This window comes from Gossypium hirsutum, chromosome D06, assembly GCF_007990345.1.
Source record: "Gossypium hirsutum isolate 1008001.06 chromosome D06, Gossypium_hirsutum_v2.1, whole genome shotgun sequence".
Classification (NCBI taxonomy): domain Eukaryota; kingdom Viridiplantae; phylum Streptophyta; class Magnoliopsida; order Malvales; family Malvaceae; genus Gossypium; species Gossypium hirsutum.
In genome coordinates this window covers 16086909-16158997 of record NC_053442.1, presented here as the reverse complement: position 1 = coordinate 16158997, position 72089 = coordinate 16086909, and the positions used below count along the sequence as shown (strand labels likewise).

Genomic DNA, 72089 nt, shown 5'->3' with positions numbered 1-72089 from the left:
CTTAAAATAATAATTTTTTCATAAAATAATTTTACTAAAATCAATCAACAAAGGAGAAAAACGTACCATGTAAGGATTATATAAAATCCTTTGCATAAAAAGGCATAAAAAATTTAGAGATTTGTGTGTACCTGAGTGGTTAAAGACTCTAATGATTACCAATAGTGCACAAGCCTCAATTGAAATAGCAGCAGCTCTAGGAGGCAATCAACAACAGTAAATTTTGAGATATTTTTGTGACTTAAGGAGAAAAAAATTAAAAGAGAATCATGTTGATAACATGTTATAAAATAAATAGAGAAAGTAAAAAACAAAGAGAATGGGAGAACAAAGAGAGAGTGTATTTTATTGATTAGTGGGATATTTACAAAGCTTCTCCAAAGTCTCTATTTATAGGCATAAAAAGTATAAATGAAGTAGAGATTTACTTCTAATGACTATTAAAATTTAAAATACATCAAAACTTATCTCAATCTTGATGGACATCCACTTAATAAGATATTCATAACATTTTTTTTGTCAATTTAATTTTTTTTAAAGTTAAATTTGATCCTCAATTTTTAAAATGAGTCGAATTTGACCATATCTTTCCAAAAGGTATCAAATTATTTTTTAATAGAAATCTGGCTAAAACATTCAATTTTTAAACATGGCAACCCATATCCACATGTACTTGATGCTTTTTTTTAAATTTATTTTTATTTGGATTCTATTTTTATTTTTTGAATATATTTTATAAATTTTAAATTATTTGATGATGTGGCATATAAGACATAGTGTCATTCTAGCACGAGTACACATAGATTGTCATGCAAGTTAACATGGCAACATCGTTAAAAAATTAATGTTTCAATTAGTATTTCCATTAAAAAAAGGTTATTTGACTCTTTTTGATAAGTTAATGACTAAACATATTAAAAAATTGACAAAATATGTAAATATTGAGGGTTAAATTTATCATTATGCCTTTAATAAATTAAAAAATTGAGTGCTAAAAATCTAAGTTATAAAATATGTGGTATATTACTTCAAATTAATTATAGAATATAAGTAAACTATTTGATAAATGTGACTTTTAAAATTTTAAAGGAAAAGTATTTAAAAGATAACTACGATGTTGGTGAAAAAGATTATATAACAAATATATTTATTAAAATTTCATATAAAAATCAATTGATGTTTTAGTTACAATGGAAAAGTAAAATGTTTATTAAGCATTATATTTCGAGCTAAAATCTTATTATAATCAAATATTTATTAATTTATTATATATGAAAAGATAAAAACATCCTTATAAAACTATAATTTAATTAGTGTGTATATCCATGTGATGCATGGACAGTAAACTTGTTCTTGGATTGGACTACTTGTTCAAACCCGAAGGCTTGCCCACAATTTGGAATTCTAGTTTATTCATCCACCCGTTTCTTTCCTTTATTATAAATCAAGCTAGGTGATAATTAGTAAAAGAAAAAAAAAACTAAAACTATTTGGTTTAAGGGTGTTAAAAGTCCTCAAACTTTTTCAGAATAAGTAATTAAGCCCTTGTTTTTTTTGCATTCATTTGGGTACTTGAACATTTAAAATGTATCAAAAAGACCCTCAAACCTTTTAAAAAGTAAGTAATTAATCCCCTACTTTTTTTTTGCACTCAATTAAGTACTCGAACTTTCAAAATGCATAAAAAAGACCCTCAAATTTTAAAAAAAAACAAATTAATTCCTTACTTTTATTAAAAATTATAAAAAATTAAAATCAATAAAAGCTATAAATATTATTAAATTTTAATAAAAATTAAAATATTAAAAATTAGGAAAAAATATAAAAATCGTAAATTTTTTTTATATATATGATCTTATATGTCCAATATTATAGTTAGAAAGTATATAACATTATAAATTAACTTTTAAAAAATATTATTAAAAAAAATTATTAAATATTTAATATAAATATTTGTTAAAGATGAAGTTTATTATAAAAATTAAATATATGAATATTATGTTTTATTTAATAAAGATAAATTCATAAATTATCATTATACTTTTAGGAAATTCATTACTGAACGAAACGTGATAATGTAATTTTCTTGAGATTTTAATCAATATCTTTCAATGTATATAAAAGATTATAAAGTAACTTTCTCGACAATCACATTTCATTAAAACCATAACCTAAATACTATCTAAAAGGTTTGTTATTAAAATTCAGTTTTATTTGTCTGAAAAACAGAACTCCATCTCACCGTCATACCATAGGTGTGTTTCTTTTCCTTGCTCAAATTTCGGAAGTAAATGATAAGCATATCCTTTTTTTAATATAATTCCAAATTAGAAATGCAATCACACATTTGGGGGGTTTGGCCCAATTGTCCTAAAGCCACTTTATTACGATTTTAATTTCGCTCATTTATTATTTTCTAGTTTTTTCTTAAAATATTTTGGCTTTAAGGGTATAAAAAGTCCTCAAATTTTTTCAAAAAAAGCAATTAAGCTCCTCTTTTTTTTTTACACTCAATTGTGCACTTGAACTTTCAAAATGCATCAAAAAAGCCCTCAAACTTCTTTTAAAAAAAAGCAATTAAGCCCTGCTTTTTTCCCATTCAATTGGATACTTGAACTTTCAAAATATATTAAAAAGACCCTCAAATTTTTTCAAAAAAGCAATTAAGCCCCTACTCTTATTAAAACTTAGAAAAAATTATAAATAATGAAAATATTAAATTTTAATAAAATATAAAAAAATTAAATTTATTAAAAATTAGATTTCTTTATAAAAATCATAAAAATTGTAAAATTTTATAAATTTTGGTTATTCAATTGTGCGATAATTATAATCTTTTTTTCCTATGAATTATATAAAAACAAAAACAAGCCATAAGCAGATGTTAGAGTAATAATTGAAATATATATAATATATTGTTAGAGATCGACCTGTATAAACAACAAGAAAGAATGAATTAAGAAATTAGGCACAAAAATTTATGTGGAAAAACTCCTCCAATTAAGGGGATAAAAAACCACGGGCAAATGAGACTTCACAAATGAGCAAACAAATGAAGAGTACAAGATAAAGAAATTCAAAACAAACCCTAACCCCAAATACAAAGTTCTCTCTAGCTAAAACACAAAACTCATTTAAAGTTCTCTAAAACTCTCTCTTGATTTTCTCTCTAATGTTGTGTTATTGTCCTCTCTTTTTCCAGGTTTACTAAGACCCTTTAAATAGGCTAAGATTAGAGTTCAAACATGACTATAATATCTCTGGTGTAATCAGAGTTTAACTGGGAAAAGTAACCCTGTTGAGAGTCTAATACGTAACTGCTTTAAGTTTGGAATTCATCACGTCGTTGCGACGTCCCAGGCTTATCGTCACGATGTCGCCTCTACTTTGACTCTGATTTGACCGAGAAATGCTAGACACGCTCCACAAATCTCCACCTTGACTCAGATTTTAACATGCCTCCTTTTTTGGCCCCGCCATGGGCCTAACTCAATCTTTGCAAAATACTAACCAACTCCAAACGGTGCTTAAACTTGGAAACTGAAAGACTCTTATTCAAAATAGTCATACCTTTATCGCTCATATGACCAAGTCGCATATGTCACAACCGAGTTGACTCCAACTCCGTAATAGGCGAGGAAATTTCTGCTACACCAGTCACTATTGAACCCTGCAGAATATATAGTCTGTCGATTTTCTGACCTCTCATCAAAACGAGAGCTCCATGAAATATCTTAATGCCACTTGACTCGATGAATACAACTATTCAAGTCTAACATATCCAGGGAGATGAGGTTTTTCTTTAAATCAGGCATATGCCTGACACCTAATAGTGTCCAGATAATCCTATCATCCATCCTAATCTAAGCAGTACCAATACTAATTATCTTACAAGGTGAATTATTCCACATGAGCACAACTCCACCTTCAACTGAACTATATGTGGAAAACTAGTCCTTGTTAGGACACATATGGTTAGCACACCCTGAATCTAGGATCCAGTCGGACATAAGCTTAAACCTTTCAGTCATAGATACCAGTAACCAATCATCACCCTTGCCCTCGATAACACTAGCATCGGCTGCCTCGACCTTTTTCTTTCTTTTTTCATTACTCTCAAAAACCCTCATGTTCTTATTTTTTAGCTTATAACACTCTATCTTAATATGTCCTAACTTCTTATAGTAGCCACATATCTTATCTTGATTTCTCGACATCGATTTAATCATATTTCTCGCAACCAAAACTGATGATTGCCCATCTAACTTGCTATTTGAACCTAATTCATTGTCGAGTTTGTCTTTTCTTAACAAGTTTCCCTTCATGTCCTCGAACTAGAGTTTATCTCTACCATAAATCAGGGTCTCTCTAAAAGTCTTACATAAAAGGGGTAAATAGAACAATAATAACATAGTTTGATCTTCTCTATCTATATTAGCCTTGACATTCTTAATCTCATTCAAGAGAGTAACAAATTCACTGATGTGAGCCCTAATGGACGCACCTTCAACCATACGGAACGTGTACAAGCGTGTTTCAGCACCAATCGATTGGCTAGAGACTTGGTCATGTAAAGGTATTCTAACTTTCTCCATAAGACAGATGTCGTTTTCTCCATAAGCACCTCCTACAACACATTGTTCATAAGGCATAACTGAATTACAGACAAAGCCTTCTCATCAAGCTCATCCCATTCCGACTGATCTGAAATCGTGGGCTTTTGCCCTGTAACAACTTTCTTTAGGCCATTCTGAATCAATATTGTAGTCATCCAAACTTGCCATAAATTGAAAATTGTGATCCCATCGAACTTCTCGATATCGAATCTTATTCTCGTCATCTCTGAACGAGTTGATTGCGGAGTCTTAACCAAGCTTTGATACCAATTTGTCGGGGATTGACCCGTATAAACAACAAGAATAAAGGAATAGAGAAAAATTGTGCACACAAATTTACGTAGAAAATCTCTTCAAATCAAGAGGATAAAAAACCACAGGTAAAGAATGCTTCACTAATAAGCAAACAAGCGAAGAGTACAATATGGAGAAATTCAAAACAAACCTTAACCCTAAATACAAAGCTCTCTCTAGCTAAAATACAAAATTCCCTTAAAGCTCTCTAAAGCTCTCTCTTGATTTTCTCTCTAATGTTGTGTTATTGTCCTATCTTTTTCTAGGGTTACTAAGGCCCTTTAAATATGCTAAGATTAGAGTTTTAATATGACTATAATATCTCTAGTGTAATCAGAGTTTAATTGGGAAAAATAACCCTGCTAAGAGTCTAACACGTATTTGCTTTAAGTTTGGAATTTGTCGTATCATCACGACGTCCCAGACTCCTTGTTACGTTGTTGCCTCTGCTTTGCCTCTATTTCAAACGTTGTTGCGTAATTGCGACATCGCGTGATTCCTTATCGCAACGTCACATCTGCTTTGACTCTGGTTTGACTGAAAAATACGAGACACTCCACATATATATATTCATGTAACAATTAAAAGATTGAAATTTCTGACTTAATTATTCATTTTCATAATATAAATAATTTGTTATAGATCGGAAGTGAAAGAAAAATGGGGCTAAGAGTTGCAAAATTTGGGATGATGATTTCAATGTATGATTATTAGCTTGCAATTAGTACTCAATTTGTTTTCTAAATGTTCTGAAAGTTTTCTAATGTTTTCTACTTAGCTTTTTCGATGAAGAAAACTGGCAATTTTGGGGTTGCAAGCAACTACAATGTTAATTTATTTATTATTTTTTGGCGGCGTTGGGGACAAAATGCCATTATAATCTACAAAAGTTACTAAAATAATATTTTGGTTTTAGCGGTGTTGCCAGCACCGATAGCTACTATTTTTCGTATATTGTGGCGATACGAAATGCCATGTAAAGTGTTACTTCTGCCCTATGATAACGACATTTTTTTGGTCAAAGCATCATAAAATTTTGCAATGATCATTTCAGAGGCGTTCTTCGTGGCAACTTCTCTCATGCCTCTAACGTTTTTAGAGGCACATGGAAACATCACTATATCTTTTAAAAGATGTCTCAATTGTTTATATAAATTTTGTATAATCAAAGTTACAGAATGTTTACACTGTGAACTCAAATATTATACGGTAGATACTAGTTATTTAAATACTAAAGTTGGAGATGGTTGGGATATTGTATTGGTGGAGGGTGTAACAACTCGTTTTTCAGTGGTGTTGGAATAGTAGTTTTGGGACCACAACTCCAACGTGTCAGTTTGTAAATATTAATTATTTAATATTTATGAGGTCATTAGTGGCGTATTAAATTTTGATCCAGTAATTTTAACGTTTAGATACTTAATTAAAGAAAAAATATTAAATTATAAATACTATAAAAGTCAATTAATATTTAGTTATTATTTAAAAAGGGTTAAAGTTAAATGTGGGGGAAGCATACTGGAAAATATACCATTAATATTGGTAGTGAACGACATTAGATAGTTTGGTAAGAAATTTTAATTAAAATAAGGTTAAAATAATAATAATAAAACAAAAGCAAAAATTAAAGTGGGGGGTTGTCATCTTCTTTATTATTATTATTTTGTTTGGTTTGGCCGCAACACCATTTTCTCTGAGGCTTAGGAGCTTGGTTTTTGTTATTTTCGAATACATGTAAGCTCAATTCTTACTCATTTTTTTTTGTAATTTTTATGTTTTTGTGATCGTTGTATTGATATCTAACTAGTTTAGGGACTAATTTATGAAGTTGTTAAAGTTTAGAAAAATTATCATTGATGTTCTTGAAGTATTCTTATTGTTTGTTCTTGACGATGAAGCTTGATGATAATTTTGATCTAATTTGTAAAGTGATTTTTAGTAGTTTTCATGATTAGAGATTAAATTAAAAATATTTTTTTTAAAAGACATGGTTTTTCTTGATAAATTCAGAATTATAGGGTTGTTTTAGAATGGTTAAAAATTAGGTTCAATGAGTTTAAAGTTTAATTATGTGAAATAAGCTTGTTTTGGTTTTAAGGATCAAATTGAATAAAATGTAAATGTTTGGGGTCTAATGTGCAAATTGTAAATAGGAAGTTATATGTATTAAATTGAATAGTATACGGAATTGAGGCTAATAATTTAAATAAATTATATCATAGATCAAGAACAAGTAGTTAAACGAGGAAAAGGGAAAGCAGCTGAATAGTCCCTGAATCTTTATCGTTGCTGCAGTTTAGCCCTAGCAAGTTCGTTCAGTTTATTTTGATATATTGTACAATATGAATTGAGTGATATTTTAGTTGTTGATTGTTAAACTAAAAATTTTGATGTTAAATTAGTATGAATAGAAATAATAAACTATTGGATCTTGGTTTACTGGTAATATCTCCTAAGCCGATGAATATAGGATAAAGTACTATTGGCATGCCAATAGGTTATAGTGCGTGTGATATGGGATTGATTTGAGATGAGACGATAATTCCTGAACTGTGATTTTACACATAATATATCGAAGTCCAACATTTGTTGCGAACTATCGCGATATATTACAGTAATTCTGGCATGTTACCGGGGTGGATGTAAAGCCTTCAGGCTTGGCACTTAGTGCCTAGACGTGTTTTTGGAGGGATGTTAGCTAACGGGCTAGGCATTTGGTACCGAGGCGTGTTATAGGTGGGATTGGCTCATTTAAGCATTTGGCATGTTTCGAATGGATAACTGTGTACTCATATCCATATATCGTTCATCGGGCAATGTTTCTTGTGTTAAATGTCTTGTTATTGAATTTTTGAAAGATTATTCATGAATCTCCTGATAACATTGTAGCTTGATAGTCAATGATCTCGTACTTGTTTATGTATAAACTCACCTGTTGTGGATTGTGGTTGCCAGGAGACTCTGACTTTTAATCTTGTTATTAAAATTGTTATATTTAATTCAGTAAGCTTTATCGTTTTAACCTTTGAATTACTAAACTCTAGTGAAACTTACTCATGTTCTTTTCTATTCCTTGTAGATAACATTTTGTGGAGTTGGGCGATCGGATCAACTTGAAGATCACACTATCCAGATACATTTTGGTAGATTTTGATATGTTTATTTTGGATTATATAGCATGTAATAGGTGTTTTTGTATATGTTTAGATACTAATTACAAATTTTATGTTTTAAGCTTGGTATACACTTAAATAAGGTTCATACCATGATTCAAACACTTAAATAAGGTTTATATCGCATGATTCAGACACATTGGTTAGACACTTAGGTTGATTGTTTTGGCATGCTTTAGGTTTGTTTAAATGTGTTTTTAAAGAATTGAAATGGTTGGTTTTGATTTGGATTGAAACCTAAGTGTTGGATGAAAGTTTGCCTTATTTTAGAAGCTTTTTAAGGTACACACGGCTTGGGCTATTCCACACAGCCGTATGACACACACGACCATGTGTCTTATTAATTTTAGGTGCAGGATTTTTCACACGGTCACAATTAGTTACGCGGTCTGGCTATACGGGCATGTGTGAAGCCATACGGTCTAGGCTATTCCACATGGCCGTGTGACCTCTATTTCCAAAATTTTCAAATTTTTGCATATTTTTCTGTTTTGATTCAAATTAGTCACAGATTGTTCCCAAACTATTTTTAGGGCCCCGTAAGCTCGATTTAAGGCACGTAAGTGTATTTTTACTATAAATTGATGTTTTTATATGTTTATAATTTATTTGTTTAATTGTTCAGAAATAAAGTGAAATGTCTTTTTTTACCTTATAATACTCTGTAAACCTAATTTGGCAACGGAGACGGGTTAGGAGTGTTACAGTGGGCATTTTGACACCTTATAATGTCAATCGAATTTATAGAATCCCAATAGGATTGAAAAATTTTCCTGATCAATTAATTTGGCATTGGTCCAATAATGGTTGCTACACATTAAAATCGGGAAACAAGTTAGTTGCTTAGTTGTATTCCAATTCTGGTTCGTTGGGAGTCAATGGACCTTGGTTGAAAGTTTGGAAAGGTCAATTTCCCCTGAAGTTTAAAGATTTTACTTGGAGGTGTCTTGATAATTTTATTCTTATTAGGGCAAGACTAGTAGATAAAGGTTTAAATGTGCTTACATCTTATGTTCATTGTGGAGATTTGGAAATGTTTGACCATTTTTTATCTTTTGTACTTCTACTTGTGAAGTCTAGTGGCATGTTGGGATTTAGTTAATGCAACTTGACTTGTGTCAATTTATTCTTTTGTTACTTGAGTCAGATGATATTATTAGAGTTCGCTAGATTCTTACCATTTTATGAAGTATTTGGTTCCATCTTAATTTTCCTGTTTGGAAAGGTGAAGCTCACTCTTCGCAACATGTTGTTAATTTTGTTGACCTTTACTATGCAATGGATGGAGGCTCAATATATTTTTGTCTCTACACCTGTTACTCATCATTTAGAAGAGACAACTCCAGGGTGGAAAAGACCAACTATCGGCATTCTCAAATGTAAATTGGATGGTGCTTTATTTTGTGACGAGTAGTGTTAAAGTTTTGCAGTGATCATTCCAAACCATAATGGTACTTTTGTGAAAGGGTTGGTTGGTCATGCTAATATTTTTTTGGGACCCTCGTATTATTGATATTTTTCTATTTGCAAAATGTTATCGTGGCTTCGCTCTCAAACGCTGGATAATATTGTGATTGAATCTAATTGCTAAAGTGTGATCAATCCTTTGAATTATCCAAGTATTGATGTGTCTGAATTCAATACTCTCGTTAAAGACTTTGTTCATCTTTGTTCATTTTTCTCTGACGTGTCTTTTAATGGGCGATAAGGGAAGATAATAAGACAGCTCATAAATTGGCTAGGATGGCTTTATCTTGGGTTTGTTTTCATAATTTTGAGATACCTATGAATGTTCTTTCGTGTTTTCTTAATAGAGATGTAGTGTCCAACTTCTATGAGTGTAACACCCCAAACCTAGCCTAAAAGTTAAGACCAAATCTAGAAGAGTTACATCAACACAACAAAAACTGATTTCATTAATTATCCAAAAACGTTCAAAGATTACTCGACTATTAGCGAAAAATCTTTTCAGAGTCTTATTTTGAAAATCGAAATCCATTTTGTCGACTTTAGTGATTTTGTAGTTTCACATTAAAAATAATCAACTACTGACTAATTTAGCAAATACCAAAACGAGCTTAGAAACAAATTACAACCCACAAGATCAAACATTTCTACATTATTGTAAAACAATTCGAGCTCCCACACGACGTTTGGTCTTAAGTTAGGGACTTACCTGAAAACACAAAGATAAAACCAAAAGGTGAGCTATAAAGTCCAGTGTATAACCAATATCAATTATAGTTAACAAAACACAATATATAAATCAGAGTAAACATGAACTTAATAGCAAGTGTAATATAACAAAGCAACACAACCCAACCAGAACAGGACAGAGTAGAACAGAACAGAACAGAACAGAATAGAACAGAACAGCACAGAGCAAAACTGAACAAAGCTATGCAAAGGATGTATGTTTATACAGATGCGGTATTTTTCAAAACCAATCAGAATGCAAATTTATCAGAAAACATCCTACCCAACTCCGCTACACACCAAAATAGAGTTCCCTCAGAACTTGTCCAGCCAAATCACACTAACAAATAACTATGGATAGTGCTACCAGAATTTTGCAGTTAAAACTACCAGATCGGATACATGTGGTCAAGCCACTAAATTACAGCCAAGCTGCCATAACAGAAACGTGGATAGACCACCAGATAATGCAGATAATCAAACTTCCAAAAACTTCCTCCTTTCACATCATCCCAAGTCCCATGCAATGTGCCATGGCATGCACATACAGAAGTAAAGTGATAAGCATGTAAGTCATGCTATCGTATAGTAATAGAGTTAGTAGGCATGGGAGTCCATGTGTTATAAAGTAGATTTATTTAAACTTAACAAATAATATCAGATTTTCCATGAAGTCAGATGCATGGTTATAAATTAGAATCAGTGCCAATCAATTCAACATATTCAGATATCACATGTTCTTAAGCAACAGAGCCAAGTAAAGGCGTACCAACAAACTTAACAGAATATAGATCGTACCCTGATAATTCACTTTCATTTGACAATAGCACATTACATTCTGATAGATCCTACTTACTTACTTAGGTTCAAACATAGTAGACATATGTATAGTCACAAGTTGTTCATTATCAGATCGTCAGATATCAAGTTATTTAGCTTAATTCAGATCGTATGGACCCTATAACAGGCCTGTGTTCATTTCGAATGACGTTTGTGGCCTGAGGGAAAAGTTCCAAATATTGCTTCACACACCGGTGTGGTTTCACACGGCCTGGAGAACTAGCCCGTGTGATTCCACACGGTATGGCACACGCTCGTGTGCTTGCCCATATGTCCCACATGGCCTGACACATGCTCGTGTCACTTGCTCGTATGGTCCTAATTCGTAAACAATGAGTTACACGGGCTCACACGGCCTACCACACGGTCGTGTGGTGTCGACAGTCTCGTTTTCTGAAGACTAAAATTCAAAGAAGAATAAGGTTTCTGATACCCATTTGATATGGATTCGATGCAGGAGCAACAAGGATGAATTCTCGTCCCTAAATGACAAGCAATTGCCCAACAAACAATTAATTTTGCAGTCAAATCGCTAAAAATTAACATTCTAGAATCAAAGTTACGTCGAAGAACTTTCAACTCCAAAACATAAATTAGCTTACCCATCAATGAATTGAACTAAAAAAGAGAAGCCAGACCCTGTACAGAATCAATTCGACATAACATAGAAAAAGAAATATAGTTTGAAGAGAAGAATCAAATGAAGAAAAATAAAGAAAGAACGGAGGAATGGTAGAAACAAAAATGGAAAGTAAAATGAAAATAAAGCAATATCATCAACTCAGGAGGTTTTTGGGAAGTTTATTTAACCACCTGAAACTAACTACCACATAAAGAATTTCGAAAAATAAAATATTCCCTATTATTTCCCCAGAGATTCAAACATCAAACCAAATAGTATACAGAAGCTTAACCATTGAACCAGCAAGCTCATTCTTGTCATCAATTGGTTGAATTTAACTTATAACCCAAATGTCTAAAGATAGAGATTTAATAAAAGGTAGAAAAGTTCTAAGAGATAGGATTCGAACCTAAAACCTCACATATATAACCAGAACACTTAACCACTAAACTAGATCAAATCAATTGTTAAAAATGTCCAAAATCTAAACTCAAAATCGAAAGATGACCACTCTTGGTTTCAAAACTCAATTTCTTCTAACCCGGTTTTTGGGATATTACAATAAGATTGAGACGCATAGGATTAGGTGTAAGGGATAAGTCTATTGGCTTGGGTTTAGTTTATCTCCCTCTTATGTGTTCTATTCTACTTTTTAATTTAAAATGTGTTTTACCCTAAAAAATATACATATATAATATAATTTTTACTAGTTGTATATTATAATAAGATCCATAATTAGTATAATATATACAATAACTATGAATTTTGTATATATCTTACAACAATCAGTATGATATAATTAGGGTAAAATGTAGCCATAAAATCAAAAACCTTTTTGTACTTGGTGATTAAAACATAATTTAAAGGACATGGATGTACTTAAACTTGGCAATTTGTACCTATTCGGTACCTAAACTTTTTTTTAGACTTAACTAGAACTTAAGCTTAGAAACTGTAAGCCAACTTTGTATTTTTTTAGGTACCTGACTAGTACCATTAAAATACGTTGACGTGTCACTTACAGCCAAAATACATTTGAACTTGGACAGCCATTTGTCCAGATGCATTCCAGACAAGTTATTTTTGTAATTATTTATATTTTTAATTTTTCATAAATTATCATATTATTATATTATGAAATTGAAATATATAAAATTTGATATTTTATAAAATCTAGCGTTTTATACAATTTTATACATTTTAGATTTTATATAAATTCAGGATCTTATTTATTAATTCGTGTAGATTGTAGTTAAAATTTTAAAGAAACATGGGTGTTGGAAAAATGTAGACATCACATATATAGTAAGTATTATTACATGTGATTATTTACTATCATCAAATATTAGTCTAAATTAAAAGTGATCTAATTTAGTTAAAATTTTTAGGGTTCAGTTAATAAATAAATTATGAGTCAAATATGTGTAGATACTCTCGTAACTAATTTCTAATTGATGATGGGCTGACTAGAAATTAAGGTTTATGTGCAAAAGTTATATATTAGGGTTATGCCCTCAAATTACATATACCTAACTTTTTTGACATCTCATCTTCAAAAAAAAGAGAGCCACATCCTCTAAATTACTTGTGTGTTAATTTGGAAGAATATTTCAAGATATCAATGGATTCAGGTATGGTTATGCATCTAGTTTTGTTCTTGATAATTTGACAAGACAGATCCTGGTTTATTAAGTTTTTATATCTATTTTTTTTTATTCTAACAAGTTGTATCCAAGCCTCGTTATGTCGAAACATTGAAAATAAATTGATTCTCCATTATTTTTTAAATTGATTCATTTTTCAGATTTTTATAGATTTAATATTTCGGTTATATATGTTGATGTTTGAAGATCTATACTGAAATTTTTTTTATCTTGATTATTTTGAATTTTCAGCTTTTTGATGTTTAATTTTTAATTTTGATAGATTTTGAATGTTTGTGCTTTAATTTCCATTGGGAAATTAAATAATAGTGTTGTTGATTGAATTCTATTACTCCATTGATTATTCAATAATAATTGAGAATTCAAGATTAACAAATTTTAGTTTTATTTGGTGATTGTAAATGCATTAGAATTTTAGTTTTGCTAAAAGTATAATTAATGCATATTATGGTGTATTTATATGTAAATTTATTTTGTACCTTAAAAAAATGTTTTGATGTATCTCAAGTTTTTTTATAAGAATTGTTTTGAAACATTATTGCATTATTTGTTTGATTCAAATTTTAATTGATTTATGTGACTCATATTTACGAAATTATTATAGTTTTTTAAGGTAATTATGAAGTTATTATATTAAAATTACATCTTTAATGAATGATATTACCCTCATCGTAATATCAATATGTTTATCATTCTCTTGATTTTTCATGGATTCAGACTTTGGCTTGAATCGTGGCAGACTTTATATATATATATAAGGTCTTGTATATATTATGTATTCTTTGTTAAAAAAGATAAAATATATTCATGATTTGTTTTTTTACTATGCGTGAATTTGGGGGATAATATTTGCACAAATTGTTAGTTCATTAGATAATTTTCATGAATTGATATTGAACTAATGCAAATAAATGATTCTTGAATTTTCGCATAACTCAGGGAAAACTTACCGATTTATATTTTATTAGTTTCATAAAGCGATCATTTTTAAATTGATTCCATGCTTCCAATTTGGTTTTATTCAACTATTATTTTTTTTAAAGAAATCTCAAGCACATATATTTTGAATATATATATAGAATTTTGCTCTATAGAGAATTGTCAATTTTTGTTTCAGTAATTTTATTATATGTTTAGGTTGAATGCACATTAAACCCTTATTCAATTGAAGTTATCTTTTTTTATATGAATATATATTCAATTTTTGAGTGTTTTGACAATACGTGTTTAAAGAATTTGGTTTTAAGTTTGGTTTTACCAAATTTGGTTTTGAATTTTAATCGTAAAAATTTTGATGGTTGCTTTTTTAAGTATTAAAAAAATCAGTGAAATATTATGGTTTTCGGTTTTTTTATTTTGCTATTTAGACAAGCTTATTTTGGGTTATTTTGGAAACTGTAGTGCAGTTAGAAATTTTAGTTTTGACCTTTGGCTATTGGGTAAATTTTAAATTTGAGTATTCGCATGTTAATATGAATTTTAAAACATCTTAATCGAAGCAATAAGTCGTCAAAATGATCTCTATTGTGAAAAATTAATTTATTTTAAAATATAAAATGTTGTGTGCATGTAACTTGAGTTAATATTGATCGGCCCAAAGGAAAGTTAATATTTAACAAAATTACATGTACAATGTGGTAATAAACATGTGAAAATTATTTGATTTTGCATGTGAGTAATAAATCAACCCAAAGGAAGATTTATTATTCGAGATGTTCTTATTGTCAGTGTTTGATTACTACACCAAGATATCACTTACAAGTTAATATTTTGTCGAAAGATGAAATATTAATAGAATGTCCTATATTTTGAGATGGGTTTATCTTCATTCAAATTATTTTGGTTTAAATTTAAAGCATTATGTGAGCTTGTTTTGTTTTATTCAACTACTATTATACCTACCAACATCATTGCATGCATTGAAACATTCAAAGGCATTATATCTAATAAGATTATCCCAACAAAGAATTTATGGCTAACATCGAAAAGAGGTTTGTCAAGAACGGAAAAATTAAAATTGGTACGTTTATAACAAAGCTAACTTCAATAGGGTATATAAAGAAAAATAAGAAAACTATGCATACAACACTTCAAAAGAAACAACAAAATGAATTAACTAAGGATGGTTGTTTCTATTGTGGTGCGACATGTGCATTTCTTAATTTTTGTATATCTTAAGGTTAATTTGACTTCGGTACTTAGACACACTTGGTGGATAGATTTCGGTACAACAACTCACATCAATGTGTTTATGAAAGGTTGTCAGAATTACTGGAAGCCTAATGATGGTGAAAGATACATCTATGAAGGTGACGGTAATTCGATAGAAGTTGAAGCAATAGAGACTTTTAGATTATTATTAAGAACTGAATTGTATTTGAATTTGAATGAGACTTTTTTTTTGTAAAGGCGGAACTTGATTTCCATTTCAGCATTGGACAAATTTGACAATTTTTTTCATTTTAAAATAGAAAACTTAATCTCTTTCATCATCCAAATTTGGTTGGTTCTGCTTCTTTATCAGGTTATGATAATCTATATTTACTTGATACTATTGTTTCATTTAATGAATCCTTGCATACTATCGTAATATGTAAGAAATGCATATTACCTATTAAGAATGCGACTTCGTTGTGGCACAAGAGATTAGGTTATGTCTCTAAAAAAAAGAGAATTGAGAACTTGTGCCCAACGATATTCTTAACCCCTTTAATTTTTTTGGATACTTTGAAAGATTTAAGGGTTACAACATATTTTTAAGATTCATAATGCTTACTTTTGAGGATGTTGAATTTGTAGGGGGAGAGAGAATTAAAGACATTGTCTCTGGAGAAAAATATGTTGATATTTCTCAACACGTTCCTTTAATTGCTATTGAATATGATTAGGAAAAGTCTATTATACCTAAAATCATTCAAGTAGCAACTCCAGATAAAGACAATGTCATTGAACCTCCAGGTTAAGTACCAAACTCTACAACCTCAAGAATTAATGACATTAAGAAGGTCCACTAGAGAATAATTATAATGACTTTAGTGATATATTTTTACCTTGAGCTACATTATATGGATATTAAGACTGTGCTTCTCAATGGTGAAAATGATGAGATGATTTATATGGTGTAATCAGAAAACTCTGTGTTTATTGATGCAAAGTTAATTGTGTGCAAATCAAAGAAATTCATCTATGGGCTTAGGTAGGCCTTTTGTCAGTGATATTACAATATTCACCAAATGATTATCTCGTTGGATTTATGAGATGAATTTGGTTAATGATTGTATATATCACAAGTTTAGTGGGAGTCAGAATAGTCTTAATCAATGCCCCAAGAATGATTTTGAAATTACAAAAATGCATAAGTTTTCCCACATTTTAGTAGAGAGAAGTCTAATATTTGTTCAAGTTTGTGCGTGTTCAGATATTGCGTACATTATTTGGATGTTGTGTAGATCTTTGATTAATTTGAGTATGGATAGTCGGAATGCAACCAAATGATTCATACATTATCTTTAAAAACAAAACAAAACATTACATACTCACATACTGAATGTTTGATAAGCTAGAGATCGTCATATATACAAACTCCGATTTTAATTGAATATGGAGGCAAAATTGTGTCACTAAGGTGCAAATTGTGACAACAAATTGCATTAATTTATTCCAATAGCAACAAGAGCACATCAAATTCTAAGAACATAGGCTTTAAATTCCTGGTTGTTAAAGTAAGAGTTCAAAATTGTCAGGTGTGTATCGAGTATAATGGTACAAATTCCATTATTGTGGATCGCTTACTAAGGGACTATCGCCCAATGTTTTTATGAGCACACTACTTATATAGGTGTAATATATTTTTGGGATATTCAATTTTAGTTGAAATTTTTAATTTTAAATATTTTTTTATTATAGACACATTTTTCAGTTATTTCAGTTTACGGATATTAAGGATATTTTCTATAGAAATAAAGTTTATTTAGTTTATTCTCATTACTCTGATTTTAGTAAATTTTGATCTCTCTAAGGTTAAGGAGGACCAGTTGGAAATAGACATGTTTAGATCACATTGGATGTAATTTCAATGCTACACATCCATACTTGATCTATGCCATTTGATTGTGTTAATAGACGTGATCATGATGGATTTAGTTACGATACATGTAACGAAAGTCGCTTTGGTTCTATGTTAACATGATTAATGGACGAGATTGTTCGAAATACCTTTTGAATATGATAGTAAAGTTTTGAGCTTATAAGGTTATATAATGATATGCAATTATAAGGTAACCAATATATATGTGGTCCAAGTGGGAGATTGTTGGAAAAATATGGACATTACATATATAATAAGCACAATTACATATTATTTACTATCATAAAATATTAGTCCAAAGTAAAAGTGATCTAATTTGGTTAAAATTTATTGGGCTTTGGTTAATAAATTAAGTATGGGTCAAATATGTGTAGATACTCTTGTAACTAATTTCTAATTGATGATGTGCTAATTAGAAATTAATGTTAATGTGAAAAAGTTATATATTAGGGTTATGGTCCCCAAATTACATATACGTAACTTTTCTAATATCACATCTTCAGAAAAGAGAGAGTCATCTTCTTTAAATTACTTGTGTGTTAATTTGGAAGATCAAAATCGCAAGACTTGAATATTTCGAAATATCAATTGATTCAGGTACGATTCTACATTTAGTTTTGTTCTTGATGACATGACAAATATTGGTTTATTAAGTTTTATATCCATTTTTTTATTCTAACAATGGGTGGTTAAAACTGTAACACCCCAAACCCGGCCTAGACGTTATGGCCGAATCTGACGATGATGTCACATGGTAGTGCTTCTCGAAAAATATGTCGTCGCTAAATCTCCTTTTCTATTTAACCATTTTTTTTCATTTTCTTATGTTAATTTCAAATCGAGTCATTCGTTTCCAAAACATTATTCATTTACAAATCGTTATTCAATTTCCAAATCTTTTTTCATTGCGTAAGCTTTTAAACAGTTTGCGTATTCGTTGCATTTTTGATAAAACATTAATTTCATTTGAAAACTCGAGTTTTACCTAACACTACCAGATTTAAATCATAAAACCGTATAAAATCCAAATTTAAACAAAAATTCGTAAAGGCCATAATTGCAGCAAACTACTCCCAAATAAAAGTAAGATCATAAATAGGTAATAAACAGTGTAAAAGAAGTCGTGTGACCACCACTGAGTCCTCCGCCACACCGATCCGCCTATATCTGGGGATTACCTGTACAGATTAAATAGAAGGGGTGAGTTTACGTAAACTTAGTGTATAATCCCCATACAAATGTACAGACAGTAATAGTATGGGCTTAAGCCCTTTTTAGTATCAGTATCAGTCCAGTTTGGGCCTTAGCCCATCTCAGTACAAAAATAGTCATGCAGTAGGGCTTTAGCCTATCACAGTATCAGTAGCAGTAACAAATATGCTGTCACAAAAATCCTACCCATCCAACCTCTACACACCATCTCCGTCCAACCCTACACTCCATGTGGGGATATAATCAATCCACCTATCCCTACACTCCAAGCAGTACCGAATGCGGCACTAGACAGTAGTTTGCAGCTGAGTTGCCAATAAATTAGGCTTGGGGCCTTTCAGTACACTTCCTCCGAACATTACAATCCCCCAACTCAATGCAATGCAATATACATATATGACATGCTAATGCAATGCAATGCATTATACAAATATTACAATCTCCCAACCCAACCGAATGCAATGCAATATACATAATATCATGCATGTAAACAAGGCATACAATATCAAATCAGTGGGACATCATCAGTCTTAATCATATCAGTCATATAGTCATTTCAGTCAATTAGGGGTCAAGGTAAGCTTACCGACACTACAGTAGGTCCACAGTCAACTCGGGCGACCAGTGCAACCTTAGCAATAAAACAGTGAAAATGGGCCTACAAGCCCATGATGTTCGTCCGTGTAGGCCCACACGCCCATGCTGCCCACATGGCCCAAATTGGCCTTGGCCTCGTGATCAATTTTAATGTAACCCATGCTAGTTAATTATTCATATGTGTTTCCACTATTTCCTCATATAATCCTTCAAAGTTGTCTACTTGAGTCACTGTTACTACATTATTTGTATCTTAAGCTACAGAATTTCAAAATAAGATCCACAAATTTTTCCTGAAACCAGACTCACATATCTTCTTACCATAAAATTTTCAGAATTATGGGTTTAGCCAATAAGTACATTTTATTCTTTAAAGTGTCCCCTTTTTTGCTATTTGACAATTTCGACCTTTTTGCACTAAAAATTAATTATCTTCTCATACAGAATTCAAATGATGTTCTCGTTTGTTTCTTTTAAAAGTATACTCATTCAAGGTTTTAAACATATAAATTCTAACTCATAATTATTTTTATACAATTTTTAATAATCTTCCAAAGTTAGGACAGGGATTTCAAAATCATTCTGACCCTATCTCACTAAAATTCAAATATCTCATAATATGAAATTCTTTTGCTTACTTCGTTTCTTCTATGAGAATTTAGACTCAAATATATTTAATCTCATATTTTTTTCATCCTCTTATTCGATTTCCAAAATTTATGGTGATTTTTCAAAATTAACCTATTGCTACTATCCAAACAGCAAGCAATTTCGGCTTTTCGCCAAATCCCTTATTTTTGTGTTTCGGGACACACCTAGTTTTGTTTGATGCTAAAACAATCCCCGAGCACTCCAAAGCCTATAATTGAACAAATAACACCATAATTAGTCTTACCTCGCGATTAATCAAAATCTCAAAACCAAAATACTTACCCATAAAACGATGAACACTTACCGCGAAACTTTAAATCGATACGTTTACGAAAATCACGATGAGAGCCTTAATCCTCGCGAAATGCTACTGCCAACACCCCGAAATTAGACTATTGAACACAAAATAATATCTTAAAATGATACCCAACAACTTACTGAATTTGCACAAGTGCTACTTAACGCTATGAAATCAAGAGGAAAGAAAGGTTTAGGGGAAACAAGGGAACTTTGGCAGTAGTAGAGGAAAGAAAAGAAAAGACAACCGAGTAAAAAACAAAGAAAAAAGAAAATTTTAACAGAGATGGGGGGAGAAAACGTCAGAAAGATGGAGAGAAAAACGACTCTTTTTTTTTCGAAAAAGGAAAAAAATGATCAAATTTTGAATATACTCCCCTATAATCCCCTAATTCACTCCTAAAATCGCTCCCCCACTCCCCACTGCACATCCACCACTCAGAAACCCAGTTCAGCACAACTCTTGCCGAAATTAGGAGCAAAATAATACACCCCTTCCTATCCCAAAGATTCAAACCCATGACCTCCACCATAATAACACACTATTTAACCAGTAGACCAGTAGGCCATTCTAATGTAATTTACCCAACGATCAAATAAATGCCTACTGAACAAGAGTAAGGCTCAATTCATTCAAAATACCAAAATTTGCCCAAACAAAGGCTTGAACTTGGGACCTCCCAAACACTCCCAGAACATATAACCACTAAAGCTAACAAATATTTGTGTTATATTTTCACAATAACAAAATTAGAAATTTTTGGGTGTTACAAAAACGTAATTTGAAAGGAAAAATATTTGATACACTGTTAGTGAAATTTTTAGACTCTACAAGCAAGATTGAGAGTGATGACAAGTATCTTATAAGGCATAATAAAATATTAAAAATAAATATATAAAAAATAAAACACATCAATTTTTTTTAACTCTGCTTGCATTTAGATGTGCATGATGAAAATTGGGGATCCGCATTCCTAATTACCATTTTCTTTTTACGTTTAACGGCAAATTCTATGCAATTTTTTTTGGAAGTTTAACATCTTATCTTAACTTGAGATTGACAATTTATGTATAATTTTTTTACTAAAAATAAAACATGAATTTTTGTTAGCGTTAATCACTATTCCATATATATATATATATGGAATTATATAATTAAATTGACATTAAAATAAATTATTAATATATTGATAATCCTTATTTGATAATAATAAAATTAATATTTTTAATGTAATAATATATTTATGTCAAATTAATCAATTTTGTCATATCTTTTAAAAAACTTAAAAGATAACATAATATATTACTAATTAATAAAAAAAATTTAAATTTGTAAAATTATTGAATATAATTAGATAAATTAAAAATAATAAAAATTCAATTTTTTAAATTAAATAAATGTAATTTTATGCATAAATGTGGTTTTATTTTAAATATAATAATAATTAATCGTGTTAAAGTAATTTTTTTTATCATCGAGAGAAATTCAATGTGTGACATTGACATTATATATATAAACGTAATATTAATCTAATAATATCTATAATGTATAAATTTATTTATTTTTAATTTATAGGTTAAAACTCAAAAGAAAATAAATATAATTTATAATAAATTCTATATACTACAATTAAATTAATTTTTTTTTGATAAATACTAATTGCACTAATCAAATTGATTTTATTTAACTTAAATCCTATCTCAACAAATAGGAAAACTCATATATATTTGAGAAATTATGTAACACCCCAAATACAGCCTAGAAGTTTAAGCCGAATTTGGACGTGTTACACCAGTGTGTTGAAAACTGATTTCTTTTCGAAGTTTTAATTTTAAAACCTAGAAATTCATTTTAGTCGATTTAGGTGTTTTAGTAGTTTCGTGTTGGAAATTAACAGATACTGACGAGATTAATAAAAACAAGGCAAGTCCAAAAATAAATTACAAACCCAAAAGATCAAATCATAGTTATATCAGTGCAAAACAATCCCAGCTCCCGTACGTTGTCCAATCCTCAGTCAGATGCTTACCTAAACAGACAAAGGTAAGACAAAAGGTGCGTTACCAAGCACCACATATAACCAAACTCAAATACAAATAAATATATCATAATATATAAATCATAGTAACACAAAGAACCTAATAACAGTTATATAACCAATACAGAACATATCTAGAGTATCACAAAGATTTCAACAATGATAGTACAATAGAACTGAACTAACAGAACAAAGCAAAACAAAACAAATCAAGCAGAGCATAACAGAACAAAGCAGAGCAGAACAGAACTATACAGTGGATCTGTGTTATGCCAATATTGTATTTTACAAATAGATTAGAATGCAGATTTATTAGAAAACATCTTATCCAACTCCGCTACACACCAAAATAGAGTTCCCCTAGAACTTGTCTAGCCAAATCACACCAACAAATAACAGTAGACGCTGCCACCAGAATTTTGCAGTTAACACTTCCAGATCGGATACATGTGGTCAAGCCACTATAGTATAGCCAAGCTACTGGGACAGAATTGTGGATAAACAACCAGATAGTGCAAATCATTAAACTTCCAGAAAGTTCCTCCTTTTACATCAACCCAAATCTCATGCAATGTGTCGTGGCATGCATATGCAAAACCAGAGTGATGAGCATGTAAGTCATGCCATCTTTCAATAACAGAATTAGAACACATAAGAGTCCATGTCCTGTAAACCAGACTTATCAAACCTCAACAAATCATATCAGAATTGCCATGAAGTCACATGCATGGTTATAAATCAAAATTAGTAACAATCAATCTAACATAATCAGATATCGCATATTTGTCAACAATAGAGTAATGCAGAGGCGTACTAACAAAATTAACAAAATACAGATCGTACCTGATTAATTCACACACATTAGCAATAACACATTACGTTCCGACAGATCCTATTCACTTAGGTTCAAACATAGCAGTCATACGTACATATCACACTTTTTCGTCATCAGATCATCATATATCAAGTTATATAGCCTAATTTAGATCGTACGGACCCTCTAGTAGGCCTGCGTTCATTTCAAACGACGTTTGTGGCCAAAGGGAAAAATTTTAAATATTGCTTACACGCTCGTGTGGACTCACATAGCCTGGAGAACTGGCCCGTGTGACTCCACACAGTCTGGCACACGCCTGTGTGCTTACCCGTGTATCCCACACGTCCGAACACATGCCCGTGTGGTCCTAATTCGCAAACAGTGAGTTACACTGCCTGAACACACACCCATGTCACTAGCTTCTGTGAACCCTGCACAATTCATAACCACACATGGTCTAAGCACACGCCCATATGCCCTCAATTTTTGTGAACAGTAAGTTACACAGCCGTGTGGCGTCGACAGTCCCGTTTTTTGACGATTAAAATTTGAAGAAGAAGGGGTTTTTGACACCCACTTGATATGGAATTCTCGTCCCTAAACGACAAGCAATTGCCCAGCAAATGATTAATTCACAGTCAAATCGAAGTTACATTGAAGAAATTTTGACACCAAAACTTTAAATCGAACTTACCGGCCAACGAATTAAACTAGAAGGAGATGGTAGACCCCGTACAGAATCAGTGTAACGTAACATAACACAAAAGAAAGGTCACTTGAAATTAAGAAACCAAAATGAAGAAACTAAAGAATGGAAAAAAGAATGACAGAAAAACGTCGCAGAAAAAGAAAGAACAAGATGAAAATAAAACATAGCGGAGGTTTCTGGAAGGTTTGAAATAACCAATCGAAACTAACTACCATACAACGAAATTCAAAAAATAAAACATTCCCTATTGCTTTCACCGGGATTCAAACACAAGACTAAGGATTATACAAAAACTTAATCATGAACCAACAAGCTCATTCTTAACATCAATTGGTTGGATTTAACTTATAAACCAAACGTTCAAAGGTAAGGGTTTAAGCAAAATAACAAAATTTTCAGAAACAAGATTCTAACCCAGAACCTCACACACATACCCAAAATACTTTACCACTGAACCAAATTTATTTACTAATCATAAATTTCCATAATCTAAACTCAAAATCGAGGGATGACCACTATTGGTTTCAACACCCAATTTCTTCAAACCCAATTTTTGAGATGTTACAAATTAGATAAAAAAATTTGATCAATTAAAAATTAGTATTTTGTGTTATCTACGTTTCTCATATATATTTTTAAATCTATAAAACCAACAATATAAAATAAAATAATTATAATTGTTTTCTTAATAATGTTTTTGTTATGACTTTTATTGTTATTATCACTTAATTAGACTTTGGATCAATATTAAATTATATTGATTACTTTACATTAATTATAACTTAATTAATATTGCAGTTATATAAAAATTATACATACATTAGTATGACATTTTCATTCCAATAGCATCTGATAAATAGTAGAAAATCATATTTTACTATTTTCAAATATGTTTTATTTTCATCACAAAAAATGTATGGTTTTTATTATTATTTGATATTTGATATATGATAGTTTTACTATTACTTGATTTTAATAATATTTACACAATTGTAAATTATTTTTACCTTAGGTAAAAAACAATAAATTATTAAAATAATAGTTTGTTTGGTTTTTTTTGTTAGAAAAAAACAAAGCAGAGTAACAAATAAGTCACCTTCCTATACCCGATTTGGCTTGCATCGTCGTGGAGCACTCACAAAATCTCATTTGGTGGATTATTGAATTCATATTTCCCTGTGTTGGAGTTTAGCCCCGAATTTGCAAGGCCATCAGTAACACAATAAAGTAATGGCTTTTTTTATATTTGTTATTTTATTTAATTATTTAATATTTTACTATAAGTTATTTTTAAAATTCTTAATTTTTATTGCTTTTATAATTATATTTTTATTTTTTCAATTATTTTTTAAAATGAATCGATTTTTATTATAGATTAGAGCAATAATCATTTAAAATGATATAAATTTTAATTTAAAAAATCAATAGTAATTAATATTAAAAAATGTATTGAAGGGCACTTGCTAATTAAATTCAAAACATAATATTCAATTTATCGTTACATAGAGTTGGTAGCCATCAATTAATGAGTGAACTTTAGAAGATATTACCTATCAATTCTAATGGTAAATATAAATTGTTGGGATTTTTAGTCAACTTCAAAAATAAATTTGTGTTTGGCATACCTAAAAGATTAGAGTATAAGAAAATTAAGTATAATTGCAACTTCAATGTATAGAATGCGTTGGCTACATTTAGTAATGGCCAAACAAAAGTGAATTCCATATATTAAAAAGGTAAACTGTACCCAAGGTCACTTTAAAATAATGTTTATCTTATTTTGATTATTTTAACCCTTTTTTTTTACTTTAGTCACTTTAATTAAGATAATTATTTGAACTAGTTATTGTCGTTAAAAATTCTGTTAATCCACTAATGAATTGCTGACATGGTACATTAAAGTTCAGTGCAACACAATTAGATCTTCATGTTATACCTAGTTTTGTTCTATGGAGTAATTGGGTTTGATATAATATGGAACTCCATTTCTATACCTAGTGAGTTGCCATCCTCGTTAGGGACTTCATGCTAGCTTCAAGCTCTACTAGATCTTCATCACTGGTTAATGTTGTGATTCAGAGAGTTGGGAGACCTTCAAGCCTTGATGCTAGCATTCATATCAAGGAAGGCCATGAAGGGTATGTTTCATTCCTAGATCAATTATGTGCAAGGATTTTATACAAAAGATAATAATTTAACAATAGAATTTTATTGATCAATATGTTCAAAAAATTACAAGCATTTATGACGAAATAACTACATTAAGAGCACAATATCCCAACAAAGTTCCCTTCTTTTTTTTCATTGGGTGCTTCTTCATTGATTGCTACTGCCTTACCTTTGCCAATGTTAAAGTTGTGATTCCTATCAAAATTCTTGCTCAAACTAGTTAGATTTTTAGATTCCCTATTGAAATTTTGGGTGAGAAAGGCTAATTGTTATGCGAATCCTCAATGATAGTTTTTCCTTCAGTTGCAACTGAAGATGCTACTTGTAGTGCGATGTTCTTCTCTATTTTGCCTTTTCTCTTCTTGGTCTCTTCGAGAGTCATCTCAAAAGTTTGCAAGGAACCAATGAGTTCATCAATCCTTATTGTATCAATGCCATTGACTCTTCTATAGTAATCATTTTAATCGCAAATTGTTCAGGCAAAGACCTTAATAATTTTTGACCAACTTGGTGTTAAAACACTCTTCACCAAAAGTAAATGCCTAGTGTTTAAATTAACACAATTTTGCATAAAACTTATATAGGGACTCATCATCCAACATTCTAATAGTTTTAAACTTTTTTGTCAGCATTTGAAGTTTGGATTGCTTGACAGTATTTGTGCCTTCATATGTAGTTTCAATGAGCAATAGTGCACTTGAAGATACATTTGAACTCTTGAGGGCCCATACCATTAAAGGTTGCATTGATGGATTTTGATTTTTTATTTTCCATCTTGCGTTCTTCAGTAGTCCAGGTTGTTTCTGGCTTAGGGGTCTTCACTCCGCTCACATCAATTGTGAAGGGCTCCCTACTAGTTAATATAAACCGCCAAGCTCTCTCATCCATACACTTGATAAACACCCTTATCATTGCCTTCTAGTAGGCGTAGTCAGAGCCATATACATAGGGGTCTTGAGACCGATGTTCCTTCCATCTCTTATGTGATTCAACAATAGGTTCTTCACTTAGTTCGTCAAGTGTCTAGCTTTGATACCCATTGAAAGTGCACTTAATTTACCTGCCACTTGTAACTTGTGGAAACAATTGGAAGCATAAAAGTAGAGATGGAAACATAAGTTTTTTACATAGTTCAAAAAACTATCCTACGTCTATGGGTCCTAGAGAGTAATCCTTTATGAAACTACAATACAAGATTGATTTAAGTTCAACTAACTCACTAAGTCGCAACCTTACCACTATACATTAACTAGATCACTCTTCCCACTATGACTTTCCCCATGAAAGACTAGTTATAGACTGAACATGGAGAACAATTTGTTTACAAAGAATTTACCCTGAAATAAGTTCTTAACAATTAACAATTAAGTGCTCTCAATCTCTTATTTTAATAAAATAAGTGAGTCTTCCATATATAAGCATTAATGAACTTCAATCTTCTTTAAGTCATGCTCGAGAAAGTCTTCAATATGGCATCAAATAACAGAGATCTTTTAGGAATAAAATTCTTTTAAAAATAGGATCTTTTTAATTAAGCAAATCATATCACACTAAAAGCCTTCAAGAAGTCCTTGCTTGACTTGATTTTCTTTAAGATTCAATTCAATTCATTGTTGCTAAAAATCTTCAAAATTATGTAAAAAAAAGTCCAATTCTTTTATTAAAAGGATGTCAACAAATATGGTAGATTGCACAACAATCCCATTGTAAGACAAATTATAGCTGGTGTTGCATCTGATATGTTCAAATAGATAAGGAAATTTTTCTAAATTTCAAATGCAATCATTAAAACTTGTGTTTGGCAGGCTTAAAATATTAGAGTATGAGTGGAAGAAAATTAAGTATAATTGCAATTTACCTAAGATTAGACAAATTGAAAGAATATGTAGGCTACATTTAATAAAAATTGAAATGGAAAATCTCGGAAAGAGTTTGCTCCGAATGTAAAGACTTGTTTAGTCTTATATATTAAAAAAAGACTTTTTGAATATGATGTTACATTTTATAGTCATTTCACACTTATTCATTGCATCGGCTACAAACAACTCAAAAACTAAAAATAGAGATAGAAACATAAATTAATATTTGACTAAATTAATCAAAATATAAAAAGACATCAATATTTAAAATAATATTTATTATTTTGTAAAAATAATGAGTTTTTAGTAATCTTACAATTGAATTATAATCTGAAACTCTTAAATAGTATAGAATATTAATATTATTACTAAAAATATTATTTTTTAGGGTAAATTACACCAATAATCACTTAACTTTGGGGTAGCTGACAAAACAGTTACTCAAGTTTTAATTCAGTCACTCAATTTTCGAAAAATAACAAAACAATCACCACTAATAAATTTTTGTTACAAAGCTAACGAAGGTACCACTCTCTATTACAGACTTCCATTTTCCATCCCCCTCTTCCATCTCTCTCCCTCTTCCTTATCATCCCCCTACTCTGATTCTCTGCCCCTTTGCCCCTCCTCCCCACCATACCTCCTCCTATTCTGATTCTTTCCCTCTCCCCCACCGTCCCTTTTCTAACCCTCTTCCCCTACTCTGATTCTTTCCCTCTCCCTCACTGTAAGAAAAGAAACAGACCCAACATCACGTATAGAACATTTGAGTTAAAAAATGTGGGAGACTTGGTAAAACCAACTATGATGGACAAAAGACAGTGACAAATAACAAAAAGCTTAGCCCATGTAGAAATGAACATTGCTAAGCAAAAACACCAGAAACCCAACAGACTAAAACCTTTACGAGGAAGGAAGAAAAGATTCCCTAAAATCCAGAACCTAGCAGCGACTGTATTCTCAGGGAACTCCAGCCATGAAGAAGCCAACACTCATGATTGGGATTCAAAACTTGGTAACAAATCTCTGATGTAAAGAGACCTGCAAAAAAGAGAAAAAGAACAGTCGTATTCCCCAAAAAAGGGGACTAAGTACCAGATAATGGAAGACCCATAGCTAATGGACCCAAAAACTACACAAACTGCTAATACTAACAAAGGCTATTTTGAAGCTTCTTGAAGGGTCAAAACCCGAGTTGTTGATAATCCCATACTGCAACATCGTTTAGAAAAGGATATCACACCTCCATAGCTGCTCCACTAGCAGGTCAACTGCACCACTGTTGATTGCCTTGCATTGCTGTAGATTTAACCCCAAGAGGGTCTAACCCAATTTTCCAAGTGATGGCAGGCTTTTGTCGGAGAACAGATTACAAACCAACATTTTAGGCGATTTTTACTGGTGGGGGAGAGGGAAAGAATCAGAGTAGGGGAGGGATGGTGGGGAGAGGGGGATGGAAAATGGAATTCTGAAACGGAAAATGGTACCTTTGTTACGTTCTGTAACGAAAAACGGTTAGTGGTGACTGTTTTGTTATTTTTCGAAAGTTGAGTGACTGAATTGAAATCTGAGTGACTATTTTATTAGCTATCCCAAAGTTGAGTGACTGTTAGTGTAATTTACCATTTTTTTAATTGTTAGTACCGCCAGACTATAACTAGCTTACTATATGAGTGAAAAAAATTGTATATAAAATTTCATATTAAAAATAAATAAGAGTTTGGTTGAAGTAGTAAAGCGAAGGTTTGAAAACTGTTATAGCTTGTGTTTCAATACCATCATATATTTATTCTAATTTTTATAGAATTTATGTAAATAAAAAAAAACACAACTATTATTTTATGAAGATATAATGATTTATTTGGTCCTTCAATTTTATAAAATAAAATTATTTTAGCCTTTCATTTAAATTTTCACCTCTTTTAGTCATTGAAATTGCATTACTTGTCAAATCACTCAAAATAGATAGAAAGGTTAAAGTTTGTTAACTTTATTGACGTGATATACATGTGTATTGCCATGTGGATGTCACGTAAGTAATTAAATAATTTCTTAAATTTAATTTTTTTAAAAATCATCCCAAAATAGATGGAAAAGTTAAAGTTTGTTAACATTGCTAACGTAGCATCCACCTGACAATCCATATGTATGCTCGTCAGCAATTAATTAATTTATTAATATTAAAAATATTTAAAAATATAAAAATTGAAATTAAAATTAACTAATTGATTATGTGGCATCCACATAACAAAATACCTATATGTCACGCCACTAAAATTAACAAACTTTAATTTTTCCATCCATTTTTTATAAGGTTGTTGCCCTTTTATAAAAGAGAGTTTTTAGCCATTTGGATTAACTACGACAACTTATTATTATTATTATTATTATTAAGGTAAATTATTAAAATAGTCACTTTTATTTGTCTCAAGTTACATTTTAGCTACTTATGTTTGAAATGTTACGTTTTAGTCATTTACGTTATCTTGTTGTACCATTTTAGTCACTGAGCGTTAATTGTCGTTAACAATGTAATGGTAAGCTAACGTGGCACGTTAAATCATCATTTCAAATGAAAATTTTAGGTTAAATTATACAATTGGTCCCTATGTTTTTTTCCATTTTGAGCAATTTAATTTTTTCTTTTATGTTCTTTGAACTTTTCTTTTTCTTTATTTTCCATTCCCTTCTTCTTCTCCCTCTATTTTCCTCCCTTCTCTATTTCTTTTAACATAGTTTTTCTATGTTTTTCATTTGTTAAAACTAGTCCCTATACTGTTATTTTTTTGAACAATTTTATTTTTTTTTCTTTTTATTTCTTCATTTTCCTTTTCTTCTTCCCCTTTATTTTTCTCTCTTATCATATTCTTCAATGTAGAAACATAATATTTGCCCACCAAATAAACCAAGTCCTTGTTTCTTTCACATGATTCCTAAATTGAATTTCACTCAAAACCGAATATCAATCATTCTTAATCAAATCTCGATTTGAATATAACCTAATTTTGAAACTAAAATTGGATCTAACTAATCAATGTAAAAAAAATAATATCATTAATCAAATCTAAACGTAAATTGAATTCTTTATATTCAAAACAAAATTTTTCCATTTCCAAACTTTTACAGAATCATATAGATTATTCATTTCCTTTTCTTTTAGTTTTTGATGGTTAAAATTAAGCAAATGATAAAATTGATCCAAACCTTCTTGGATATTCCCAAGTAAGCTTGATTGGCAGCCAAGCATGAATGAATCGAAGAGAGAAAGGGAGCATGGAACCAGACTAGTTTGCGTAAAGTTGAGGGTAAGTTTCATATGGTGGTCGTTTTAGTCACTAAGAGTGTAGAGCTCGTTTGAAGAATCTGTGAAACAACGTAGTTTCAAGAGTGCGAGAATGTTGTAGGTAAGATAGATAAGGTGGTTGTCTGGGTGGTTAGGAGGTTAAAGGAACGGGCTTGAAAAACTTTGTTGAAGGTGGACTGCCGTAAGTCACGATTGGCGAGGTTTTCGAATGAGGGGAGCTTGTGGACTAGGTCATTGAAAGATCCAAATTGGTTTGTTAAAGCGATGATGGACGATGAGGGTTTGTAATTGTGGGGTGAGAATATGCGAAGTGTTGGGGATTGACCCGTATATGCAACGAAGTAGTAAAAGTAGAAAAGAACAAACACAAATATTTTACATGGAAAACCCTTAAAGAGGGAAAAACCGCAGGAAAAGAAGGCTTCGACTTTTCACTAAATGAGTAAACAAGTGAGTTTACAATATGAAGAAAATAAACCTAAAAGTACTAAACGTACAATACCCAAAACCCCGAATACAAAGCTCAAAATCTGAAAGAATAAATCGGTAAACAAAACCCTAAATCTCATAAGTTACTCGCAAATGGGGTATAAAATACTCTCCATAATTACCATAAAACTCTCACCTAAACTCATATGCGACTACATCTTATTGCCCTCAAAGAAAAAACCCTTTGTTGATTGGCTTATCAAAACAGGGATATAATAACCCTTTTAAATAGGATAAAACTAGAGTCCTAATATGGCTATAGTATTCCTAGAATAATCAGAGTTTAATTAGAGAATAAATAGTAGAGTTTTAACTAGGAGAAGAAAACCCGATTGAATTCGGGAACACGGCACCACGCCGCGATGCCATCTCATAAATATGAGGCACACCCACACGAAGCAAGTGTTATTTTGGTTTCAACTTTCGCCTTTTCTTTCTTCATAAACATAAAACAGTTTTAACAAATGGAAAACATAAAAAAAGTAAGTTAAAAGAGAGAAAGGGAGGGGATGAAAACAAAGGGAGAAGCAAAAGAGAATGGAAAATAAAGAAAAAAAAAGAAAGTTAAAAGAACATAAAAGAAAAAAAATAGATTGCTCAAAACGAAAAAAATATGATGACCAATTGTATAATTTAACCTAAATTTTTTGTTTGAAATTATGATTTAACGTGTCACGTTAGCTTACTGTTAAATTGTTAACGGCAATTTACGGCTCAGTGACTAAAATGTTATAACGTATTAACGTAAGTGACTAAAATATAATATTTTAAATATAAGTGACTAAAATATAATTTTAGATTACAAAAGTGGCTATTTAATAGTTTAACCTTGATATTCTTGTTATATATTAAAAGGAAAACGGGTAAAATAAAATGAGAAAAGAATTAGCCAGGAAGGGCCTGCTGCCTCGTTCGCTGGCTCACAACTCACAAGTCACAGGTTACACTGTTCACTCTTCTCAAGTTCAGATCGAGATCTCTCAGATTGTCCGACTCTCCCATTCCCCTTATTGTTAGCTCCTCGTCTCCTTCTTTTATATTTCCAGCTGCTGCTCCATTTTGCGGCAAAATGTCGGGCGAGGAGAGATGGTGCGTGGTAACGGGCGGCAGAGGATTCGCCGCTCGTCATTTGGTCGAAATGTTAATTAAATACGATATGTTCGCTGTTCGAATCGCCGACTTGCCTTCTAAAATTGACCTCCAATCGCACGAGGAGAATGGACTTCTCGGCCAAGCTTTATGGTCCGGTCGTGCTCAGTACGTCTCCACTGATCTTCGCCATAAAGCTCAAGTGCTCAAAGGTCTCTATTACTTAAAAAAAACCGCATCTATTTTCAGTCGATTTATTAGTAACTCTCATTTTGGAACTGTTTTTTAATTGTCTATGTAGCTTTGGAAGGAGTCGAGGTTGTTTTCCATATGGCGGCTCCTAATTCGTCGATTAATAATTATCAGCTTCAACATTCGGTTAATGTTCAAGGTATCTTTTAGTGTTTCGGAATTTACTTCAATTTCTCTATTTTTTAAATATTTTTTTACTGCAATCTGCAGGTACTAAAAATGTTATTGAGGCTTGCACTGAACTTAAAGTGAAAAGGCTTATCTATACGAGCTCCCCGAGTGTTGTTTTCGATGGGATTCACGCAATCTTTAATGGGAATGAATCCTTGCCTTATCCAGATAAAGTACTAATTTCAATCAATTTGCTTTTCTTTAAGTAGGATTTGGTATATGTTTTTTAATTGTTTGCAATTGATTCACTATTTCATTTTTTCAGCATAATGATTCATACTCAGCTACAAAGGCGTTGGGAGAGGCATTGGTCGTCAAGTCAAATGGAGTTAACGGGCTTCTAACTTGTTGCATACGTCCTAGCAGTATTTTTGGCCCTGGAGATGGGTTGTTGGTTCCATCTTTGGTTGCGGCAGCCAGAGCAGGGAAATCCAAGGTGGTTATGTGACTTTTTGTCATTATTTTTCATAGTGTATGCCTCTTTGTTTTGTCTTCTTATTTGTTTTTGTTTTAATTGATTAGTTCATAATTGGTGATGGCAACAATGTATATGATTTCACTTATGTCGAGAATGTGGCTCATGCTCATATTTGTGCTGAACGAGCTCTAGCATCTGGAGGAGAAGTTTCAGAAAAAGCTGCAGGGAAGGTACTCTTTTAATCGCCTTCTGCTTTTGTAATCTTTATTTGCTATCTAATGGAAATGAAGTTTAGTGTGCAAGACATAGGTTGCTTTACCTATCTGGAGATTGGTTTTAGTATTCTGTTGCTAAAGTCAATTCCTTGCTTGATAATGGTTATATGATAATTTGGCAGGCATATTTTATAACCAATTTGGAGCCTATCAAGTTTTGGGAGTTTGTTTCTCTAATACTTGAAGGTCTTGGCTATCAGAGGTACTCTTCTTTCTCCATTTTGATTTCATAGATTAGCTTCAACCCTTTTTCTTTTAAGCTAATGCTGATACCATGTTCATGTTATCTCTTTGTAAAAGCAAGTCATAAGTAACTTTCTCAAGATCCAGGTTGATTATTCAGGATTAGCACTTTTTCTGAGATTGCTAACTTTTGTTGCATCTTTCTTTCCTGTCACGTCCTTCAAATCATAAAAGTTTCGGATAAGCCGAAAGATTGCATATTAGTATGTTTTACTGTGCTATTTTTGTTAATTTTGTTTTATTTTTATTTTGAGGCTGTGCAGTAAGGCACTTTTTGCAGATTATGTGTATTCTTAATCTGTTTCTGTTTATCATATTAATTTCCAATTCCATTTCTCTCTGGTGGAAACTTAGGAAATAAAGATAGTTTTGAAACTGTCCATATTCTGAACTGCTGTACTTTTTAGGCCAAAAATAAAGATTCCTGCCATTGTTGTAATGCCAATTGCACATATTGTGGAGTGGACATATCGGCTATTAGGCCCATATGGTATGAAGGTTCCACAGTTGACACCTTCAAGAGTTAGAATTCTGACTTGCAGCAGATCTTTTGATTGTTCGAGAGCAAAGGATCAGATTGGCTATACACCAATTGTCTCACTCGAGGTTCTATAATGTTTCGACCTCTCTTGTACTTAATTGCAGCATTTTTTTACCATTAGGTTTAATTACGTTTAGGACTTTGAACTGAGAGACTGATGTGTATCTGACAATATAAAATGAAACTACACTAATTTGCAACTAGGTTTATCATTACTTCTAGACTTCTCAGTTAAGTAATTTCCCCATTGTTGGTTGTTCCATCATGATGGGAGCGGCCCATGTATTTGACCAGCTTCATGCTTCTACTCTAAGTTCAGCATATTGTATCAGATGGAATTGTGGTTTTAAACTGGAAGTATTGGACAACATAGACTTTTGAATGCTTTTTATTCTCTGTAAAGAGAAATCATCTACAGGCTTCTCCTTTGTATTGACAATATTATACAGTAAATTATTACATTGATGGTTTAATTATGATGTAATTTAATAATGTTGCAGGATGGTCTGCGTAAGACAATTGAGTCGTTCTCACACTTGAGAGCTGAATGTCAACCCAAGAAAGGAGGGCCATCTAAAGCTTCAGTTTATCTTGGACGGGGGAGGGGTACTTTTATTTCTTTCTGCTTCTTTTATGATGCCTGACTGTGCTTATGTAATGTACCGTACACATCCTCACAAGTCATAAGTTTGGAAGTTATAGTAAATTCAACTTGATTAGGCTTGTTGAGTAATTCTTATACAATTTATTTGAGAGGCTTTAAATATTGATGGAGCAGAAATATCTTTCTTTTTGTTGGGGGTGGGGGGTAAGAAAAAGAACATTTCCCGTCATGACATACTGTTTCTCTGCAATACCATGTTGCAGCATTGTTCACATTTCTGTTGGTTGTGTTGTTCCAGGTATCCGTGTTGTTTTTCAGTTCTTTTCTTTCTTCTATTTTGGAGGGTCAAAATTAAAATTGTTTAAGGGTTAGGATTTAAGACTTAGGATGTAATCTTAATATACTTTAAGGTGGTTTTGTTGATATAATTAAATTGAGATTCCTGTTATATGGAAACCAGGAAGAGAAGCCTTTCGGCTTATTGCTTTGCCGTTTATTCTCTTTCTTTTACTACTAGTTGAATGTTTTTGTTTGTTTTCTCACTCAAATTTGTTCCACACAAAGGGAAGCTAATCCCATAATCTTGGACTGCCTGTTGAATTTTATGAAATGAAATAGATGGATTTAGTGAGTTGAAGGTTAAAAGGTGGTTGGGCTAGTTGAGAAAGGGCTGTGCAAATCTTGTACTGAAGCTTTAGATATGGTATTGAACTGGTATTACATTGATAATGATGATAATCCATGTAATAAACTTATAATGGAATTGGTATATTAATACAATGCATGTGCATGGTCTACATCACTTAACCATCTGTGCTTTTGCAGTTGCTGACACACTACTTTGGAAGAATAAAAGGCAGACATTGACAGTCCTGTTAGTAATGATTGCAATTTACTACAACTTCATTGCTCGGGGTGCTACCATTCTTACCACAGTTTCAAAGCTTCTCTTGTTGTTACTAATTTTCTTGTTTATCCATGGCAGTTTACCAAATAAAATGTAAGTATACCCTCCCATTTTAAGCTGGCAATATGTCAATCTATTCTTTTCTTACAGTCGCAAGTTCTTAAAAAGGAAATTCTTATATTCCAATTTATTCGAATTGCCAAAATTTTGTAATGTCGTTCTCTCGCAAGAGCATCTGATTAGCCTTTTCTAAAAAAAGGAAAGATTACCATAATCTTGGTCTCAACGAAATAAAAATTGTATGCTCTGGAGTCACCCACATAGCTAGATTTTATGTATTCTGGATCTTATTTATTTATGGCTAGCTAAACAAGAAAATTCCCTAATGCTGAACACAATAACTGCTGTATGTAAATGATATTTTCTAACGGTGCAGATTGAGATATACTGTAGAGAAAATTCCAGCATCAAATTTCCACTTATCAGAAGAGAAATCACGGGACGTTGTTATGTCGATGGCTTCATCCTGGAACGGTCTTGTTAATGTTTTGAAGTCTCTTTGCAAGGGGAAGGACTGGATACTTTTCCTCAAGGTATTATCATTCTCTTAGTTTGCTTCTTATTTATGTGCTTTCAAATATGGTCTCTAGTACCAGAACCTTTCCTCTTTCTAATCTTGAATACTATAAAATTAAACGTCATGAAAAGCTGTGTATGACAATGCAACATCTGGACTTATCATTTCAGTTGCAAGTTCATACTCTCTTAGATAAATGGTGAATGATTGATTACTAAACCAAGACTGGATCCTCAATTCTTTGCCTTGGAGATCCAAAGTACATACATGATAGGTTCAATCTATTAAACATGAGCTCATGTGCCTAAACCACCAACCCTTTCTATCTCTTCCATTTCTCCGCTAGCCAAATGGCCAGTACTTATGCTTCCATTATTAGACATAGTTTATAAATGTGCTTGTTTTCATTGTGAAATGGCAACAAAAATTACGGTGGCTGTAATCATTTGACATAGCTTTTTCTCTGGCAATGAAACAGGTGTTTTTTTCTTTACTGCTGCTTAGCTTCATTGGAGCCTTACCATTTCAGGCTATTTTTTTCATAGGTTCTCTCTCTCTCTCTCTCTCGTGCACACACACACACACTGCGATTTTGTCGCCTGTCCTATATAAAATAACTTGAAATTCCTAATGATTATGCTTAGATATTTTATCACTTGAAGTTCTGGACAAGACATTGTCATCAGCATATTTCCTTCGATAAGCTCTTTGTTTTATAATTTTCTCACTGCAACTGAAAACGTATTATTGCAGGACTTCCACTTGCCTTTATAGCTTTCTATGTATATGACAAAAAAGAGCAAGAAATTGATGCTTTCATTCTAGAAACTTTCTCAATGGGATGCAAATTGAAATCTGGTATTGCCAGGAAATTGGTGGCCTCCAAGAAGAATGATTGATAGTATACTAGAATTGGACTTTGGAGCCCCAATTTTCCTTAAGAAAAAGGGGGGGGGGAGCTCTTTTCGAGGATTTTAAGCATTTGGACCATTGTTACTTGTATTGTAGGCATTTCACTTTGAGACCCCTTCATATCACTTGTATGTATTCCATAGGAATGTTTGATACGTTTTCCTCTTTGGATTGTATACTGAAGTTTGGTTTGGGTTAGTGTACTCTGTGTGTGTTGGTTTGATGAATAAAAAGGCAACTAGACTTTGATTATCTTTGTCTTTTATCAAAAGATGTTTTTGGTTGTGAAATCCAGGAAGGTATTTTTAAGAGGGTAGAGTTGCTTGACAGTAGACTCAATAAATTGAAAGAAATCAGAAAAGCCAATTTTGGAGTGCATTCTATAAGTGGGTTTGCAGTGAGAAAATGATATTCGAAAAACCAATTTTGGAGTGCATACTATTTCCGCTTAATGCTATTAATTAATTTGCAGGGAGTTACCAACACTAACCATGATGTCACAGTCAACATCAATCCTATGGTGAATGAAAGAGGAAAGACGGGAACATGCACATCGTGACACAACAATAACATCCAATTATGGACATGGTATCACAAGACCAACCAGAAAAATACCCAAACTTAAGAAATGTTGAACAATGCTTTTTGAAATCACAAAGCAGGATCAAGTTTGTTCTTGGTTACGCAAAAATCAGGTTACAGACTAGTGTCTTAACCAACCAACACAGAGACGACCTTGAAAGTTAATATTGAATAGGTCCAACAACAGTGGTGGGTCTTCACGCTTGACTTTAGGGATCAGTATTTTATTATTTATATGTAGTTTTCTACTATTAAAAAAAATACAATGTTTCATACGAGGAAACAATATATGAATAACACTCTTTGAATTGAATTTGAAGCAGATGTCTCATATATATATATAGATATATTGGCTTTTGCAATATATTAAAACTATATTAATCAGTTTCTATACCAAGAAAACGAATGGATGTTAATTAAGGTGTGAACTTTTTTTGAGAATCTTCTTACCGTATGTGAACTTTGGTTAAGAAAACGAAAGGTTTATTACTATTTCGCAAATCTTTGAAAATAAAATTGAACATGTCAACTCAAGCATACATGAAACTTCAAGCAACTGGTGACCAATATTACATGATAAAATGCTTTGGTTTAAAAGAAAACGAGGTTAATGAAACTTTTAATGGCTAAAGTTCCCACTTAGACACAATTTTCTCTTTAAGAATCTTCTCAAGGTATATCTCACCTATGGTTCCTTTAAATTATTTTATTAGTATTAAAATTCCTTTCTCAACATGTGGCTCCAGCGACTGAAGTCGCTAAACTATAAGCCTTATGCTCCACAGGGTATCCAAACAAATAAGGTTTTGTTTTCAAGCAATACCTAATTTATATATTTTCAAAAGATATGTATATATTAAATACAAACAATCTTATATAAATATGAATTAAAGAGATAATTTGCAGAAAAGACATTCCCTTTGGAAATCTACAATTGATATACAACAATAAAGGTAGATTTGGATGGGCGATTGGGTGCAGTGCGGTATGTTTAGCTTACTTTTTGTCTCACGCTAAAGTATCTAATCTCACCGCTACTGCTGTTTTTATACTAATCGCAAATAAACGCATCGCCAATCCAAACTCACCCTAACATTGACAAATAGATAAAATTCAGAAATAACTGCAGATTTATTAACATGGCTTGTTGGTAGATTATGGACAATATATACATACATGATATATGGTTGATATTTTGTTACGAGCCCTCACAGTCATCGCTTACAATTTTAAACCAAGAGTCAAAAGTTAATAACTAGACAGTGAGGATATTGCAGATCACCTTTAATGAACACCATTGATGGTCAACTGCTAGTAGACTTATAAGGTTTCCTCGATGATGAGCTTCCCACGCTGTTCAAGCTCATAAAGCATAAACAGTGCTGCTGAGTCTGAAGAACTTTTTTTGTCAGCTTTTGCATCTCCAGTGCATTCAATAATGTCGTATCCTGGGACATTCAAGATGATTTTCGACACAAAGCTGATAAACCCTTTTTTCCTCTCGGGACCTTCACCAATTTCCATGGGAGCACTACAAAGGAAAGTAATAGTGACGCTTCAAAACACTGAAAATGTACTAGCAGATCAAGAAATGAAACTTCAGCAGATGAAATATTTGCAAGAGAAAAAAGAGAGATGCCTTGATTTGTGTTCTGTTGCTTTGATACTAGGCATAGGCCACAGCAGTTTCTTGCAAAGCTCAAAAAGAGTGGTCCTAGGCCCTCCTTTCTTCGTTTTTACTGTTACAATAACTAGAAACCAAAGAGAGGAAAATGTCAAAGACATGTTTGCATAAAGCAGAAAAAAAACATGATCTGGTTTTAATTCCTAACATGATGGAACCAATAAGATATTCACGTTTAAAGCCAATTAATTTACCTCTGATATTATTTCTTTTTTAGACAAAGACATCATGTAACTATCCAAAGACAAGGGAACTAGATGAGTACACTCATTTACTATAAGAACATAACAAATAACAAGTTTAACTGTGGATGATATTTTACATGTTTTCCTATTTCTAGTACCAGGCCTTGGTTCAGTATATGGTACCATTGAGCTCATTCGGTTGGCTCATTAAACTGCAGTCAATATCCTCCAACAATTTACATACCTGGGGTGGCAGGCGTAGCACTGCATGCTTTCTTTGATTCATCAAGCAACTGAATTTCGGCTCTCCTTTGCCTCTTAGGGATTGTTGGTTCTAACGAGTCATCTTCCATGGTTTGACTTGAATCCACACAGTCATGTTTCCTTTTCTTCCTGGAGATTCCTCTGTTCTGTTGACATGGAGTATCAGGACCATTGCTAATGTTAGCGCAAACAATCAGTTCTCAACATGCAGTGATGGATTTATGACTATATGCCTAAATGACTAAATGACTAAAGCCTAAACCGAACATGACTACATATCTAAAAGACCGAAGCCTAAGGTAATCAAACAAATCAACAAATCCACCTAAAGAAACAAAGACTAGACACACATATGATCACCAATTGTAAGCATAAATGTAGAACCTTAATATTATATTATATGAAATGAAAGAAACTTCTGATTGGTCAAAGGAAGGCAGGGAGTGAAGAATAATTGTGAAGTTAAATGGCTGATGTGACCAGACTCACTCCTTTCTCATGTCCTGACAAACTTTTATGAATGCGTACCTCAAGGTCCTTCAACAGACAAGAAGCGGCTTTTCCTTTTGCTACTTTTCTACTTCTATCAAACCCCTCTCCTACCAACAAATCATGATCTAGCTGCAATAGAAGCTCGGCGTGCACCACTTCCCCCTTATTTTTACATTTTTCCTTAATAAAATATCCAAGAGAGTCGCATAATTCATTCAGTTCCCGGAATGGAGGCAGCTCAAGCTTATCTGGGGTTACAATTGGAGACAACAACGGTTCAACAATTCTCCAGACTTTGTCAAGATTCAGGTTTGTATCAATCAGAATTGCCCCAACAATACTTTCAACCAGGTCTCCAAGAGCCTGTAGCAAAGAAAGTGGAGATTATATATCGTCAAGATCCCTGATCCCCATGGCCAATAATCGCCTCAATTCAATAAGCCATATGGTACACATGGAAAGTGCATCGAAAACAGTAACGGAGTACAATAGAACCATATAAAAGACCTCTAATTATGCACCATAAAAAAGATTAATAATACCTTGGGACCTTTTATGCTGGGATCTAATCTGGTGGTGTTATCAGATTCAGTGAAGGACTGCACATATTCACTTATTTGGTTTGATAGTAAAGTTGAACAATGTTGAAGATGCTTATGAAGGTCATGGCGCACGGCAACTTGAGCAAAATTTTCATTATTAACCGAAGCGGAGCGCAGGTCAGTCAACTCACCCGGATCTATATTAGTGTGATGGTTGTAGAGATACTGGGTGATCAGCAAGTCCAACACAGAATCACCAAGAAATTCAAGCCTCTGTAGAAAATTTTCAATACGTAAAAAGGTGAGCTCACATGGGATCTATTGACCTAAGCAACTGTTTACAGTTGTATTTATATTATTCATAATTAGTATTAAAACTATTTTATTCCACTTCATGGAGAAAAAGGAACAAAAGATTAACATCAATATCCTATTCACAATGTATGCGCTTTTCCTTCTTGGACTCCAAATCACTTAAACTTTCTGAGAGAAAGAAGGAAAAATAAAGAACTCGAATATATATAGAGAACCTCCATAACTACCTGGTAACAGTAGGACTCGTGCAAAGATTCATGTGTCAATGCCTCCTGCAAAAAAAACTTGACAGAAAAATTGTAGCCAACTTTTGACTCTATCATGTGGATTTCGTAATTGGGGACATAAGTTCTTAAGGATGCCTGATTAATGACTTCAGCTACCACCAAGGGATCAAGTTCGGCATCAATCCCGAGCCACTTCATCACATGAAGGGCAGCAACAAGTCCACCACTTAAGTAGTATGCTCCTATGAGAGCTTCAACACAATCTGATATGGTTTTTGAACACAACCATCGGTGGCCTCTATCACAGGATTTACCAACCTTAACTTTAGGGTCTTCTGTCTGAAATTTTTTATCTAAAGGAACTTCTAGAGAGTCCACACCACACTTGCAAGGAACAGGGCGAAGCACTCGTTGTCCTGGAGCTACCCAACGACGGGGATCAAAAGCACTGTCCCTAATGTATCCCTGTTATATAAAAAATAAAACCAATGTAACAACCAACAGTTCGTAATACTTGTATATTTGCCAAAACTGGCATAAACAATAAGAAGTTGAGCAGAATGGGCAGCTTCTGTGCCTAAATTATAGACTCCAGTTTTCAATAATGCAAGAATTGGAAAGGATAAAAGAAAAGCCCATGCATTGCCGCTGCTGCTTATTTAAACCAGCTTATTAAACACAACCTGAAAACAATATGTAACTCAATAAAGCAAAAATACCAATGTTGCCCGCTTTTGAGCACAAAGGATCATAATATATTATTATAAATCCTTCAATATGGTACAAACATTAAATAATTTTGCGAAGCAACAAGTGTCATGTTCTCTGTTATGCTAGAACAATAATATTCCACTAGCAAACATATCATTCATAGCCAGAAACCATCTCTTTAAAAATTATACAATTAGAGGAGGCAGATTATACAGGAGATACACATAGAGATATTGGTGCACAATGAACAGCAAGAATGATTATATCCTATTAACAAGCATAAACAGTTGCCTCAAAGAATATATATCCATCAAAAATGGATCTCAGCGACTCAGCCTACGCAAGGATTCTAGCCAATATAAGGAAATAGCACCTGTATTTTGTGGTCAGTTCCCAACTTATGCAGGGTTGAATTACAAACTGCCAACGAACGCCTGGCAGATAATTGTCCCTCATGTTTGTTGGGATATCTAAGAAAGAGGTGGCAGCTAACAGCATACTTCAGAACTGAATCCCCAAGCAATTCCAGCCTTTCCATTGAAAAACTTTCACAGCATCTAAGTGTTGTTAATGCTTCCAGGATCTATTAGTTTAAAAAAGATATCAAATTATTGTTAAAGTAATGAATCGTTTCAGAAACAGACAGTTTAGAGGAGATTTAGAGAAAAAACCATTGAGCTTGGAATATCAATGTTGCTAGAACAAAAGTTTATCTCTTCTCTGAGTTGGTTGGCCAACATTAAGGACTCCAGCCGATGCATCAATGATGGCAGTAAGTACAATGATTTTAGAACACTCACTGGGACATCAAGGACAAGTAAAAGCTCAGGGGGCATGTGGACATGAAACCGAGGCTTTTCATTAACCACGCCAGCTTGTGATGCCTTAGCTGATACACCTGCTCAGAAATTGGAAAAATATTTAGAAGTCACATGGACATAAGGTACATAGTGTTATTTCAGGTTTAAGACTTTATTTAAGTAGCTAGAAATTGAAAATCAAAACCACAATAACTGGTAATCAAGAACTTCTACTTTTGTTGGATTGGAGGTAGAACAATGGGTGAAAGCACCTGAGAGGTCCCTCAATTATAGGGACCTCATCAAATTAGTTCCTTTACTATTAAATGGATCAATTTAGTCCTATTAAAATGAATCAAATAAGCCCAAATTTTAACATATTTAACATTTTCTGTTTAAAAAATGACATGATTTTTTTTTCATTCGCAGTTTTACTCCAAACAAAATAATTCATTTGAAGAACCGTAAAGCTTTAAAGATGTTAACTCTGTTAAATAGTAAATGACAAATGATAATTTTTTAAACAGTAAATGTTAACACCGTTAAAATTTGGGCTTATTTGATTCATTTCAATAGTAGGACTAAATTGATCCATTTAATGGTAAAGGAACTAATTTGATGAGGCCCCTATAATTGAGGGACCTGTAAGATACTTTCACCTAGAAAAATGTCTTGGGAATAACGAACTGGATAAAATGATCACAGAGCTACAAGATGGGGGCATTGCATCTACATAATCCCTAATTGTAATGTAGCTAAAACATTTACAAACCTTCATCATTAAAATTCACAAGCAAGTTGTGCGGGTTATGGCTCTGCTTTAACAGCATCAAAGGCTGTCCTGGATGTTTCAGCACAATATTGTACCTGATCAAAGCCAACGTTGTAGTTTGAACCACTTTGTGATGCAGAAATACATAAAAACTAGCTGGAAATTCCTATCACTTACTTTTTGTAGAAGTATTCATAGAAGGTAGCAAACTCTGATGAGACCGTATCAACAGTTTCAGCGAAAGAACTTTCAGCAGTTTTATCACTCACAGCTTCAATGATGCAGTAGATTCTTCCAGTGTGAATAGCCAATACTACCATATTTCTAAGACTATTAGCATCAACTGAACTGTTAGCAAAGCGGATTATATTGGTTTCTTTGCAGTATGTCACAGGTGAACCAGTACTGTTCAATGATGGATTGCTTCCATCATCATCAGATTGCTCAGTGCCCAACAAAGAATTTTTTTTTAAAAATTCCACAGCTAATGTGCAAGCTGTTATCCCTGGCCAGTGTATTCTCAATTCATCAGTTGAATTATCCTCGAGGGGCAAAAGCAAATACATGTGGGATGGACTCCACAAGGAGCTTGTTTTATCCCGAAGTAGAAATTCTCTTGGTGCTCCAGATGATTTTGATCCAACAAATAACTTCCCAAACAAGCCATTAAAGAAAAATTCCTGAAAGCGCTTCGCTTTCATCATCTATAGTGAAGAAAATAAAAACAAAACAAAGAGAAGAGAAGAGCATGAGATTGCAATTGAAATTAAGGACTTCATGTAGGAAAAAAGAACAATTATACAACATTAGGTTTATTTATACCTGTTCTGCATTCAAACGCACTTGCCCACAGGAAGAAACGCTAGCCTTAACCATCTTACCAATCAAGAAAAGATCCATTTCAGTATTCCCCACATCATCCGCGAGCTTTGATTCAATTAGAAGAACAAATCCAGAATAAACCACAGTAATGATATTGCATTTGAAGTCAAATTTATAGGCAAAGAAAACAGCATCATCAGATTTTTCTCCCCAGCTTCCACATAATGCCTGTATGCAAGTTGTTCCATGAAGCTCCTTCCGTTTTGTAGTTCCTTTGTACCACAAAAAAAGAAAGAAGGAAAAACAGCAATATGAAACCATTTTTTATTTTCTGCAAGACTAAAAAATGCAAACAATGATGCTAGATAGAAAGACAAGCAAAGACATAACTAATATCCCAAACAAAAATTCACATCCCAAAAATGCTGGCCAAATTCTGTGCCAGTAATGCAAGTAACATAGCAGCACTATGTCCATAAAGCAAAACCGAATCTTAGTGCTCGCTACTAGCCATAACTTGAGAAGCACATGCTTGGAAATTAAAATGTAGTCTATTGTTAATATTTTCATTTTTTTTATTGCTACCAAGAGCCTGAATGGTAATGATGCAAGTAGCAAGGCACACTTTTTTGCAGATGATGACCAGGAGCACAAGAAAGAAAGTACTATACATTTAGTAAATAATACAGTTCAAGTTTGAACTCAGGTCAACAATACTTATCAAAAACCACTAAGAGGGATGTTATAAAATTTTCTTACACACACACTAGAGTTGCAAAATCAATCATTAAACAAGAATTTCATACTTAGAAAGTTTATGCATATACCTGCACCTGCACCTGCACCTGCACCTGAATCTTTTCCTTTAGAAATACAAGCATTTTCTGAAGGCTCTTCAATGGATGGAGTGAGATGATCATCCAAGGCACCCATTTGATGAAGCTGCTTACATGCTTCTAAGCATACAAGCTGCTTTGCTAAATGAGAATTCCTAGATGGTGGACCAACTATTGTTTGAACAGCTGCATTAACAGGTAATGTTAATTTACACTTATATAATCCTTCAGAAGACGTGAACTGGAAATTTGGCTTTGGTGTGTAATACCTACATTGAACAGAGGACAAAATGTGCATTAATATGTCATCAACAAACTCCCAAACATAGTGAAAAGTGAAGATTAAACAACAAAAATATAACAAGAAACAGCATACTTATCACCGGGGAGCTTCCCACAATATTTATGGATGAGGCTAACAGCAGAATCTGCAGTAACTGAAGCTCCAGTAGCATCCACAATAAAAACATTTGTTTCTTCAAATGTATGATCTTTAAGAAGGCATGGATCAGAATCGGGATCTCTTTTAATTGCCGAATTTGTCATTGAATACTCACTCCTGATTATATCATAAAGTTGATTTCTTTGTTTCACATTTCCCCTGTCAACACATCAGTTAGACTCTATGCCATTATATCATAAATAGAGGCACCCATGACGAAATATCTTCTGACAGACAAAAGTACTACAGGCAAACAACAAATGCATGCTACACAAGAAACACAGTTCTACCTCTCAAGCATCATAATGAATTCAGAATTGTTCTGCCTAGCTCTTCCTCGAGATTGTACATAACTCCGGACTGTCTTTGGCAGGTCGAAACGTATCACATAACAGCAATTTGGTACATGAATTCCCTCCTCAACCACATCAGTGGTAAACAATAGATTCACCTACACGAAGCTTTTAATCATTGACTGTAAAATATCCAAATTTCAGTGCTTATAAGCTATTACATAGAAGATGAGATACCTTCCCAGATCGAAATGACTCCAAGGTTTCCTTTTGCATTTTTGGTGCCAGGGAATCAACAGATGTATTACTTCCAGTCATATATGAAACCATGAAATGTGATAACCAGCTTACTTTCTTTGCAAATCTTTCAATTACTTTAGCAGTAATAATTCTTTCAACAAAAATCAGGCACAATACTTGTCTAGTTTCTCTGCAACAACAGAAATAAGACTTAAGTCAACACTGTCAGTATATTCCAAACACTAACCACTGAAGTTTCCTATTACCCAAATGATTGGAACAGTTGAAGTAGTTCATGCAGTTTTGGAGAAATATAGCCAAGATCTACTGCCTTCAAATAGTCAAATCCAGAATTCAGAAAATTTTTATCACCTGAAGAGGTGAGAAGCGAACAATATTAGTGATAGACAAATGTATCTTCAGATATGTAAACTTAAACATCTAGAAAACACGGTTTAAACCAGATAAAAGAACTACAATAAAAGGTACATCACATCATACCGAGGGAAGAGACTCCCCAATTCTACATTGGACTTCCTCAAGGAAATTTTATACTGCAACACACTTTCTCTATATGCTTTAGATTCCTCTGTGGTGTCAAGGATGTTCTCTAGACAAATGTTAACAGCCTATGAAAGAAGTAACATAAAGCACATCGCATCAGCAGCAAACAGGAAGGCATAGCAGAAAGAAACAACATAAAGCCCAGCGAAACCTTATTTGTTATTTAAACTATGGTGATTGTATAAAGTACAGGGTTTTTGTCAAACATTACTCAGTTAATTGGTTTTTAATGTAACTATTAGAGTTAAATTAGACAACAAATGCATCCAAGTAAATAATAGAAATCAAAAGCTGTGTATGTTATAAGAGTAGCTTGAATTTTATATGGCATGTAAAAACGAGATGAACACACTTTTCCTCTTAAAGATCATTACTCTAATTGAAATTTACATCACAATCATACCTCATAAGCACATATGAGACCAAGATTATCAAGGCAATGCAGAACCTTAGCATGGTCATTTGATAATCGCTTCCGTAGATTCTTAAGTTTATCATCCATGTCTTTATAAGAAGTTTGCAGTGAGCTTTGCAAATTTGACAATGACCCATCTGTCTGCCCAGAATAAAATAAAATAAAATAAAAGGCCTTCAACAACTCTATATGAAAAGAGTAAATAACACATTCCCACACAAGTGAATCACTCATGAAAGTCCGTGGATACCTTTAACCAAGAGGCTTCTACCTTTGCTTTCAAATCCAAGCTAGAAAATTGTGCTGGATCAAAAAATCTACAACTTTCTTTAGCAGAAGGAACACACGCTTCCATCTCTGTCCTGTCTTCAATAGTGTATATCTGCAGCAGCACATATTCAAGATGTTGTTCATATCGACATATGATTTTTCCAGCAAATCAATCATATAGGTAACCAGAAAAACTAAATACAAAGATACCAAGGAATCCAAAACACATTCAAGTTCTGACATTTGACCATCGCAATTATTGCTGGACAACACACCTACAGAAAGTTGAGTCAAAAGCATAAGAACTACTGTATATATGCAACAAAATATGCTTGTGGGGGAAAAAAAGGTGAAGTATTTCTGCAACACCAAGGAGCTTCAAGATCATTTTCTTTAAAAAACTGATCCTTAATGGTTAAAACAACCACACTTTTAGATCTCTTCTGTAATAGGAACAAAGCTTGAGCAAAATGGGGATATAAACAACTAGATAAACCTTATGAATAGGAAACACTTAAATATCATATGAAAAAACAATAATACAAATACCTTACCTTTGCTAACCACAGGTGATGCTGTCATTCCAAAAATCTTTGGCTTGTTATTAGATTTGTGATAAAATTCCTACACCAAAATATAGAACACAACAACATTTCATTTTTAATCAGAAAAAAGGACCAAATAATTTAAATAGTCATCAAAATTCTTAGTGTCAAAAAACAAAAAGTCATCAAGATTCTTGCAAAAAGATTTCAGGATTACTGACCTTCATTATTTTGGCATATGGATGGTTGCCAGTAGCACGGTGGCACTCGTCTATTATCATTAAGGACACCATCTCCAGACTCAAGAATGCCTTCCTTAAGGCATCCAACAGAATTTGGGGTGTCATAACCAGAACCTACAAGATCAATGATAAAGATATACATATCAGCAACAAGTTGATCTAAAGGGGCTAGAAGCAGAAGAAAAAAAGTATGTCCCATGCTTTGCTACCCATTTACAAAGTATAGTGCCTTCAAAGAATATCAAGGAATAATGCCTACAAGGTGCCCTTCAAAGATAAGTAAACACCAAATGCCAACTTTACTAGAAGTGCATTGAAAAACATTAGTACGAACTACGAAAAATTAAGGCGGAGGATTCTCAAAGTGAGAGTACTAGAACCAAATGGAATCCAACTCAACATTTATAAGACTCAGTGCATTAGCTTAAAAAGTAGCCTTATCAAAGCTAGATAATAAGCAAACTTACATCATGCTCCTTTGTTTCTTTCTCCCAACAATCCAAGGTCCATTCATCAACCCCCTTAGCTCCATAATACTGTTCAACTTCCAAACTAGTATGATCTTTTACATATTCAAATTGCTGCAAATACAAATATATGTATATATACACACAATGTCAATGTTTAACTACAATTACCTCACCAGGAGGAATTCAAACTTTCGCGGATCAAAAAGCAAACCTGATTGACTAGATGAACAGTGGGAGCCAAGAAAATAATCAATTTTTTACTTTCAGTAGACTCGATAGCTTGACCAAAATCTTTTATGAGCATCACAGCTATCATTGTCTTCCCTACACCTGTATCCAACAATGCTATTATGTTTCTTCTCTTTGCCACCTCATATACCTGCAATTGATACCTACAAAACACAAAAATAAAATCAAAAACTCAGAATGACACAAATAACAACCACACTCAAAAACGAAAAAGAGAAAAGGGCAAACCCTCTGGGGTTAAAGTCCTTAGGTTTTGAAGATGAAGAAGGGTCTTCTTCCTTAGCAGTTTCATTGTCGTCTAGAACCATCCAATCAGGTGGGTCTGACTTCGCCTCACTGAAACTTCGTTTTAGAGGCTCACCCTGTTCCTCCTTTGGAGAATGCATGTAGATTGTGAGATTGTAATAAGAGTAAAAAGACTAAACCTTTACCGAATGGGACTGATAAGTATTAAAAAAAAAAGAGTGAAAACACAAAATATGTGAAACCCTAACGTACGATTAGTTTGGTTAAGATAACCGGAGAAAATTGGGGTGTTGAATGGGACTTCAGCAAAGACATGGATTATATAAAATGTACTGTTCTGGGAATTTTCCAATTAACTCATTTTGGCTATTTTTATGGAGAAAAAGGAAGAACCCTGCCCCAACACCGAACGGTTTACAATGAAACCTCGGGTCGCAATTAACTAGCCAACTACCAGAAGCTATAAGAACACTGACTCGCTAAAGGCACTTAATGTATGATACAAGTATAAAATGAAATTTGGTGATGGGGTTTTGTTAGATTTTATTTAAACTCATTGAAACTCGAAAACAGTAGCAGTGCCGAGTCTGCAGAGAGAAACAGGTTGAAACTATCAGATGATTTGGACCCAAGCTGTTTTGGTTAACGCGCGTTAGGGGGAGTGTGCAATGACAGCCCAATGATGATTTGAACCCAAGCTGTTTGGTTATCGCGCGTTATGGGGAATGTGCAATGACAGCCCAATGTTTATTGGACACGCAATGCAAACCTCCCTCTTTTATTGGACATGTAATGCGCGGTAAGAGGGTTTGGCTTATGAGTTGGAAACGATAACAGTTCGACAGTTGACGTAGTTCATACTTGTGTTATGTTGCATATTGTGATTTTGCAACATTTTTTAACATATTCTTTGTTTAATAATTAAGTTATATACTCGAAGTGATAATTTGAGGGAGTTGAGGTTACACTTAAGCAAAGTGTGGTCTCTCTTCTTGGAGTGAGCCCTTCTCCCGCGATTACTTGTGTGGTGAGCTTAAAAATTTGGAAATATTAATGAGAGTGGATTTGATACCGTGGTTGCTTTTAATGTTGCACAAAAATGTTAGTAAAATGACAGTATTATAAAATATTTATATATAAGAACAATAATATATAATTTGGAAAATAGAAAATTAAAATATTATACTGGAAGATGGATACAACAATATGATGGCTTCTATCACAGTGTGTATCTTCCGTGTCAGATTACTTAAATATTCATAGGGGCTAAAAAATGCTCAAACCAATACAAATATTTCCCGTTACCCACATCGTGTGGGTGTGCCCTCAACCCTAACAGGTTTAGATTTGTGCCCCCTACGCATGAGAGATAGTATTAATTTAGTCATTCAATAACCACCAAGTTGGTTCACATATATAAATATATTTCACTCTTGATATCTAACAAATGTGGGACTAAGCTTTCTACTTTCTCAACATAATTCACAAGTGACTAGCTTTCTACTTTCCTCAACATAATTCACAAGTGACTTACTTTGAGTATCAATTTCTCATTCATCACTCAACTATTTTGAGCATATGATATACCATTGTAAAGTTCTCATGGAGTAAAATATAAAACCATAGTTTTATGATTCGAATATCCACATTTACTAATCGATAATATGCCTCAAAGCTTCCAAAATATCCATTTTTTCCAACATTTAATGGTGTCGTGACGATATTCTTTTCATAAATACATCTATAATAACATTAAATCACTATAATATCATGACTGAACTTCCAATTATTTATGAGCTAGCGAAAAAACCATTTAGACATATAAAATGTAGACTAAAATAACATGTAATTAAATTTTAATTTTTCGTCTATTAATTACATCGTTATTAAATCATAGAGTCAAACCACTATAATTACAAAAGCTATATTTATAAACATTTTTCCAATGAGCTTGCGATTTAACAAAACAAATGGCCTATGCTTTCATTCCACTTTTATAAATTGTATAATGTCATTAACTTTTGAATTATGATTTTACCATCTATAAGTGAATTTATATTTCAAATATGTAAGTCATTCATACATAGTTTTTCACTTTATTCAAGATTAAGGTAAGTACACAATAAACATTGCAAGTAAATTAATTCATCTTGAGTCTAGTTGAATATATTGTCTATTTATAGAATCACATCTATGTCGCTATCTTGAGAATCAATCTTACTCTAATAACTAAGACAAGCTATCTCTCCAAGTAAACTTTTAGACAACATAATAATCCTAACATAAACATTTGCTCCCAATAATTTCATGGGCTATGAACTTAATTTATACTACCTAACTAAATGTATCATATTTTGCATTTTCATTCCCTTTACATGATTAGAGTTTTGATAAACGAAATTGCAAAGTTATCTCCAGATGTTACGTTCACAACATTTACTATTTCACCAACAACCATCTTTCTAACACTGTGATACTTGTGATCAATGTATTTTTCTATGATGTTTGGTTTCCTTAAAATTAGTCATTGTCACACTTTTATTGCAATACAATGTGATAGTTAAGTTATTTTAGACCTATTCATGAGTCGAGTCGATTCAAAAAATGGGAGGGTTTGAGCAAAATTATATGTTTGAAAAATGAGTTTGGAAAAAAAAGGCCCGTTTTCTAAACAGGCCGGACCTCGGGTAAGATTTATTCGCCTAAGCCCAACCTGAACTTGCAAAAAAAAAATTTGTTGTTTTCTCACTGTTTTGCTGTCATTTCACTATTATGTTGCTACTATTTTATTGTTATTGTTCGAATATTGTATAACTCTTATTTTATTATTAATTTTGTTACTATTTTAGAGGCATTTGCTTGTTAAGTTTCACCTATGTTAGTGTTATTTAAGTATAAAGATTTTTTTAAAAATTTTATTTTCAATTTGTTGGTGAATATTTATTTTAATGTTTTTAGTGTTTTTGATGTATTATGTTAAAAAAATTATATAAAAAAATAATACGAGTGGGTCAAACTAGGCCTGGGTTTTAGCATTTTTATTTGAGATGGATTTAAGTAAAATTTTAGGCTCATTTTCTGAACCGAATCTAATTCGAACTTATCAAACAAACCTAAATTTTTGTTAAGGCCCGATCCAACCTATAAATAGGACTACGATGCATTGCCAAAGACAAATACATTGATTTCCTCAAATCCTTGAACATTTAGAATTCAAAATTCGCATATCACATCAGTGTTGGATCACTCCCACAATGCATTAACATTTTTTTGGTGAATGACAATAACAAGGCAAAATCTGAAAAACAAACGCAGTTAGCACGACTCGAACTCAAACCTCACCTAGGGCGATGAATGCCCTAACCATCAGGCCATCACGTGGGTACAAAATGCATTAACATTTAATCCCTCAATATTTAGTCATCAACACTGTTAAGACCATCTTACAACTCCTCCTCCGACTAAGTAAGATTAAAGAAAATATAGAAAAAAATTTAAATTTAATTCAGGTAATTTGTATTTTTTTTGTTTTACTTTCAAAATCATGTTGTTCTAATTTTCTCCCATTTCTTTTGTCCAATTTGGACAAATTGTATTTCATTATGCAGCAAAAAAAAAGAAACATTTTCTTTCAAAGGCGTATTTAAAGTCACGGGCAAGACCTTAGCACCTAGATAACATGGTTATATTGGAATTTTAGATCCCTTAAAAATTAGCAATTCAATTTAACTCTTTTAGTATAAAATTTTAAAGTTTAACCTCAATAATTTATATTTTTATCTTGAGCCCCCAACCAAAAATTCTAGGCTTCACACTTGCATTTATCCTATCTTCTCCATATATTTTTTTCTCTTTCTTTTAAATCGTGAAGCACCACAAAATATATAACCTTCACAAGGGTGAATCCTAAAGTAATAGTAGGAAATTATATTTTGGTATGTTTAAAAAATAAATAATTAAATTTAAATATTTTTATCATAAAAAAATAGTTTTACCCAAAGTATTTATATATATTTCAATTTTACTAATTCAAAATGTTTGACTTCGTTCATGTCCTTTCATTCACAATACTTTACTAATTTTTTTTTTAAATTCTCAAGATTCTATATTATCCTCTTAAGATATATGTCTATTTATTTTATGAAATTTAATAAAAAGGTGAAAATACTCAAATTTTCATATGCTATAACTTTGCCTCCAAAAGTAGAAGAATGTATTCGGCGTTGTATGAGAGGAGTCGTTTCTTGTAATAGTAGTCTTCTTCACTGAGAAGTTTCTATTGATCCAACATGTTTTCGGTGTCAACAAGCGAACGAGGATATAAGCATGCTCTTTTTCACTGCACATGTGCTAGGGATGTTTGCATGTTGATTGGTATTGATAGTTATTCTCTTTCAGTTATGAAGTTTATTACTATGGTTCTCACAGAGCATCAAGTGGCACGTTGAGGGAGAATACTTTGTACCATATGGAGTATATGGCTTCACAGAAATTACATACTTTGGAAACAACAAACACAAACAACAGAGTACGTTGACCAACATGCAAATGGATATCTCCATGTTTGGCTGGCAACTCGCGTCGTTCATGAGGCTCGGGGTTTCCCCCAACAGTCGACCATGGGTGCCAATGGTAGATAGTGTACACCACATTTAGGTAAGATTAAATGTAATATAGATGGGGTTGTTTTTATGAACAATGAGATTGTTGGCTGGGTAGCCATTGTGAGGAGTGATTCGGGTCACTTCGTATGCTGCATAATCGGGTTTAAGTCAGGTATTCTGGACCCTTTTATTACTGAAGTTATTACTGCTTGTGAGGCATTCTTATCGCTTCATTCTTGGCACATGAAGAATGACATTCTGGAAATTGATAATCATCGTCTTTGGGATGCCTGTGTAGCATCCTGTTAGCCTTTGTGGTTTACTTTGAATGAATCACCTTTGTGGTATACTCTGTATATAGCCTTTGTGGCATATTTTATATATATGGCCTTTGTGGTGTACTCTATATGGTTCACCTTGGTGGCATATTCTGAAATAAGGACTTATGGTATGTATGGTATTTCGTTTGTTTGCCTTTAATGTGTTCTGTGAAGTCTTCCAGAATAGTAAACACGAGATTCTATATGAATGCTTGTATGGCATGCTCTGTTAGGCCTATGTGGCATGAACTGTCAGGAATTTCTGGTAAGATTTGAATTTGAATGTCTGTCATTATTATAAAATGAGTAAATTTTTTTAGTTCTATAATAAGTAAACTTAAGATGAGGTATTGATATGTTCTAGGTTATGAGTAACTAAGTCTTAAGGGTTTCCATGAAAAAGAGATATGTATCTATATGTTAAGAAGGGTATTCGTTATGATGATCTATAAATATGAAAAGTGAGGGGTATTGTATCTTCTTCAAGAATTATTCTGAATTTGAGTTAATGTTATCTTGAATTATGGGATTCTAATATATCACGACATGGAATTCGTCAGAGTGTTTTATGTAGTTATTTATCAGTATGGATATGTCTAGTATTGAATCAAGGTATGTCTGAGTATGAATTTATGGTATTATATTCTGCGCAAGTATTCGCCAAACATATAAGTATTCGCCCATGATAAATGTTAGTAAGCAACTGTTTGAGATAAGAGTATGAGTTAACGCAATGATTATTAGAAGTGGTTTCTAATGGTATGTATTGTTAAGAAATTATTATGGGACAAGAGATTTATGAAACGTTTGGAAGGATTCCTCAGTTAGATAAATAAGGAAGATGGAGTATGACAAGAGCAGGATAGCTAAAGTTTAACAGAATGGTATTCTATAGTGGTATCCAATGAAATAAATGATGTAGAATAATTGGCACCCTGTAATTTATACAAGATTGCAAAGAATCCTTCAAGGTATTGTTATAATGAGCTCACTAAGTACTTCTGTACTTACAAGATTTGTTATTGCTTTTCAGGTATCTATGAGGAGACATTTCCTGGAGGGACAACGCCAGGGGTACGCCAAAGTGATGGCGGAGTGAGCTATTATGCATACAATGGATATGTAGCGTAGTCTAGGAATACGCCCTTGGAGTCTATAATAAATAAACTTCCATTTTGTAAGGATTTGAATTGAGTCAATTGTAATAAGATTATTTTAAGTTATTTCCTTTGTTTTCATACAATAAGTTTCTAATTAAAGTGTAAAATAACATGTTTAAAGAAATGATAAATTTTAAACTATTTTCGTTATTGATTAAGTTTTGGTGTAGTAACATTCGAAATCCGAACCCGGTGAATCGGGTTGGGTTTGGGGTGTTACAAGTTCAATCCAATTCATACATGCTATAAAGCTCATTATATAATTGCAACATTTTATATAATTTAATCTTGGATTTAAATGAGCTTACGAAAGCTTTTTCGATAAACCAAGGTTAGTTAAGGACTAAAATGCAACAATTTCAAAATCATTAGGTTGACATCGCAACATTGGAGGTCCATGGTTACGATGTCACTCTCTGTCAATTTCTTTCGCGACGTTAAAGGTTTGACGTCACAACGTCACCTACTATTTTCATAACATCTTTAAATATAAAATCACAACAACTCTATAATATCAACATTAACATATTTACATTCTTTTAAACCTTATGCTTCTTACATACATATATATATATCATATACAACTCTTGTACCATATATCAAACAAACCATTATATCCAAAACACCAAATTGATAACTTACAACTTAAAATCGACTCAATCCTAGGTACATGCCACATATTCAACCATAAAGAAACTATACAACTTTGTTAAGTCGAGAGTTGCGGTTTGGATGTTGGATCACTCCTTAAGTCTTCAAGATCTACTAATACCTACATACAAAATAAACAAAAGTATACTGAATGATAAAGCTCAATGGTACTTTCATGATTCAAATCAATAATCTGATCAACATAGTATGTTAGGCTTACAATAAAATCGTGAACTAGTTTTCAACAATATCAATTTTCAATTCATGTCACATGTATCCAAAATGCATACCTTATGTCAATTGATAAATTCATATTAGTATTAGCACACCAAGTTCTCTATCATTGCAACAGTTCACTTATATACCAATGCATATCACTAAGTTATTTCATTTTCATATTTCCTTCTCGAATCTTTTGATTTATTTCATTTTCATATAGACCCTCAAGGTTCGTATAATTGGTTTGCATGATCTTTCACATACTGTCAATTATCACATTTCATATGCATACAAAGTATTCCATTTTTCAAATGACATTTCATATCAACCATCATTTCAGTTTCATGTTTTATAACCTTGATTAACCGAACACAGACTCAGGACAAATATACAAATCATTCAACCATCACACCAATCTGGCACCCAGTGCCTCATCGGAACGCACGAAGTATAATTTGCACCAAGCGTTCATTGGTATATTTAAAGTAAAATGTGCGCCCAAAACTCATTAGAACATCCTAAGTAATATGTGCTAATCACTCATTGGTATATAATAGAAGTAGAACTTGTACACAATCTAATCCTATGACATGTCAACTATATCTGACTCTATCCGAAGCAGTTAATAGGGTAACTAATGTTCCAATTGAATATTATAACCCGATTCACATATCATGATCTCATACCATCTCATCATCAATTCACATACATAACATTTATCAATTCATATCTTACTCATTTCTACTATATTCAACTTAATCCAATTTTTGACATTTGATATCATAATGTATAAACCGAGTTAGGAAATAATAATATGCTTACCTCAATAAGGTGGTTTTCAACAATCACATGTATGTATATATGCATATGTATATGTATTTATGTATTGAACTTGAATTATAGAAGTACAAATCGCAATTTTTGTTACTCGTCCACAACTCTCATCTTTCCCTTCTCTCGCGATGGCCCAATGTCGTCTTTAGCTATATCTGATAAGTCAATTATAAAAACAATATTAGTTTATATCCAATTTACATTCAAACACATAATTCAAGCATATTTTGCATTTTATTCATTTTAGTCCCTATATCTGGGATACTCATATTCTTCCAAATATAACATTGGATTAAAATCCTATTTCGCATTCTTTCATTAAAGACCTTATACTTTCTATCTATAACATAATTTCATGAAAATTTTCAATTTATTCAATTTAGTCCTTAATGTTACAAAGTTATCTAACAAGTTTAACTTACTTTATAATTTAGTCCTTATCATAATCTAAGCTTACTAACTACCAATTTTTCAAATCAAGCTCAAAATAATCAATTTCATTTTAATGAAAACTTGCTAAATATTTAACAATTGAAGAAATTGATACATGAGTTATTTAAATCAAACTCCCATGATCATAAATCTATAAAAAAAATTCAAGAATTAACATATTTCCATCCACTAATATATACAATTTAATTAACCTTTAATTAATCATGTTTAATTAAGGCATTGATATTAAGGGTGAGCAAAATTCGATTCGACTCGAAAAAATCGAAAAAAATTCGAATTTCGAGTTAAACGAATCGAGTTATTCGAGTTAATCGAGTTATTCGAATCAACTCGAATTTTTTTATCAAATTTCGAGTTCGAATCGAGTTGAGTTTTCGAATTCGGATAACTCGAATAATTCGAATAATTCGAATAATTCGAATATCAAACTATAATATTTTACATTTTTACCCTAAACTCCCAAACCTTTTTACTTTTCCCTCAAAACTTTTACTCTTTCCCACTTCCCCCCCCAAAAACTTTTACTCCCCTCCCCTCTCAACCCCCCAATCTACCCAAAATCCATTTCCCACCAAAATTTTACTCTCCCATTTACTTTTTCTTAAAATTTTACTCCCCAAAACCCTCAAAACCTTTTATTTTCCCCCAAAATTTTTACTCCCTCCCATTTTTCCCCTAAAACTTTTATTCTCTTCCCATCCCACCTCCCATCTACCCCAAACCCTCCCCCCTCCAATATTTTTTTAATATTTTCTCTCCAAAATTTACTCCCCCTATTTACTTTCCCTCAAACTTTTATTCCCCAAAACTTTTTATTTTCCCTTATACTTTTACTTCTCACCCTTTACTCTCAAATAAAAAATCAAAATTATCCAAAAAAAATCACTAAACATAAATAGTAATAATTTTATTTATATCTACTATTTATATTATTAAATTAAATTTCACATTTTATATTATTTATATTATTGAATTGTTTAATCATATTGAATATTTATATTAAAATTGAATTATTAATTATGCCATAAAATATTCGTGTTAACATTTTATATTGGTATCAATTTCACATTTTATTTTTAAAATAACTTTTATTAAAAAATCATATTTTTACATTTAATATATTTTTTAATTCCAAATACACAGTGACAAGAATCTGAAGATAATTGAAACAACTAAGCAAGAAAAGAAGCTAACCAATATATAAAAAATTAATAAATAAATTATGAGGAGATGAAAGTTAATAAAAAATTTGATTAAGATGGACAAATTTTTTTACGATGGGTGACAGTGGTTACAATGACCCAAAATTATTTTTGAAAATTTAACTCGAGCAAATATATTCGATTCGATTCGATTCGAATTCCATCTCACTCGACTCGATTCGAGAAAACTTCAAATAAAGTTAGGATGATAAAATGATATTCGAAAACTCGATTAACTAAAAAATTTTCGATTCGATTCGATTCGATCGAATGCTCACCCCTAATTGATATAATAATTTAATTATAAACTAAACTAAACGTAAAACACCATCATCTTCCACTAACTTATATTTAAATTTGGTTAAGTAACCATTTTGGTCCTTTGGATAATTGCTATTTAGGTCCCCCAGCATTTTTTCAATTAAAACTCAATAGCGATTAGACTTTTACAATTTAGTTTTAAACTTTAATTAACAATTTTCTTGGTTAAATTACTTAACTAATCTTTACTATATTTTCATAGTAACTCTGATAATCTTTATATTTCATCCTTACTGACTCAGTTTATGGAAATAATGTCCCAAAACCGCATTTTCTGACACTGCCTAAAATCTGGTTGTAACAATAAAACCTCTAAAAAAGTACTTGTTTCCAAAGTTAAGCTCTCAAAGAAATGAAATGAGAGTGATAAAAGATTTTACAATATGAACTTTGAGACTATGTACAAGACGAAAATTAGAAATAAAGAATTCGAAGCTTTTCTCTTGAATTGGATGCTTGGATATGTGTCTCTTATGTTTTCAAATGTTCTTGACTTGTATTTATACCCTCTAACTAATTTTGGACATTTGGAGCTGTTGGAGAGAGTTGTTAGCAGTTGGAAGAATTTATCTCACGCATTTAGTGCAATCTATAGGGTTAAATCTCAATACTTGGAAGATAGGTATAAAGACTTGGCTGAAAAATAGTCGTTAGAAAACATGAGGTGTCGAGACCTTATAGGCAAGTCTCGGGACTTGGGAGTAAGTCTCGATACTTTAGGTAGTAAACCTCAAGACCGTGCTACTCTTAAAAGGCCTGTGGCTACTATTTTATAAGTCCCGATACTTGTAGCCCAAAGTCTCGACACTAGATTGCTAGGTGTGGAGACTTGGCACATAATTATTGATACTATATCTTTCTCAAAAGCTTTGTTATAGTTTTCTTGAGAGGTATCGAGACTTGGGAGACTAAGTCTCGATACTTGTCTTGAACAATGTTTTGAAAGGCTTAGAACAAAAGGTCTTGGAGATACTAAAAAACCTTTTATGAATTGCCTAAGTCATTTAAGACTATTGTTTGTAATACTTGAAAATAAATTTTAGATATTTAATTAAGGAATTTTTAAATTTATTTTATTATATTAAAACATTTGAAAATAAAAGCTAACATTAACTTTTTAAAGCTTTTAACTCAAGCTATTTAAAAAAAACCCTAAGCAACCTCTTACAGTTGGAAAAGTGTATAGTAGGTGTACAAGCTCAATTTTTAAAAAAGCCCGGGCCCAATTACAATACAAAACCCGAATAGCCCAACAACCCAAATTTAGCCCCTAATAGACCTAACCCAGCAAAACCAAGCCCAAATTTACCCATTTACACCCAAACCCAAAGCCCAATAGCCAGACCCAATTTCCCTAAAAAATATCTAACTAGGGTTTCATTTTCTGAAACCCTAGATGCCGCCAGCTACCCACTCTGCCTCTGACCAGCGCCGCAAGCCACCAACTGCTGCGCCGCACCTACTGCCGCCTACTTCAAACGCCTGCAAAGAGGAAAGAAGGGACAATCATAGTAATGGAAATGATGACACAATCGGTTATAAACCCAACAATATGTAATTCCAAGGGGTTTTTTTTTCTTTTCTTTTTTTCGACCTTTGTAACGTATATTAGCAGAGAAATATAGAAACAAAAAAAAGATTTAAGGTGAATCTTTTTATTCTTTTCGTTTTTTATTTTCGTTTTTTCATCTTCTTTTTTGTACATACATAAATAAAAATAAAGGGAAACAAAAAATAAAAGAAGAAGAAAGCCTTACCTGTGCCGCGCCGGAGGAGGAGGAGACGGACAGTTACTCCTCGTTTGGCGGGGTTGGGGCTCACCTTTCACAAGATTCGGTGTTGGATCTGTGTTTAGGAGGCCTTCGGCTTCAAAAAGGAACCGAAAGGTTCCATTTTGAACCTCCGGCTGCCACACGCGGTGGCGCCTCGGCGGAGGTTTGCTGGAGCCCTAGACCGGCCCCTTGGCCGGAGAGAATGAGGGAGAGAGAGCTTCTCTCTGTTTTTTTAGAAAAGTGGTTTTTAAACATTTTTTTAGGTTTTTTTTAGTATTTATATTAATTTTAAAACGGCACCGTTTTGGGTAAGGGGGATCCGCGTGTCGACCCGATCCGACCCGAAGGATCCGCGTGTTTTTAATATTTGGGCTATTTACGCGCGCAGTCCCTCCGATTTGTGGAGTGCTTCAATTTGGTCCTATTTCGCTATTTCCTTTTATTTTTAATTTGGCCACAAAGTTTTATTTTTGCTTCAATTTAGTCTATGGCTACGCTGCGTTTTGATGGCTTTGGTTTATTTACTATTTTAGTCCCCCCTCTTTCAGTGTGCGCACAATTTGGTCCTTTTAGTTTTTTTTTATTTTTGCATTTTCGCCCAGTATTTTGTTTTCATTTCGACTTAGTCCCTTTTTTCTTATTATTATTATTTAGTTCATTGTGTTATTGCTATTATTATTAATGTTATTATTATTATTGTTTCTACATTTCCTATTATATTATCATTATTATTATATAAGTGCATATATATATCTTATATAATTTATTTAATACATATAAATACTCATATTTTATCTATTTCGTAATTTATAAAAGCATCTATATATCTATATATACACTTACATATACTTTATACTTTCGAAATATACCTTGTATATATTCTTTACATTTTATGACTAATATATACTTACACATATATACTTTTATATATTTAATGATTATTATATATGTATATATGTATGTGCATACACTTACATAATTTTTAATGTGCAATAATTCCAAAATATGTACACATACACATGTTTTTCATATTCTCATTGTTTTATTTATATATATATATGTGTGTTTATATATTTTTATATTTGCATCATGTTGTTAATTTTGCTCATTTATTTGCATGTTTATTATTGTTTGTTTTCTTACTTTAGTTCCTAATTATTTGTTACCTTGCCCGTATGATTGTTTTTATTATTTATTGTTTTACTTGTATCATTTTATTTACATTGACATCATTATCATTATTTTACATCCATTTTACTCGAATTTATCAAGAACAAAAATTTCAAAATAAAAGCAACACTCGGTATTTGGGATCTTCGAGAGAATCGAGCCCTAATGTATTGGGTTCCGATTTTCTTTGTTGAATCTAAATAATCGAGGTTACTTTTTAAAAAAAATAAAATAAAAACTCATTATTGGGAATTCAATATGTCGTGTCCTAACGCATTGGATGTGACATGTTGTTTTTTCGAGATGAGGATTTTCTTAAAAACAACCAATGCAATTTCAATGTTCGGAATGTTGAGAAATGGTGCCCTAACGTATTGGGTTGCGATTTCCTCATCTGACTCGAATAATTGAATATCCTTTTAATTTTTATCGTAGGAGTTTTTTTAATATAAGCAACCTATTTTATACAAGTCATTTTAAGACAAAGGATCGTATTTTAAATTTTTAAATTTTCCAATTTTCGACATTAAGACAATGGCTAATCAACTAGGTACCAATTTCTGGGCGTTACGAGGGTGCTAATCCTTCCTCGTACGTAATCGACTCCCGAACCCATTTTTCTAGATTTCGTGGACCAAACTTGTTGTTTTAATAAAATCAAACTGTTTATTAAAAACAACCACTTTTCGTGGTGATCCAATCACACCTCATAAAAAAGGATTGGTGGCGACTCCCGTTTTCGTTTCATTTTTCAAAACCCAAGTCGACCCCGTTTTCAACCCAAAAAAAATGGTGTCAACAGCTTGGCAACTCCGCTGCGGATTTTTTTTCAAAACAAGTGAGTCAAGCCACGAGTTGATTACTTTTTGACTTTTTGTCGAAAATTGAAAATTTGGTTTAAATTTACGATCCTTTCATTGCATTTCATTCTTCATTATAATGTTCATCATTGTGGTTTATAATTGCTCTGTTTGTTTAAATTTTGGTATCTTTTGCATTGCATTGCATGACCGTTGGTTACACCCTTTAAGTGGGAGTGAGAAGCTAGTCCTTCGTGAGATTTTCACCTCCGTGCAGGATAGTGGATCGCTTTCGGGATACATCCGTACCTATGTCTTCGTGAGATTTTCATCTCCGTGCAGCAATAGGGAAATGTATTCCCCTGAACCGAACTCGGTCTGTATGAGCCTATAATGGGTGAAGATCGAGGAATCTGCTGGTTCGGATACCTTATCTCTAGAGCCAAACCACATATAGAAGACCTTAGGAACCCACCCTAGGTAGAACCACTTCGAACCCCTGGTAGACACCTAAATAAGTGCTTTATTATTTATTGCTTGTATTTGATTTTTATACTAACTTATTGTGGAATCCCGCTTATAGATGCTTTACTTTTGGGGAGATAGACTTGGTGCCTACCATAGAGGAATATACAGCCTTACTGCGTTGCCCAAGGTTTCAGGCAGATAAAGTCTATTCTAAAGCCGTCAATGTCCCGACTTTTGTGAAGAAGCTAGTGAACATCTTGGGAATGAGTGAGCAATGGGTCTCAGCGCGGGTCAAACAAAAAGGGGAAAACAAGTGTATTCCCTGGAGAAGTCTGCGTGATTTGATTTTAGCTCACCCTGATACGAAGAAAAAAGTTAATGTTTTTGCTTTGAGCATTTATGGGCTGATGATTTTCCCTAGGCATTGGGGTATATAGACGAGGCAGTTACTGATTTGTTTGATCGACTGGACAAGAGGGTCACACCCGTTCCAGCAATTTTGGCCGAGACATTTAGATCTTTAAGTGTGTGCCGAAGCGCGGGGGAGGGAAGATTCATTGGATGTGCACAGCTCTTGTTAGTATGGTTCCACAGTCACTTCTGGAAAGTGGATAAAGTTTCTTACCGAGTATTCTCTAAGAATTATTCTCCATTGAAAGAATTAGCAGCCATGCCGAGACGTGACAACATTACTGTGGAAAGATGGATAGCGATGCTTCAAAATCTCAAAGATGAAGATGTTGAATGGAAAGCTCATTGGATGGTGCCCGATGAGATCTTGTATCGATGTGGGAATTTCGACTGGGTCCCTTTGCTTGGGATTTGGGGAGCTGTTGGCTATGCGCCATTGATGGTATTGAAACAATATGGATCAAGACAGTTCGTACCTGCCACCCAAGGACTAGCTTAGTGCGAGTTTTCGTATAAAGATGATGGTTACAAGAAGAAGATCCTAGAGATGACCAATGCTTGGAGGCAGACTCATCGGATGAAACGATTTACTGTGGGAGCAATGACGACCCCCGAGTATCAGGGATGTCGAAGTAAGAGGATTAATGATAACATCCCAGGGCCAAGAGAAGATTGTGTTCGATCCATAGAGGAGCATTTGGAAGTAGTTCCATCAGAATTAGAGATCATCAAACAGGACTTTGAAAAATGAAGTTTGGAATTGGAAAATAAGATAGAACAGCTAGAAGAGGAAAAGATGCGTTTAGGACTAGATGTCGATATCCACAAGTTGGAAGCTGAAAAGTTGAGAAAAGGGAAGAACAAGGCTGAAGAGGATTTAGATAGTCTAAAAACAGATTATAAGAAGCTGCGTTTGTCACTGAGAACTGCGGGTTTAGGTAAAACATCAGAGTAATGGCGACAGGAGATCAAGGAAGAAAAGGCCAAAGCTGTTCAGTGGGAAAAGAAATTTCAAGATGCCCGAGCTCGAGAAAGTGCTTTGGAGGAAAATTTGTTAGAATGCCGAAATGAAGAAGCAAGATTAAAAACCCAGATAGCTGAGTTGGAAAGGTCGCTTCACTTGTGCCGTAGTCGTAACTCTATGATCGAGCTGAGAGCAAGTTTAAGCAAGATTGAAGAATTGAAGGAAAAGATAGAATAACTTGAAGACGCATTGCAAAATTCTAAATTACGAGTAGAATTTCTTGAAAGACGTAATGAACAGTACCAAGAGCAACTCCATCATCTTCAAAGTTAGATTAGAGATAGAGATTACGTTATGGGCGAAGCTGTGACTCAAGTGCGGGAAGTGGCTGACCATCTGCAAACTTTAGCAGTTCAGGCTGATATACTGAGTTTGAAATATGAGTCGGAGTCAAGTCGGGGTCGAGAGTTAGCTTGGCTCCTTAAGAGGGTTAAGGCTTTGAGCATAAAGGCAAAACCGTATATGTAATCCACTTTATGTAAAGAAATTTGTTTTCTAGTCAAGTTTTTCTAATGAAATTGAATTAGAATCAATGCATTTTCTTTGCATTCATTCATCTGCATTGCATTGTTATCATATGCATTAAAGTTTCAATAATAATAATAATAATAATAAGAGCTCTAATTAATGACAGTTACCCTGGAAATCAACGAAAATCTGTCAACTAGATATCATTACGGTACTCGCCGGAGAACCAAAGAAATGGATCAAAGACTAGAGAAATTAGAGCAATTGCAAGAACAGATGCAAGCTCAGATGCAGGAAAAACTAGCCAAACTGCAGCAAGATATGAAAGCATCCCAAAGAGAATTATTGAATCAATTAAAACTGTTAACGGCTGGGGGGTACGATAAGGGGAAGAGCCCCGCGGTAAATCCTGGGGATGATCACGAAGACCCTGCCTACCCTCCAGGTTTTGCCCCAACTAATGTCCAGACGCAACCAGGGGTGTACCCACAGAGGGTACCTGTCACCATTAGATCCCAATACCAAGTTGGTGCCCCAGCATCGATGAACTTCCCAACAGGTTCGGGTTTCAATCCCGGGGATAATCCAATTAATCTCGTGGTTCCGGATCTCGACGACGCAGCAGAAATAGAGAAGACAAGAGTAGACCTGCCAAAACAATTAGAAGATCGTTGTAAATGGTTAGAAGAGAAGTTTCAAGCCATGGAAAATGTCGATTATAGAGGAATGGACGCTAAAGATTTGAGCCTGGTACCTGATCTGGTGCTCCCTCCTAAATTTAAAATGCCGGAGTTTGAGAAGTACAATGGGACCAGTTGCCCCAAAGCCCATATCACTATGTTCTGTAGGAGAAAGACCAGATACATCAACAATGATCCATTATTGATTCATTGCTTCTAGGACAGTTTGATCGGGTCAGCAGCTAGATGGTACAACCAATTAAGTCGGGCCAACATTCATTCATGGAAGGATTTGGCGCAAGCCTTTATGAAGTAGTATAGACATGTGATGGATATAACACTCGATCGAATTGTATTGCAAAACATGGAAAAGAAGCCTAATGAGAGTTTCCGACAATATGCTCAGAGATGGAGAGAAGTAGCAGCGCAAGTTCAACCACCGCTTTTAGAGAAGGAAATAACCATGCTTTTTATCAATACCCTGAAAGCTCCATTTCTCAATCATATGCTGGGCAGTGCTACTAAAAGCTTTTCAGACATAGTGATGTCTGGAGAAATGATAGAGAACGCCATAAGATGTGGCAAGATAGAGGCAGGAGAAAGTACTAAAAGGTCAACACCAAGGAAGAGGGAGCATGAGATAAACAATACAAGCATGTTTAACAGGAACCATTCTAAATCAATCACGGTGGGGCAAGCCAGAGCAGTAACCGCTAATCAGCAAAATTTTTCGAAACAGGAATCCAATCCAAGGCCAAATGTAGAGAGACTTCAATTCACACCCATCCCAGTGACATATAGGGAATTGTACCAGAACTTATTCGATGCACATGTGGTATCTCCATATTACCTGAAACCAATGCAACCCCCATACCTTAAGTGGTATGATGCAAACGCCCAATGCGAGTATCACGCGGGGACCAAGGGGCATTCGATTGAAAACTGCACTGCATTCAAGAAGTTAGTTGAAAAACTTATCAATTTGGGGATCGTAAAGATTGGTGACTCATCAGGACCAAATGTAGCAGAGAATCCGTTGCCCAATCATGACAATAAAGGGGTGAATGCGATAATTGAGTATGGAGGAAGGAGAGTCAATGCCAACATAACAGAGATAAAGACTCTCCTTGAATGGGTTTGGAAACAAATGATGAAAAGAGGTCTCATCAAGCAAGGTTCAATAGAAAGGCCTGAAGGAGCAGGGAAGTTTTGTGTGTTCCATGCAGAAGAAAGCCATGACATCCAAGAATGCACCGAGTTCAGAATCATAGTGCAAAACTTAATGGATAACAAAGAGTTGGAGTTTTATGAAGAGATTAAGGGATTAGAAGAAGGAGAGGTTTATGCTGCAGAAGAAGGATCTACGGGGAAAGCCTAAAAGGCTAATCACCCGGTGGTGATTATTGCAAAACCAATGAGCAGAGAATCTGGAATACAAATAGCACCAAAGGTCATAATCCAAAAACCTGTATCCTTTCCCTACAAGGATAGCAAAAAGGTTCCTTGGAATTACGACTGCAATGTAACAATCCTAGGAGAAGAAAGCTTGGTAAATGCTTCAGGAGAGGATGAAGGATTCTATACACGAAGTGGAAAACACTAAGATCCGACAAACGCAAGAGTGGAATCTGGAAAAGGAAAAGCCTTAGCGGTTGAATCGGGAAAAGCAAAAGCAGACAAAATTGAGACGCGTGTCAATCAGCCGGTAACTGAAAATGAGGCTAAAGAATTTCTAAAATTCTTAAAACATAGCGAGTACAGCGTGGTAGAACAATTACATAAGCAACCAGCTCGTATCTCGGTGCTTGAATTGCTTCTAATTTCAGAGGTACATCGTAATGCGTTGATTAAGGTGCTAAATGAAACTTATGTCGCTAGCGATATCTCTGTGAATAAGTTGGACCGTTTGGTTAACAATATCAGTGCCGACAATTTCATTTTCTTTAATGATGATGAAATACCGCCGGGGGGAAGAGGAGCCACCAAAGCATTACATATCACTGCTCGTTGCGGGGAGTATACGTTAGCGGGAGTGCTAATTGATAATGGATCAGCCTTGAATGTTTTACCCCTATCTACCTTAAATAGGTTACCGGTGGATAGTTCCCACATGAAATCATGCCAGAATATAGTGAGAGCATTTGATGGTACCGAAAGGAAGGTGATGGGAAGAATAGAAATACCCCTCTTAATTGGCCCGAATACATACGAAGTGGATTTCTTAGTGATGGACATCAAGCCTTCGTATAATTGCTTGCTGAGGAGATAATAGATTCATTCAGCAGGGGCGGTGCCTTCATCATTGCACCAGAAGTTGAAATTAGTGACAGAAGGCCGGTTAATTACGATCGACGCTGAGGAAGACATCATTGCATCGGTAACCAGTGACGCACCATATTTGGGAACAGATGATGAGGCGTTCGAATGTTCCTTTCGATCCTTAGAATTCGTAAATGCGACCTCTGTTATTGAGGGAAAGAGGATCCCAATGCCCAGTGTGTCTAGAGCCACGAAAATGGGATTACAAATGACAATTGGGAAAGGAGCTGTGCCTGGAAGAGGACTGGGAAGATGCCTTCAAGGAAGAATAGAGGCACCAGTGGTGAAAGACAAATAGGACCGCTTTGGTTTAGGATTTAAACCAAATGCTAAGCAAAGAAGGAAAGAGTTAGAGAAAAGACAAGAGAAGAGGAAGGCGCGTTTGAACGGAGAAGAAGTTGATTGGGAACCTATGGCTTTCCCCCACATATCTAGGACCTTCGTATCGGGAGGAACCATGTATTCTGGACTGAGGACTCCGAGAAGGAAGACTACAGAGGAAATGTTAGGAAACCTGAACATCAATGCCATATTTGAAGAGGAATCTGAAGAAGGAAGTACCTCAGGCATCTATCTCTTTGAACCTGGGAGTGTTTTAAACAATTGGACTCTAGAAGAAATGCCTGAAGTTTTTAGAGCTTTTCCAGAGTAATATTCAAAACATACTAATTGTTCTAAGCCTAGAGAAAATGAAAACCTTTTGTGAACTGAAATAGGCTTATATTTGAACATTGTGACTTCAATGAAATATATCTTCGCATTTTCTTTTTGGAGTATATATTCTTTTAAAATTCTTTTCATTCTTTCGTATGAATAGTCATCTTGAATGCTTATATTCCAAATCATTCTTTCATTCATGGCCATACTAAATAAGAATCCTTAAATTCATACATTCCCTGTACATTCTTTGGTACTTATAACAGGTTCCAAGATATCGATGACATGAGTGACTCTACTATGAACTTAGAGAACCCTTTTGAACGAGATATGTGTTTAGAGGAATCTCAAGATTTTGAAGATAACATAGATTGCAACCTGTCTCCAGACTTGTTAAGGATGGTAGAGCAGGAAGGGAAACAAATCTTACCTCACGAAGAAACGATAGAGACGGTGATCCTGGAAGAAGGAAAGGTGGTGAAGATTGGCACATGCATAGCTGAAGAAGTAAAACAAGACCTCATTGAATTGCTTCGAGAGTTCAAAGATAAAACAAGACCTCATTGAATTGCTTCGAGAGTTCAAAGATGTCTTCGCATGGTCGTATCAGGACATGCCTGGCTTAAATACGGATATTGTAGTTCACCATCTTCCTATAAAAGAAGATTACAAGCCGGTTCAGCAAAAATTACGAAGAATGAGGCCTGATGTTGTATTGAAAATAAAGGAGGAGGTGCAAAAGCAATTCGATGTTGGATTCCTGCAAGTGGTCAAATATTCTGAGTGGGTAGCCAATATTGTACCTGTCCCTAAGAAAGATGGGAAGGTACGAATGTGTGTAGATTATAGAGATTTAAATAAGGCTAGCCCAAAAGATAACTTTCCCTTGCCGCATATCAACGCCTTGGTAGACAACACGGCAGGGCATTCACTATTTTCTTTTATGGATGGTTTCTCTAGATATAACCAAATTAAGATGCACCCCGAAAACATTACTTATCCAACGCCCCAGTGCTGATACCACCCTGCCCAGACAAACCGCTCATACTATATTTGGCAGTATTTGAAAATTTCATGGGATGCGTGCTTGGTCAACATGATGAATCAGGACGAAAGGAAAGAGCAATCTACTATCTCAGTAAGAAGTTCACCGAATGCGAAGCAAGATATTCGCCAATTGAGAAATTATGTTGTGCCTTAATTTGGACAACTCGGAGACTGAGACAGTACATGTTGTACCATACGACCTGGTTAATCTCCAAATTGGACCCTCTGAAGTACTTGATGGAGTCAACCGCTCTGAATGGAAGAATGGCCCGATGGCAAATTCTTCTATCTGAATTTGACATAGTTTATGTGAACCAGAAGGCGGTCAAAGGGAGCGCAATAGCGGAATTCCTAGCTAGTAGAGCTCTGGAAGATTATGAGCCATTGAACTTCGATTTCCCAAATGAGGATTTGATGTATGTTGCAACTGAAGAAAGAGATTTCCAAGAAGGTGGTCCTTGGAAGTTGAGTTTTGACGGAGCTTCAAATGCTATAGGCAACGGAATTGGGGCAGTACTCGTATCTCCTAGTGGAGATTATTATCCTTTCACTAGCAAATTGCACTTTGATTGCACAAATAACATGGCTGAGTATGAAGCTTGCGTTATGGGCATCTGGGCAGCCATAGAGCGGAAAATTAAAGTGCTAGAGGTATACGGGGACTTTGCATTAGTAATTTACCAGCTCAAAGGGGAATGGGAAACAAGAGACCCGAAGTTAGTCCGCTATCGAAAATTGGTTCTAAAATTGATTGAAGAATTCGATAGTGTTACCTTTAGCTATCTCCCACGATATGAGAACCAAATGGCAGATGCTTTGGCCACTTTAGCCTCCATGTTTAAAGTGAACAAATTAGAGGATATGAAGCCTATCCAGATCAGCATCTATGAGGCTCCAACCCATTGTTGCAACATTGACAATGAAGAGGAAAAGGATGATCACCCTTGGTACCATGACATATTGTGATATGTGAAAAGTCGTGAGTACCCTAACCATGCGACGGAAAATGATAAGAAGACATTAAGGAGGTTAGCCATTGACTATGTCCTAGATGGGGAAATTTTGTATAAAAAGGGAAAAGATCAAGTACTGTTGAGATGTGTGGATGCTGTCGAGGCAAAGGAAATTTTGGAAGAAGTACATGAAGGTATCTGCGGAACGCATGCCAACGGCTTCACGATGGCCAGACAAATTATGAGATTTGGGTACTATTGGTCTACCATGGAGGGGGATTGCATTAATTATGCTAAAAGGTGCCATAAATGTCAAATTTATAGTGACAAAATGCACGCACCACCTTCACCCCTTCATGTTATAGTTTCTCCATGGCCTTTCTCCATGTGGGGAATGGACGTTATTGGGCCAATATCTCCAAAAGCTTCTAATGGGCATCGTTTTATCTTTGTGGTTATTGATTACTTCACTAAATGGGTGGAGGCTGCTTCGTATGCAAATGTCACGAAGTCGGCAGTTAGCAAGTTTCTAAAAAAAAGAGATCATATGTCGATACGGGATGCCTGAAAGGATCATATCTGATAATGCGCTGAACTTAAACAACAACTTAATAGCGGAAGTTTGTAGTCAGTTCAAGATCAGACACCACAATTCGTCACCGTACTGTCCAAAAATGAATGGTGTCGTGGAAGTAGCTAACAAAAATATCAAGAAAATTGTAGG

The 72089-nt window shown here is 33.4% G+C and overlaps 2 protein-coding genes and 1 long non-coding RNA gene across 4 annotated transcripts; 1 reads left to right on the top strand and 2 right to left on the bottom strand.

Annotated features, from left to right (window-relative positions):
* Positions 1–28196: 28196 nt before the first annotated feature.
* On the bottom strand, positions 28197–29546 carry LOC121218539 (uncharacterized). The gene is made up of 2 exons (XR_005914919.1): positions 28998–29546; positions 28197–28883 (listed from the first exon to the last, which is right to left on the bottom strand). It is a non-coding gene; the product is annotated as an uncharacterized lncRNA (long non-coding RNA).
* Positions 29547–32482: 2936 nt separating this feature from the next.
* On the top strand, positions 32483–38525 carry LOC107901017 (3beta-hydroxysteroid-dehydrogenase/decarboxylase). 2 transcript variants are annotated; one of them, XM_041095859.1, is made up of 13 exons: positions 32483–32575; positions 32682–32936; positions 33026–33115; positions 33187–33320; positions 33413–33583; positions 33670–33795; positions 33963–34042; positions 34491–34689; positions 35125–35230; positions 36054–36228; positions 36572–36728; positions 37191–37257; positions 38097–38525. In XM_041095859.1, exons 1-13 carry the CDS (start codon positions 32509–32511, stop codon positions 38111–38113), a joined length of 1644 nt encoding a protein of 547 aa, XP_040951793.1. In that variant the 5' UTR covers positions 32483–32508; the 3' UTR covers positions 38114–38525. The 2 variants fall into 2 exon arrangements, with proteins under 2 accessions (XP_040951793.1, XP_040951792.1); XM_041095858.1 differs by lacking the exon at positions 38097–38525 and adding an exon at positions 37466–37876.
* Positions 38526–39318: 793 nt separating this feature from the next.
* LOC107901018 (endoribonuclease Dicer homolog 3-like) lies at positions 39319–50381 on the bottom strand. The gene is given in 27 exon segments (NM_001326896.1): positions 39319–39737; positions 39846–39957; positions 40320–40485; positions 40868–41194; positions 41374–41646; positions 41916–42380; positions 43000–43209; positions 43298–43524; positions 44199–44293; positions 44376–44902; positions 45021–45292; positions 45848–46125; positions 46233–46457; positions 46589–46749; positions 46829–47021; positions 47098–47203; positions 47333–47335; positions 47338–47378; positions 47381–47460; positions 47799–47951; positions 48061–48192; positions 48291–48355; positions 48635–48704; positions 48847–48981; positions 49335–49419; positions 49520–49728; positions 49754–50381. Coding segments are annotated over 27 exon segments (4962 nt in total). The 5' UTR covers positions 49895–50381; the 3' UTR covers positions 39319–39526.
* Positions 50382–72089: the final 21708 nt, after the last annotated feature.

Coding starts and splice junctions, on each gene's coding strand:
- LOC107901017 (XM_041095858.1), top strand. CDS start 32,509: ATGAGAAAAGAATTAGCCAGGAAGGGCCTGCTGCCTCGTTCGCTGGCT. Junction 34,690..35,124: donor CACCAATTGTCTCACTCGAG/GTTCTATAATGT, acceptor ATAATGTTGCAG/GATGGTCTGCGTAAGACAAT. Junction 37,258..37,465: donor TCAGGCTATTTTTTTCATAG/GTTCTCTCTCTC, acceptor GTATTATTGCAG/GACTTCCACTTGCCTTTATA.